General features: G+C 35.0%; 2 protein-coding genes across 2 annotated transcripts in view; one reads left to right on the forward strand and one right to left on the reverse strand.

Moving 5' to 3' along the window:
* The first annotated feature begins 29,943 nt into the window (after positions 1 to 29,943).
* Positions 29,944 to 40,623, forward strand: LOC150106967 (alpha-tocopherol transfer protein-like). Its single transcript, XM_090393520.1, has 4 exons — positions 29,944 to 30,103; positions 32,089 to 32,331; positions 34,960 to 35,156; positions 40,438 to 40,623. The coding sequence occupies exons 1-4, from the start codon at positions 29,944 to 29,946 to the stop codon at positions 40,621 to 40,623; spliced, it is 786 nt and encodes a 261-aa protein (XP_090249646.1).
* A 31,412-nt stretch (positions 40,624 to 72,035) lies between these two features.
* The window catches only part of LOC150106968 (alpha-tocopherol transfer protein-like), a 23,526-nt gene continuing 23,472 nt past the window's right edge, over positions 72,036 to 72,089 (reverse strand). The window contains exon 6 of the mRNA XM_090393521.1: positions 72,036 to 72,089. This exon is cut by the window's right edge and continues 222 nt beyond it. Within this exon, the coding sequence (XP_090249647.1) occupies positions 72,036 to 72,089 (54 nt within the window).

A 72,089-nucleotide genomic window follows, 5' to 3' on the forward strand; every position in this document is an offset into this window, starting at 1 on the left:
TATATTTGAATACATTCATTATATGTTTTATTGTGTTACCTATTGACTATTCATTCACATAATAATATCAACATTATAATAGATTTAAGAAAATTAATTATATATAATATGATGTTTATAATTGTTATATTATAATAATGGTTGCTTACGGCTAGCATTTCTGTTTCCATCACAAACCAAAATAACTCCGTTACTTACGTGTTTTCTCATCGCTAGATGGCGAGACTATAAATCATTATGGGAAGTTGTGATTTGCCATAGCTACGCACAAAACACTGACGTCGCTACAGTTAGAATTAGAACTACACATAAACGCTGTCTTATCAGTTTCTTCTAACTTTCTTTTAATTACAAATTAAAGGATTCTATGTATTTTATGAAATAGACCTTTAGTTTTCTTTTTCTAATTAAATCAATTAATTCAGATCGTGAATTTCGTTTTAGCAACCCCTCCTCCAAAGACACTAAATTATCTTAGCAGAGTCGCCTTTTACAAATATACTGTATTCTTTCCCAAAGCGTCTTGATTTAAAAGTGTTGCTGATCTCCAACTGCAGAACTTTATCAGTCTTCCCCCCCCCCCCCTTCGGAATGGTTGTTAGCGATGATATCTGAATCTAAATGTTGATTGTGTGCCACTCTTTAATATTACTTGGTTTGATTTACTCATTTACTGTATTAATGCATATTTTATACATTTAATCCTTTAAATGTATAAATGAAAACATATTTTATTTTATGTTGAAATTATATTTACAAATTAAATGAAGTGGAAATTCGTCTTATTGATAGAAATTAGCATTTAAAGTTAAAAAATTTCGGAACTGAATTCTCATTATAGATAGCTATAAATTATCTCTTCAATTTCTAAATAGGAGAATTAATTTATAACACAATTTTAATAAAAAAATAAAATTTAAACTTATTTTAAATAGTTCTTTGTTTTAAAGTTATTTACAATTTTGTTTCACATTTATTTTAAAATATTTATTCTCATCTGTATGGATTTCATATTATAGTTTATGGTTTCTTCATCAATAAATGAAATCAGATGTGCTTTTTTAATTATTTTTCACCATTTCCTATCATCATTTCCCGAAGATATTTCTAGCATTGGTAAAAATATATTTATTTTATATTTATATTTAATTTATATTTATGAATTTCTATTATAAGAACAACCCGCTTTTACTAAGACATGCATGTTTCGTGTAAAATGGAAGCTAAAGTGCTACCAGTAAATAACATCAACTATTAAATACAATCATAAAATATTCCAGTCCTGCATTACATTACATTTGTCATTGCGCCATTAGAGTTTTGATTTAAATTGTCAATCTCTTGAAAATTTATCTTTGAATCATTCTGTTGTGTTATTCGTCTTATTATGTGGCATTTATTTTTGACGAATTTCTCTTATAATATGCATCGTTACTCTATTAATAATATATCGTCTCCCTTTTCTACTAAATTTCATCAAATATTTCTTTTTCTCAATACCTACATGTCTTATGTTTCTTTATTATTTTTTATTATCAATTAATTCCACTTTTATTGTTATTCTAACTTCTGAAACGATCTTGTCCTTTTTTTTTCATTCTTTTATTTCAATATAGTTCTGTTATATTATCATTTATTTCACATTTTTCTCTTTTTTGCAGTTTAAAGGAGATATTCCGTGCAAATTTCTATTTTGTTTTATCCGAGAATAATTCAACGGATACCTAATTCACCTAATCCTAATTCAGTTTAGTTGTGAAATTTCCCTCTACTGTAGTTTCCAGTTCTGTTCAATCAGAAGGGGCTTCTTTATTAGAACGTATTTAATTCTTTAGCCGATTTCGGACGTTGCACATTCCTCAATGGTTGGAATGGTCTTAAAGAAAATCTGGATTAATATAAAAAATAAAATTAATAAATAAAGTCCGTGCTGAGTTAAGGAGAGTAGAATGACCATCGTCAATAATCCGACATTCTGGAACTATTTTAGTTAAACATATGCTGATTGTGCTTTTAAAAGACACTTTTTTCTTTAAAAGAAAAAAAAAACACTTAAGTGTGTTTTCACAATAGAATTGGTGAAGAAACGAGGATGATATATTTAAAACCTCTCCTAAGAATTCCCTCAAATTGCTCTGTTCTGCAAAAAAAAAAAAAAAAAAAAAAAAAAAAAACTTCCTCTTTCTTTGATTTTCTAAACTGTGTGCTTCAGATTCTTATTTTTGTTCCACTTGAAATCTGATCAGTTATTCAATCCAGGAAGATATTAATCAAGAATCGAAACCGCTAAAAACACGAAGGGTAGCTGAATAAGCAGGCAGGACTGATGAATTAAAAACTATTTGTGTCGTGAATGGATTCCTAACAGTGGAAATCCCGAACTATTAATTAGAAAAGGAATTGCTGTTCGGCCAAGTTCCAACACATTTCCATTTCCCTTTCTTTAATTTCAATTTAAGAGTGTCGAAAAATATATTTTTTTATGTTTTAATTACTTCTGAAATATTTCTATTCGTTTCATTCTATTCTTCTGCCAGTAATTTCAAAAATTCTCAACAAGAGACGATCGGACACAAATCAGATCGGTTGCGAGGTTTGTTATTTTCTTACTTTCATATTCGTTTCATCATATTTCATTCATCATTCTTTTCGCCTGTGTTATTTCTTTTCTTTATTCTTTCATTATTTGCATTGAAAATTGAAAGAAAACACACACAAATGTTTTTACATGTAAAAAACATTTGTGTATTCAACGGAGTCATATTCACATCAGCCTGCCTATGAAAATAAAAAGCGATTGTCGTTTAGATGGGTCCACACACACACACACACACATACTTCTAGCAGATCGGCCTGCTTATGAAAACAAAATGCGATTACTCTTTAGCCAGATCCAACGCACACACACACATCTTATATGAGCTCATCAATCTTGTTTTCATGTTCAACTCAGTTGGCTCGAAAAAATCTCCTTTTATATTTCTCCATTTCTCAAATATTTCTATAATTTCTGAATCAAACAGACAAAGGAAGTCATAGAATGAGAAGTTTTTATTTTTTCGGAGTTTACCTTTGTATGTTTTCAAGGTATATTTTTAATAGGATGAAATTATTCCTAATAAATTAGTTTTATCATTGCTAGAATAATCAGAATTACTAATGAAATGGATGTTATTTAATAGTGGAGCAACAGTAATGTGCTTAAAAAGAGAAAGAACTAATCACACTTTTGATACCGAAGATATTTGGTAAACGTCGTCGGTTCTTACTGCTGAAAGATAAGTCATTTGTTTTGAATATTTTACTAATAATAATGATTTTATTTACGAGGGTGGTCAGAAACATTCTTGGCCTCGACCATAGACGGCAACACTATCGGCAAGATTTTTTTTTTCTAAGTTGGTACATCTGTCATAAGCATCCACGTAAAATTGCAACTCATTCTATCAAGTAGTTTGTTTTATACAGCTGTCTGAAGCAGAAGTGTTGTCTGTATCCCTTGAAATGGATAAAATTGAGTATCGTGCGGTTGTAAAATTCTTTGTAAAAGAAGGTGTAACACCAAATGAAATTCACACTGAATGTGAAATTCACAGTTTATAAAAGTTTATGGGCACTCTTCTCCTTCGTTTTCGACAATTAAGAAATGGGCTGCCGAGTTTAAACTTGGCCGTACCAGCTTTGAACATGATCTACATGAAGGACGTCCAAAAAGTAACAACACCAGAAATCATTGATCAAGTGCACGATATGGCACTGGATGACCGGCGAGTCAAAGTGTGTGAAATTGCTAAGACTATAGGCATTTTAAAAGAACGTGTAGGATATATTTTGTGTGAAGAATTGCAAATGAAAGAGCTTTGCGCAAATATGGGTGCTGTGCTTGCTCACAGCAGATTAAAAACGCACTCACATGAAAATCACTGAACAGTGCTTGGAGCGTTTTAACAAGAATAAAACTGATTTTTTTGTGTCAATTTATTACTATGGATGAGAGTTGGATTAACCATTACACCAGAATCCAAACAGCAGTCAAAACAGTGGACAGAAGCCGGTTAATTAAGGGAGATTATGTTGAAAAATAAAAATAATTTTTAAATTATAAATTCGTTTTTTTTTTTTTATGTTAAGCCGAGAACTTTTCATACTACCCTCGTATGGTACAGCTTTCTTTTATAAGAACTAGCAATAGACGGAGTGGAGGTATTTAGCGTAAGTAAATCGTGTGTATTTCGTTAAAAATATTGTAGATTGATAAGTGTTAAGTTCGCTGATGCTGTGATATGATACAACGCTATTAAGCTTCATGTCCCTCTCTTAAATGCTGCTTTAGGTAATTATCTCTCAGCAGATGTATAAATTCTATTTTCTTACCTCCCTGTGACCATTTCTTCTCCCAATCGATGTCCCCATCAGAGGCGGCCCGTACATAAGCACTGCGACACTGCAGCACCTCCAAGGAAAAAATGAAAAATTAAAATTTTATTTCTGTTTATAAATAATAACAAGGCTTACAACATTATATAAATGCAATACAACATGTTAAAAGTTACAGCTTATGTTTTGACATTGATTGTATAGTTAATGATTGGAATCGTTCGATTAACGTTTTAGATTACGAAACAAATACACTGCCATCTAACGCAGTGTCGGAATTATCAAGTTCAACCAATCGCAGCCAGTCTCGCCGATATTCATTTGCTGTTGTGATTGCACGTTACAAGATCATTCCAACACTGCTTGGTTGGGCAGTGTATCGCATACTTGCGCGCGTTATTTCTGTGAGATACGAAACTTTTATTATTGGTGTTTGTTCGTGGCGAGGGTGAAATATTTTTAATAAAGCATTTTTTTAATATGTAAATTTATTTAATAATAAATTGGATACTGATTAAGAAAAAAATAATTTTTTATTTTTTTATTTTGTATATTAAGCACCCCCACTTAAAATTTTCACCGGCCGTCACTGGTTTTTAAAGACTTTATTAACGCTAAAAACATTCCTCTCACAAACATTATTGCGTATGCAACTGATGGAGCACCAGCAAGGATTGGTCGTCACCGTGGATTTATAGCACATTTAAAAGAAGCAGTTCCAAATATCTTTACAATTCTTAGCGGGAGACTACATAAGACTTTGGATGATGTTATTAAAACACTGAATAAAATAAAAGCCCAGTCATTGAATACCAGTATATTTCTGGAACTTTACCATGAAAATGAAGAATTTGAGCGTCTTTTGCTTCTCACTGAAGTTAGATAGCTCCCAGATGGAAACGCTTTAATGATGTCTGTGACGCCTTAATGATTTCTACGATACTATTTTGTAATTTCTTAATTCACGTGATGAGAACGCGTAATGTTCTAAAAAAAAGGAAAAGGTTGACATCGCATATCTTTCCGATATTTTCACAATTAAATGAGGTTAACATCAAACTGCAGGAAAGCAAAATGAATCTTGTTAAAGGAAAAGGAATTATAAATGCATTTATCAGCAAATTAACATTCTACAAGCAGAGTATTGAATGTAGAGATTTTCTGCGGTTCCCAAGTTTTCAAATACCAGATGATTTAATATTAGATACAGGTTTGGATTGTTATTGTTCCCATCTTCTGCTACTTGAAAGAAGACTTGATGAGTAGATTCAAAGACTTATTGACCTTAAAATACCCGATTGAATCATAAATCCATTTCTTTCTGATGTCATTCTCTTCATCCAAATTTGGATAAAGAATTTGTTGACTTAAAAATTGATTTTGAAACTAAGTACAACTTCAACAGTATGTGTATGAAAAATTCTGGCCAAACTGCAGTCAAGTATCCTTAGCTTTGACAAAAAATAAAATTACTGCTCATTGTTTTTCCTTCTTCATACTTGGTCGAGAAAGGATTCAGCGTGATGTTGCAATCGATAGTTAAGCAGCGAATAGATTGCAAATAAGTGAAAGAGGAGATTTGAGACTTATCGAACCTGATATTGAAAAATTATCAGGATCACATCAGGCTCAGGGTAGACTTTAATGATTGGCTTATTAAATACAGTAAGTGTATGTCTTTTTTGAGTAAAAATTAATTTATATCAAAGTCATTAATTTTAAATTAACTATCAGTTTGAATATGTTGATAGTAATTTAGGTTTGCCTAATAATATATTAATATATTATAATTATCTTATTGAGTCATCATTAACCTAGTGTAAAATTGAGCAGGGGACGCCAGGCTATACGAATAATTGAAAGGGGGCGTCAGGCAAAATAAGGTTAAGAACCACTGCTCTAGATTGTGCAAGGATTCTATATAATGTTCATATAATTCCATATTTTCCGTTTTTAGCTCTCTATTTAGACAAAATATACATTTACAGTCAATATTATAATAAATTGCTTAAAAAATGGAGCATGCGTCTTGAAAATCATTGCTGGGCAATCTAAACTTATCCCATTCAACTTGCTAAGTTTGGGGGATGATTCTTATTGCTTTTCAAAAATTCTAGAAATATTAGTATAAACGAGGGATTTATGGCATTAATCAACAGAAATTGGCAAAAAAAATGTTGATATGAAGGAGACCTGGTTAAACAAGGAAAGATGTAGATGTTCGGGATAGAAAACCAAGAGTATGTTATCATAACTAAAAAATTCGGAAATGCATAATAACTACCCGGATATTTTATTACATGAAATATCTGCCATACCCTTGTGGTCCTAATAATAAAAAATTATTAATGGAACTTTTATTGGAAGCAACATGAATTAGACAATCATCGTAACTAATTTGTTGGAAGCATGTTTAAGACTTGTTATATCCAAAAGTACCTGAAAACAAGGAAACCTGAACTTCTTTATATTTCAGGTGTTTTATTTGCAGCACATTCTTAGCCTGAGGTTATCTTCGCACTCCAATGCCAAATAAGGATAATCAATAAACATACAATAAAACCTTTATTTTTATTATATTTTATTTCATTTTTTTATAAGTAGTACTTTAAGATTAAAAACTTACATATTATACACAATTAGTTATTAACGTACACTTTATTTGCGCTGTATTCAGTTATTCAGAATTAAACAAATACACTTATATTGTCTTTGAATTGATACGAACTTAATAAAAAAGAAAAAGAAAAAGAAAAAATATAAATTTTGGTAATTGGCAAAACCCCTTTTTTATTTTTATTTTACACGTAAAGATGAAATTACATTTACGTAATTAGCCGCTAAGCTGAAATTAAAAATATATCCGCAGATATAAAAATATTATCACGCGATTCATAAACTACGTAATTACATTTTTTTTTTCATAAACCGAAATGTGTTTCAAAATGGCATTGTCATGATTAAAGATTATGGCTTTGCTAATTCCCTCAATATATTAAAAATGTGTAAAATGTTTTGGCTCATTCTACAGCTGGAAATACAACAATGAAAAAGAAAATTAAAAAAAAACATTTAGAAAATATCTCAACTTTCGATATTTTTTGTAACATTTCTACAAAATTTAAACCAAACTTCATTCATTAAAAGCGAGATTACTAAAGAAATATTAAAGTAATGATTTAAAAAAAAAGTATTAGAATAATATCTCACAGTTTAAGCCAAAAGTTTTTGGCGAATATTTTTGTGTTCTCTAAGTTTTGAATGTGAAAATATCTTCCTGCAAATTAAACAGGGAAAGAGATTCTCTCTTTTTGATGACGTAATTTGAACTGCGCTTCCAAAGTAACGAGGGTAGAAAGCAATTTGCCACATTTTTCACAGGAAAAGTGCTTATCTTTATATCTTTATCTGCATCAAAGAAGTGTACAGTTCTTTGATGCAGCTTAAGTACCCATTAGTATGAAAATGTTTTTTCACATATTGTACATTGAAAATGTTTTACTAGCTTATAACGTCTTCTGTGAATCTTAAGTTTTTGTAAATAAAAAAATTGCTTACGACACATTTCACACAGAAACGGTTTTGAATCAATCTGAGTTCTTTAATGAGCTTTCTTCATGAATCCTTCCAATCCGGATTGAAATGTGTATTTCGAGGTCATAGGCGCGAGAATATTCTTTCCCACACTTTTCACAAGCAGCACCTGCTTCTTGTCTTTCTTCTTTCATGTCTAAAACCTCGTCACAAAGTTGCTGCGTGTTAATGTTAGTGTCGGTCACGCTCGGAGATTTTTCGCTCGAGACCTATTGTTCTTGACCTGTGTTTTCGCTGTCACTCTTCGCTGAACGTGAAGGTTCCCCAGTTCCATGGACATCAAACGAAGATTCATCCATCGTAAAGACTTGACTTGTTAAGTATGCTCTTTTTCCTTAACTCCTTCTTAGCATCGACGTTAAGGTGAAAAATGGCTTGTCACGTGCACTGTAACTTTATCCCCAAATAGTTCTTCAATACGGTTCTTCCACCACATCCAAATTCTGCAAGGGGAAAAAATGTGAATAATATACTGAATATATATTGCTAAGTGCTGAGTTCTTATTGAATTCGACCGTGATCAGAGTTCATAAAGCAATGCCATGTGACAGATGATGCTTTAACAGCGCAGTTGGAAGAATGACGGAGGGACAATTACCTTCAAATGAAATGGCCCAACTTTGATTCTCATCATAACGGGAGGAATCTTTATAACTCACTTTCAACTTAGTCATCTCATACGTAAGCACTGTTACTACCGTTTACTACTGTGTACTACCGCAAAACAGCTAACCGAATGGAGAACAAGAATTAACAGATACTGTTTAGGGAATTGTAGTGTAAACGGTTGATCATGTAGTGTAGAGTGAGCGTCTCGTGATGAGTCTTGAGACTTCGTGGACGTATCATGTAATAGTAATAATAATATACGGCAGTCTTCACCCTGTTAAGGCTAGAACATTCATTGGAATCACAAGCTTGTGCACCAAAGTGATTAACATCGAAGGTTGAGTTCAGGGATAAGATTCATTTTTGAAGATGTTTGGGTGAGAATACAGAAAACAACTGTCGCCGTATCGTTTTTATAACCCCTAAACGGGATATTATCGTCTGATATAACGGTGTATTCATTACGCTCTATTTTCTTGACTTGCGCAGTTAATGATTTAAGTTCTCGGGTAAAAAGGAAAACTTTACTTGCTTTCGCCTAAGTCTGATTAAGTTAGGAACCGTGTGTAAAACAGTCCCTTTAATTCGGTGACTAGAAAGAACGAACCTGCTTCTTTCTTCTTTCAAACGGCCTTTCTTCTGGCAGTCTAGTATTATGGGGATAAAAAATCACTGCCCAAGACAGCACGGATAATTCTTAAAACATACACAAATAAATATATAATTTTTAGAATAAGTACTAGCAACCTATTAGAACATTTTCATTTTTATTACTTAATGTTAGACAATAGTTTTCATACATTTATTATATAAAATGTAAACGGACAGTTGAATACGGCGGCAGATTATGAAAAAAAAAAAAAAGGTTTTCCTAGATAGTGGTGGATATACCAACCCGATCGTTTGGGTAACGGGTGACCATCATCATCCAGCGTAATACCATCTCTACTCCGTTTACTGGAGGGTGGAAGAGGAGAGTTTAGTCTCTTACGCCTCTGTCATCTAGTGAATAATCATATTTCCCAATTATTCTGTCAGAATGTCTAGAGCGGTGTGGAGAATTGCTGAGGCTGTCTACGATTTGCACGGTTTCTTTCTTCTAATGTAGACCTCTTTTAGAACTTCTCCTTAGAGACTAACATAAACCTTGAGTGACTGAACTACTCTAATTTGTCAGATCTTATGAAAGAGATGCTGAGGCATTTACTTTGAACTATAAGCTTCACTCTCAGGTTGTATAGGAACCTACCCCTGTAATCCTGATGATCTCACCACCCCTGCTGCCGATACTCTTGATTTTTTAATCTCTAATAAGCTTTCCAATGAGTCTGGAGCTCAGTAACGATGGTATTCTCCGGTAGGAAAGTCCTGGGTTAGAATCCCGTTATTAAAATTATAGTTATTTTAAATATGTTATCATTTCTTCAAATATATCTTGTCTTCTGAGCCTTTGTAAAAACTATAGTTATCTCGTTTAAATCTTTCTTCTTAACCTTTATTACACATCTGTCTTATCGCCGCAAATAATCAAACTCACGTGTGCAAAATTTACAGAACAAAGAAATCGCCTCTGGCTGGAGTCAATCTCTTTGTCTAACCTACTGGTGTTTATTCTCAACTGAATTTGGAAAATTTATTTTGTTTCCAGCTGCGCGACCAAATTCATGGGTAGGAGTTGAATCTTCCTCCAAAAGAATAAACACAATAAAACACACGGAGCTTCTCTCTCTCTTAATTCTAATTAAAGCTAGCAACTTAAGTTTTCTGTTATGCAGTCGTGACAATGTCTACTTTCAGGCACACATAGATTCGAATTTTTTGAGTAGTGCATTGAAATAGAAATCAGGCAAGTTATTTAAAGAAGAAAACAATTTATTTAACATCAATGAAATGTACAATGGATTAATTTTAAGTTCTAAGTAAATTAGCTTCTGTGCTTCAAATTACAACTAATGACTACGTTTACAATTTAGTTCCTCATCATATTCAATTCTAGTAAGACCACGCTTCAATAATTTTCTCTCATTAAACTTGGTTATACTCAGATTAATCTTATATAACATTCTGCAGGATTAGGCAATAGTTGTAACATAAAATACGAGATGTTTCACCTTAAAATTTAGCCAGACCTTCTCTCACATATAACAAAATACTTCAGATATCAGCATAAGGCCTAACGTCCTCAAGTATCACTATAAAACAAGTCCCTTAATTAAATCACCGTCACAATCTTCTTATTTCTAGATAAACAAAGGAAAAATCTTACTTTGAACAGATGTCTGATCTTTTCTGAATGATCCCTGAAATTACTTCCTTCTATTACCGTCGGACTTTCGTACTGTACTTCGATATCATCTCCGGGATTTCGTGAGATCTCCTCATAATATCGGCGAACATTTGGATCTTGGCGGCATGAAACTCGGCATCTAATTTCTTCTAAAACCGTTTATTTTAGTCACGTCGCTTTCTCGGCATTTACTATCTGGAACCCAGGTCTCCGATGGCGATTACAAATTATCTCCCACCATGTTAGCAAAACTCCGCTGCTGTAGCGTACATCGTAACTTCAGGTCGGAACCCCACGTGACCTCGAAACTTCTCGTTGACCCGGGAACGGGACCGGACGTATTCGAACTCAAATAAGAGCCAAGACAAGACACGACCCCTTTTCAACGTAGTGGAGGATTAGTTAAGGCAAGGTAAAGGTAAGGTAAGGTAAAAGTAAAGATAGACAGGTGATCACAGAGTATAGTGATTCTAAAGATTGTGCAGCAAACTGCAGACTAAGCTTAATCATCATGAACAGTCCGTACGACGATCTAGACTTTAAGCAACTGCTTGCAATTTTCCGACATGTAGGGAACCTGCTACATACAAAATGGCCGGGCAAAGTAGAGATCTATCTGATCGCAGAAGTCGAATCTGAGGACTATCAACCTTCAGAACCTCTCCCCAGCACTTCTCAAGATGACACAAGAGACAACAACCCAGCCATAGATACCCAGACCCCGGAAGAACCGAATGACTACCAAACGGTGAGCAGAAAAAAGCGACGAAAAGAGACACGACCCGAAGAACCGAACACCAGCCAATGGACACAGCGGCACAAATCAAAGAACGAGTCCCGCCGGTAATCTTAAGAGACAAAAAAAAAAAAAAACAATGGTCAACAATCTCGGAGGCCATGAGAAACTCCGAGATTAAATTCAAAACAGCCAAAAACTCCGACGAAGGAGTCCGTATCCAGCCCGAAAGGACATCAGACTACCGTCGGCTAACAAAGTTAATTGACGAGCTAAAGACCCCATACCACACTTTAGAACTTAAAAGCGAAAAAAACCTAAACGTTGTCATCAGAGGACTGGTAGAAGCAATCACGTCCGAATAAATAGCACCTTAGATCTCAAGGACTGGAGCCCATAAAAATATCAAGAATGTACCGGACAGACAAACGTCCTATGCCGCTGGTTCTTGTGGAAATTAGTAAGGAGCAAAGAGAGATTAACGATCTCAAAACAGTTTGCAACCTCAGGATTAAAACAGAACAACTGAGAAAGAAAGCAACAGCAGGACAATGCCATCGCTGCCAGAGATATGGGCACGCACAGAAATTGTGCAGAGCGGAGTACAAACGTGTGAAATGAGGGGACAGTCACCCTACTCACACATGCTCCAAACCACGCACAACTCCAGCCACATGTGCAAACTGCAGCGGCCCACAAAAACCAGAAAAGCAGGCACTCCACCACCTCAAAAAAGTGTCACACCCCTTGAAGAAAGAATCCATCAGTGAACATCACACAGCTCATATGCCACAGCAGTCACCTCAAAGGCTAAATCAGCAAAACCTATACCCAACAGTCAAAACACAGCTGCTATCTTAGCTGCCACCCTAGGGTAGATGCTAACGGCTTTCAGCAAGACCAACCCCAATCAGAGTGATACAAATAAGTTCTTAAAAAACACTCAAGTCATCTTCACAATGATAAGCAATGAGTAATACGCCTGGTTCGAACAACTTCATACAGATCGCATTTTGGAATCCCAACGGCCTAAGCAACAAACTCCTTGAACTACAAGAATTTACAGCAAGACATAGAATAGACATCCTCTTAAAATAAAGAACTTTTATTATTAAAAGACCGGAAGATAAATGATAAAATATACAAAGAACCAACATGTTTCACTAGCCACTGTCTAGCAGTTTCAAGGCTTAACTGGTGTGAAAACAAATGCATTAAGTTACATTTAAAACATACACTTTAGTAACTGTTAGGCCGTTACATTTGATCATACGTGTTTGATGACGTGCATGTGTTCGAATGCTTCAGTCAGAACATGACCACGTGTTGTGTAGTTTTTTGCATATTGTAGTTCTGTTGAACTGAGAGAGATGATGAGATTTGTCCATATGTCTTTAAGAATAATACCTTGATTTCCATTTAAATTATTGCCTGTGCGTAGTACCACAGCTGCTTCTTTTAAAGTTCTGTGTCCGTAGTCATTCTCGATGTAAGGCATAGAACTGTTTTTCCAATCTATAACGTGATTTGATGTTGAGAAATGATGAGCTAAACCAGATGGGATGATTCTACTATGATTGACATCTCCACATGTTCCTTCTGTCTTATTTCAAAAAATTCTAGAAGTCTGAATTGCATGGAATTTCATATACTCCAGGACATTTGAAGAAAGGTACCTCAACTTTGGGTGATCTTAAGATTTGTCTGATCATGGTAGTTGGCTTAAAAACTACTCTGATGTTATGAGCTTTTAACATTCTTGCCAATTTTGTGGAAACTGAATTAATATATGGAATAACAGCTGTGGACACATATTGGGGCACCGTAACACGTTGTTGGTGGTTGTCTTTAAATAGCCATTTGTTTAAAATGTTAGAAGGGTATCCATTAAGAGATAGAGTGTTAGCTATTAGTGACAGTTCTCTCTCTCTCTCTCTCTCTCTCTCTCTCTCTCTCTCTCTCTCTCTCTGTACATCTGCTTCTTTTGAAATAGACCTTAAGGCTCTATTACGGAGCATGTGAATGATGCTGTGTTTTTGTGATCTATGATGGTTGGACCAATAAATTTTTCTATGCCTTACATCGAGAATGACTACAGCCACAGAACTTTAAAAGAAGAAGCTGTGGTACTACGCACAGGCAATAATTTAAATGGAAATCAAGGTATTATTCTTAAAGACATATGGACAAATCTCATCATCGCTCTCAGTTCAACAGAACTACAATATGCAAAACAATACACAACATGTGGTCATGTTCTGACTGAAGCATTCGAACACATGCACGCCATCAAACACGTATGATCAAATGTAACGGCCTAACAGTTACTAAAGTGTATGTTTTTGAAATGTAATTCAATGCATTTGTTTTCACACCAGTTCAGCCTTGAAAATGCTAGACAGTGGCTAGTGAAACTTGTTGGCTCTTTGTATATTTTATCATTTATCTTCTGGTCTTTTAATAATAAAATTTCTTTATTTTAATACATCAGACCAAATACGTACAATTTAAGACATCCTCTTAATCAACAAGACGCACCTTCGGCCCTGCGACCACCCCAAACTGAGGAACCACGCACTACTTAGGAATGACAGACTCAATGCCAGAGGAGGTGGAACGTCTATCTTTGTCAAAAAAGACATAAGATACAACAAGATCAGGAAGACAACGACTACAAACCTGGAAGAAACTGGAACTGAGATACACACCAACAATGCAGGTAACCTAAAGCTGTATTCAGTCTACAATCCTCCAGGCAAACCACTACTAGCCTCGGATCTCTCGGAGTTCGATGAGTCCTCGATCCTCTGGCCTCTGGAGGGTCTAATAATAATAATAATAATAATAATAATAATAATAATAATAATAATAATTAATAATAATAATAATAATAACATATATATATATATATATACACACACAGGGTGTCCCAAAATTTATGCAAGAATTAAATTTAGCGCCATTTTTGCGGTAAAGTGTTGCCAACGAGAAAAAAAGACAGCGTGACAGCTGACAATTCAGGGTTATTAAACATGACCACACACAGCGAAGAGAGTTCGTTGACTGGATTATGGAACAACAACAAGTGGATGCTTATTTTTCGAACAAAATCATCTTCAGCGATGAGGCTCATTTTCATCTTGATGGCTTTGTTAATCGACAAAATTGTCGCATTCGGGGTTCAGAAAATCCACAAGTGATTGTTTAAAAACGAATGCATCAACAGCGTGTCACTGTTTGGTGAGGATTCTGGGCTAGAGGCATCATCGGTCCATTCTTCTTCGAAACTGCGGCTGGTAAGGCAATAACAGTTAATGGTGCTCGCTATCGCGACATGATAATGCAGTTTTTTGTGCCTAAATTGCAAGATATGGATGTGGACGAAATGTGGTTTCAACAAGACGGTGCAACATGCCATACATCCCGAGAAACAATTCAATTACTGCATGAGTCATTTCCTAGTCGTGTAATTTCCCGTTCTGGTGATCAGAATTGGCCGCCAAGATCATGTGACTTAACGCCGTTGGACTGCTTTCTTTGGGCTTGTTTGAAGTCTAAGGTTTATGCCAACAAGCCCACGACCACCCACGCCTTGAAGGAGGAAATTGAGCGTTGTATCAACGAAATTCAGCGACATTTATGCAAAACGGTCATGGAAAATTTCGACAAAAGAGTGCGTATGTGCCAGCAATGCCGTGGAAGCCATTTACCCGATATGCTATTCCATGCATAACCCTATACTGTATACTTTATGAATCAATAAGAAATTACAATTTTTAATTAAAAACCTGTGTTTTCTATCAAAATTACTTCTTGTGTGAATTTTGGGACACCTTGTATAATATATTATTATTATTATTATTATTATTATTATTATTATTATTATTATTATTATTAACGACGCACATCAAGGTAAGCCGCTTCCGGATCCTAAAATTATAGATAATTTTGATTCATTTAAACTCATGGCGAAAGACTTATTAAATGCACACATGGAACAAATTAAATTAACAAAAAATTCGAAGAGTATGAATATTACATACAGTTCAATAACGAGACCTCTGAAGAAATGTTAGGAACCGTGCGAGACATAAAGACGAAATTAACGGTAGCGATAGAAATGCAAGAAACACTCCAACGCGAAAATCAAGAATTGCGGAAAGAAGTATGTCAAATGGAACATATGCTACAAAAAGAAAGAAAAAAAGAACTTCAAATTGAGGGAATAACGAAAGAAAATACAGAATAATTAAGCAACATAATGCAACTGATCAGCAGCAAAATTGGAATTCAAATCGCAACCAAAGATATCACCTATATCAACCGAGGCCCACAAAAAAATAAAGAGAGACCACCACCAATCATCGCTCGTTTTACCAACAGAAATCTCAGAGACTCCATTCTTACAGCAAGCAAGAAAACAAGGCCGACAACAACGATCCTAACTGATAAGAAACCCCCAACACCAATCTATATAACGGAACACTGGACTCCATACTTCAAAAATCTTCTATACCAAGCAAGGAAGACAAAAACAGAGAAAAACTACAAGTTCCTGTGGACAAAGAATTCCCAGATATTTTTGAGAAAGAATGAAAACACTCGAGTATACATAATTACAAATGAATACGACTTGCACAGCATACCAATATAAAACACTAACTCTTTACATCCTTAAGAATAAGATTAGAACTCATTTAAAAACTATATAATGGAGATCTCAAACATAGGCGAACATATCCAGTCAGATAACATAAACTTCAAGGTCTTTGACTCTTTGAAGAAATCGTCAGACAACATTTCCACCAACTTCACTATCATACACACAAACATAAGAAGTGTAAATAAACACTGGCTTACATTGATAACCCAGCTCAATTATACCATGATAAACATAGATGCGCTAATACTGAGAGAAGTTGCAATAAACGACACAGAAATTTACGCATACAACAAAAATAATTATCAAACCTACAACTTATGCAGACCAAACAAAAGAGTAGGTGGCATTGTGGCATTTATAAAAGAAAAATACAATGTGATAGAAAAACAAACTCACTTCGAACATGCGGAAACACTAATTTTGGAACTCACAAATAGCCACGATAGTATCAAATACACAATAAACACAATATACAGACCCCCAGATAATAATCCACTCAGCTTTCTTCACGAGTTAGAAACATGGCTAAGCGGCATCGAACCGCGTACAACACACAGGCTCATCCTAATAGGCGACATTAACATAAATACTCTTGACCACGCTTCTTCAACCACTAACACATATTTTGATATACTAAATCAGTACAACATAAACCCTACCATTCACTCCCCAACAAGAGAAGGAATACTCAATAACTCACTAATACAATCATGCATTGATCATATCAATATACAGGCTCCCATCCACACATATACATCATCAGTAATTAACGTAAAAATTGCCAATCACTACTTTGTCTCAACTTCGTTTTATTACGTTTCCTATCCCCCCTCCCACCACCACAAAAGTCGACAAAACTCGATCATACTAAAGAGCATTGTCGATAACCAAGTAAAAAATACAGACTGGAATTCCCTACTTAAAACAAACGATCCTGTAACATTATACGAGAATTTTCAACTAAAGTTCACAGAAATATACAAAAAAGCAACAAAACCTACACAAACGAGGCAACAAACAGACAACAATCCATGGATAAATGACGACATACTAAATACTATTACTGAAAAAGAAAATCTATGGAAAAAACTTACAAAGTCACCCAGTAACACACATTTACAAACCTTATACAAAAACACAAGAAATAAACTAACAACAAAAATTCGTAGGGCAAAAAGACGCTACTACTTGCAAAAATTCATGGAATATAACGACAACATTAAGCAAACATGGGCTACACTCAACGAATTAGTAACCCGAAAAAAGAAAACTTCAGCACAAGGTTTTATTGCAAAAAGCTTCGGTCAGGACACAAACCAAGAGGAACTAACAGACTCATTCAACCATGCTTTCACAAACAACATCACACAACTCAAAAAAGACAAACTACCAACGATCAACAAAAAACTACCAACACAAAGTCAACAACAAACGATGTATTTTCTACCCATAACAAAACAGGAACTGAAAGAAGCACTCCTAAAACTAAAACCAAAGACCACTCCAGGAATAGACAAAATAAGACTCACAGACTTTATAACACACTTTGAACAAATAAATCCAATACTTTTGAAACTCATGAATATAATATTCGACACAGGCATTATTCCACAACAACTAAAAACGACAGTAATTACGCCAATATACAAACATGGCAATAGAAATGATACTCAGAACTACAGACCAATAGCTACACTACCAGTCATCTCAAAAATTCTAGAAAAAATAACACACACCAGACTACAGAACTATTTACAGAAGTACAACATCATCTCACAAAACCAATACGGCTTTCAGAAAACAAAAAGCACCATCACTTTACTAGAAGACATCGCCGACACAATAAACAAAGCTCTCGACAAAAACAAGTACACTGCCCTTATACTGCTGGACCTAACCAAAGAATTTGATATACTTGAACATGGCATGCTACTCACCAAACTATACTCAATAGGTATAAGAGGAACACTGCATACATGGTTCAAGAACTACCTCTCAAACAGAACACAAGTAACAAAAATAGGTACATGTCACAGTCGGAGTATACAACTAAAACACGGTGTACCTCAAGGTGCCATATTATCACCCACTCTATTCAACATATACATCAACGATGTTCATAACATATCCATAAGAAGTCAAATATTTCAATACGCAGATGATACTGCACTACTAGCAATCCACACAGGCATTAACACAGCTCTCTGCAAAGCACAACAAGACCTAAACGAAATTACAACATACTTCCACCAAAATGCAATTCTAATCAACGGCACCAAAACACAGATGTTGATAATACACAACCCAAGAATCATACGCCCTACATCACTATCGATACATTGTCACACATACCACTGCATTAACAACAAAAATACCTGCCAATGTTCCGAAATCAAACCTGTAACACACGCAAAATACCTCGGTCTCTATATAGATTTCCACCTTAAATAGACAAAACATATAGAATACCTACACACCAAACTCCGGATCATCGCAGCAAAACTCTTCTAAGTTAAAGACATTATTCCACCCAACACAAAAAAACTTCTATATCACGCTATCTGCGAATCCCTACTCAGATACGGAATAACAGTCTATACAAATACATCAAACAGAATTAAACAAACCACCTAACAAAATTAGAAACATTACACAGGAAAATCGTGTCAACAGTGATCTGGACACCTTACACGCAACAACCAATATCCGACAAGCACATGGCGATACACAGAATTCTGAGCATTAAAAACCTGAAACACTACATGACATTAATAAGGAATTACTTCAACATCATCTATGGAAACAACAGAGATACATATCGTATAACACGACCTACAACAACTCTCTACATCCCCACACCCTTCAACAACTCATACGGTTCTTTGGTGAGATCACATCAGTTACCCACACAACTCAAAAACCTACCAAGAAAGTTAAAACACGTAGATAACTACAGAACCTTAAAAAACAAACTCTGGAAAATATACCAACAAAGTTAAGAAACCATTAACACTAATATACACATCAGAAATCACTAGCATCCAATGCCTACATCCCATACATCAACAGTAGCAACAACACAGATAGCGAAGGCTAAATCCCACTCTCTTCATAAAAGCTAACCCACGCTTCGAAGTAGGTGGGATTAACTTGCCTCACTCATCTACAAGTAATCTTTATAAGCAAATGCAGAAATTTTTATGTATAATCATTCTTTCTCAAACTTAAAAAAATATAATAAAATAAAAATAAAATAAAAAAATAAAAAATTATACAAAAAATTCTGTATAATCTTCATTGTTAATATTAGAAAAACATGTGTTGTAAATACATAATATAAAGGCAAAATAGTATTATTAAAAATTTTAATCGAAATCCAATGTATGAATCGCAGCACTTAGTGCTGAACTCTGTGAAATTATAAGATGCAATGTCACACAAGATTACTTAAATTAAGGGGATATTAAATCCCACATAGTTTTAAAACCGAATAAGAAACTCAAAGATTGGAATCAGAGAGTTTCTTGCCGAATATAGTAAACTATGTGGGATTTAATATCCCCTTAATTTAAGTAATGTTTTCATTGCCGAAATGAAGCTTATTAGCTCTTTATACTTAAGTCACACAAGATGTTTATTGTATGTATAAATATTTTAGCAATCAATGAAATATATGTTTAAAAAAATTATATTTAGACTATATATATATACATATATATATATATATATATATATATATATATATAGAAAGAGAGAGAGAGAGATGTAAATTAATTTTAGGAAGGTCATTTACGGTAAGCTATGTTATGTTCAAAGAAAGTAACCCGAAATAAAATTTAGTTTCATTCAAGGTTACTTTTATTTAAGGCTACAGAATATGACTATGATAGACTAAATAGATTTTTCTCCAGTTTATTCTTTTGAATAAATAGAATATGTAGAATACGCGTGTGAAGTAACACGTATTCTACATATTGTGTGTGCTGTGAAATAAATTATAGCGTTATGAAGAATGCAGTCGAGATTTTAGACATGAGTTGTGTCAACTTGTATTAAATAAGATTAAAAAATCCAAGAGATTATTTTAATAATTCATTGTCCGTAACATAAAGAGTATTCACTTGCAAAAATGAAATGCTAGATAGTGAATATTTTTAGCAAAAGTGAAGCAATGTGTTATACTGTCTCGAAGTTCCTGATTCTCTTAGAGAAAGAGTATACCTTCGAATCGAAAAGTTAGGATAACCAAAGAAAATATGTTGAATGATTTGCAATTCTAATTTATTGCATAGAAAATAATTAAATAATTATTTCCAAATACGAATTAGTATTATCTAAATCTACGTACTTTGCAGATTATATAAGCATGGCACACAAAATATAATATAAATTATAAGAAAACACTTATTTGAAAGCATTCACTAAATTAGAATAATTTTTAGCATCGATCGAAATATTCCAGATGTTTCGGATTGGTTTTGAGGAGAGCATAGAAATAGCACATGTTTCATTAGCTGTGGAACTGACTGATGTGTGAGGAATCGTTTGCCTTTGGATTTCAGTTAATCATTTGCTAAACCTACGAGTGACATATCGGAAGATAAGAAGTTTCGTTTGGTGTCTCTACACAAAGAAGGCGAAACTCAACAGTTTGTAGCTTAGGAATTGAAATGTTCTCTAGCCAGCGTGAGTAGAGTATTGAAACAGTATTCTAATAACCGGAGTTTTCCAAATAATCGCTGTAAACAGATGTGGGAAGGCAACAGCTACATTAAGAGATAAGAGGAGATTGAATAACTATATTATTGAATAACTATATTTCTTCACTAATATAGTGAATCACTATATTAGTGAAGAAAAACCGCTTTCGAAGTGTAAGGTATTTTCCCAAGGAGATGGAAAGAACTAGATGTGAATGTGTCTTACGACATTGACACGGCTTTACAAATTGGGTTTTAAATCTGGTATGCCTAAGAAGAAGCCGCTTACGACTTCCAAGAAAAAGGCAGCTAGAGTGCGACTGTGTAAGCAAAGACTGTTGTTGGGCCAAGAGGACTGGAAAAGCGATGAAAATTCGTTTTGTGTCCCAAGGTCATCAAGGGATACATATTTGGCGTCTTAATGAAGACGTATTTGATAAATAATGCATGAAACTTTCGTTGAAATTTGCAACCTCTGTCATGGTATGGGCTTGTATGACCACAAAGGGTTTAGGTAGGCCGTGTATTGTGTGAAAGAGTCAATTCCAAAGTGTACCAAGAAATTCTTGAGCACTCTATGTAATGGCGATTTCCTTTTTTCAGCAAGATTCAACTTATATGTCACATTTGCAACACCACTACTAGATGGCTTAAAGGCAAATCAAAGTAATTCCTTGGCCTGCAAAATCACCAGATTTAAACCCCTTTGTGAATTTGTGAGGAGTTATGAAGAAACGTCTCTTCAAGAAGTTGCCGCAAGTAACAAAAATGAACTTGTTTCTAGTCTGGAGACCATACCAGCATGTTAAAAAAATGACTGTGAATCGCTAGTAAATAATAAGCCCAACCGTTTACGAACGGTCATGAAAGGATGAACATAAATACTAATTACTAAATAATTAATCTTTGAGCATTTAGTTTCGCATTATTCGAATATTTTGAACCACTTTAAAATTATTTTCATTTTGTGAATGCTTTCAAATAACAGTTTTCGTATAATTTATATTACATTTTTATGTGTTCACATCTTTGTAGATTATATGAAGTACGTACATTTATATGATGCTAATTCATATTTGGTAATAATAATTTTCCATGCAATAAATTAGAACTACAAATCATTCAACACATTTTCTTTGATTATTCTAATATTTTATAAAATAGAATACCTTGGATCACTTCAGTTGCGTATCATTAATATTAAAAACAAGTGAAATAAATTTTCAATCCCCCCCCCTGAAAAATATACATTTTAATTACAGTATAAATAGTGGAAAAAATCAAGAAGGAAGATTCTGTTTGAACTGTGTACCAAGACATTCAATTACTTTGAATGCCTCATTCAATTACATTTAATGCCTCATTCAATTACATTTAATGCCTCTGCATGGAGTGCCTCATTACATCACCTATTTGATATTCAGTCTTGAAATTTGCATGAAATATGCTCTTTTCTGATTGGGCTGTGATCTCTAGGCAAGGCGTTTTATTTAGCTGACCGTGAACTAGAATTGAGAAGTCGAGCTTGTCTCAGAGAGGGGTCACGAATAATGTCCTACTTCTTTGTTATTTCTCTCAGGATGTAAGGAAAGCAGCACACGTGGAAGGTAGAACTCTGGTATTCACAGTACGTTTTACAGACTACCGTTCGAAGAACATTCTCTGTAAGTAAGGAATGGCACTTTTTCAAACTTCTAGTACTTTTATAAGAAATTGATTTTTATATATTCAGAAAAAAGAATACTAAATTAGTAGACGGAATTCGCTAACAATTCTGGTGTTCTTTACACCAGAATTGTTAGCGAGTGTTATTTAAATCGCAAACGAAGATACTCGAGCTACTGAATTCTGGCTCTCACGATATGGAAAAACGATCGTCTAAATTCTCGAGATTGATTACATAGAATGTAGGAATGTGAACTCGACGTGTCCAGACACATTTAGCAGGTGGATGCAAAATGTGTCCGGGAATTGCTGGTGGTTTTACAGCAGGCGAAGAAAACTGCGACGGTGACACTCATCTCAAAACTAATTAAGCATGATTTCCAATCTTTATAATGAGTCTCATTTTCATTCAAGTATCCCTTATTTATTCAAAAATCTCTCAGTGATGTCACTGCTGCTAATATGGAAGACGAGACATACACTCACACACTTGGACTACATCACTTCAAGCAAAACCGCTCGGTGAGTCGTACATAAATTAGTTTATATCCTACTATAAAATACTTTATTCTGTGCTGAAACAGTTCTCACATTGAGATAGTTGGTCAGTTTTTTTAATCATACTTTTCTTATAAATATATTCCAGGGGAAAAAGAAACTCTTGCGTTTGTCTTTCCTTTTTTCTTTGCTAAGAACAGGTGTTGAAACTGAAACCAGACTTTGAAAAATAAATTAATTCACTCTTATTAAATAAAAAATAATGCTTCAGTGTAAATAAAAACGAAGAAAAAGACCCTATTTTGAGCTCGTAATATTTTCCAAAAACATGCGAGAACGATGATCCTGTTTGCATTATGAATATTATAAACATAGCCTCCACGGTTCAATCAGTATCGATGCGAATGTTACTTTATGGTGTTTCTCTGAAGGGGAGTTAACATTTTTCTCACGACAGTGGAACTATTTTCTTTTCAGATCCATGTCTTTTGGTTTCGTCTAAATTGGAAAACCGGCTAAAAGAAAATGGTGGTAACTGACGTAATAGACTCGCCGGATAGCCTTAGTTGCTTCAGTGGGATTTATAATACACACACGCACACACACAATAAATAAAAAGAGCAAGAAAATAAAAATATTATCGGTAAACAAATTAGTTATAACAGAAAATAAAAAGAAACACATCTGATTTGTACTTTACTGGAAGTATAATCTTAAAATAAGTGATAATACGAATTCATGTTAATAAAAGTTTTATTTTTCGATTGACACAGCTGGAAACATGAAACCTCGTGATTCATGTTACCGAGGTTGAAGACAGGTGAACGTTCGCATTTTACCGATATCCTGCACTCAGCTAAAGCACTAATAGCTGGATCTCAAATATGATTTTGGTGAGGAGGTCCAGAAATTCGATAAAAATAATGTGTATCTATGATGTCAATTTATCAAAAGACCTCACAGTAAGTTTCATTTCAGCGTATTAAGAAAATATTTTCTTGTCGTACGTGGTTGTAATGGCACATTCGTCCAAGTCGTTTTATTGATTAATGATTTCTGTGAATGTATTTTATTGTTTTGGTTAGAAGAAAGGGTACATCTGTGAGTAAGATTGAACGCTCGGTTCTGAGTTTATTTCTTTTAGATTTTAGCAATGAATCATGGATATTTTTTCTATAATTTAGATTCTGTTTACAGCGTGAGAAAGAGTGTACCGATATTTGCTTTGTTTGAAAATAATTTCATACTGTAATATCTGGTTGGTATATACAGTGTACCCGTTAAGTAATGAGATGACATTGATTTCTTACAGGCTAGATCTTTGAATAAAATTAACAAACGTGTTTATGGTTTTAACCGATAGTGTGCTGTAATCGCAGGTGCACTTTCGATTGGGGTGACGCAACAGTTTTTGTATGGCAACATTTTACGTAAGAATGGGTGAGTAGAGCGTGTCAGAAGTTGCATCATGGAGAAAAGAGGCGTGATAAATTTTTATTGTCAATTAGGAAAGACTGCTAGACAAGAAGTGTTCGATGACTTAAAAATGTTTACCGTGATGACTACTTGAGCCTAGAACAGGTGTTCCGCTGGTTTTCAAAGTTTAAAGAGGAGGAGGGAGTCTCTGGAGGATAAACCACGCTATGTCCAGCCAGTTTCTGCACAGACAAATAAAAATGTGGTGAAAGCTAGGAAAATTGTTGACCATGACAGGCAAATAACCAATAGACTACTCGCTATGTACAGCTTAGTGTCGGTAAGGAAACGGCTCGATTAATCTTAAAAAGAGATTTACAGAAGAGGAAGATTTGTTCGAGGTTTGTGCTGCACACGTTGACGCATGAACAGAAAGAGCACCGGGTTGCATGTTGTCAAAATTTCATCCATTCAGGTGATCAAGTTCGTGATGTGTTGCAAAGAATTGTCACCAGTGATGAAAGTTGATGTTTTCCAGTTTCCAGATCAAACTGAAATTACAGATCAAAAGTGACATTCCATGGTGTGGAATGTCTTCTCCCCTGCAGAAGAAAGTCAGGTTGCAAAACCACATGTCAGGAAAATAAGCATTTGTATTTTTCTGCGCTATTTGAATTATCCGCCGCGAATTTGTTCCTGAGGACACCATAGTGAACGAACAGTATTATTTAGGAGTCCGGAAACGTCCGTAAACCCGCGTGCGACGTTTTAGAAAGAACCCTTCCACAACAATTGGTTTCTGTTGCACGACGACATTCCCACGCTGTGCGCCGCCTGTGAAGCAGTTTCCGGCTTCAAGGTTGATCTGTGTGATCAAACATTTCCCCCCCCCCCCCATTCACCAGATTTGGCTTAGCGGACTTGTTCCTTTCCCCAAAGATGAATCATGCCTTGAAAGGGGAGCGCTTCAGCGACGAGGATATCCAACACGGTGTGGCCCAGCCACTGCAGAAGGTTCCCGTTCAGGACTTCCACCGTGCCTTTTGAACACCTATACGACAGAGGTAAATGTTATGTGAAGTTGGAGGGAGATTATATTGAATTCTGTGTAATTGACAATTCCAAATATAGTTCTTTGTTTTGACATAATAATTGTTGCCTGATTACTTGATGTGCAGACAGAAGCAACGGCAGTGGTATATATAGAGGCGAGCATTTCACTATGATTATGAAAGCAAGTGAAGTGTACGAAATTAGCATTAATTAAGGACCAAACAAAAAATGCTATATTTTGAAAGTAAGTGGCAGTTTATTACAGCTTAATAATAATGATGATGATTTTTAAAATGAGGAATATTTTATAACGTTCCGAAATTTTTCACATATAGGAATATATGAAACCTGTTCTCTTTGGGAATATACGATAATATGAAAAACTTTTATCAGCTTTTTTTAAAATTAAATCTCTTTATTAAAAATGTAATAAAGCTGACATACATGCAAAAATTAGAAACTAAGTTTTTTTTTAATTAGCTAGTCAGTTTTTTTTTTTAAATTCCCACTGACAAAAAGTTTTAAACCTTTATTATACACCAAATTGTTACAATGGGTAAACTATGGACCTTAAACGTTTTACGCTACTTTCTGCATCCTATGAACAGCGTGGCGTGGTAGTCATCGGGCGATGAAATTCATCTACCACATAAAAAAAATCACGTCTATGCTTGTGTTGCAGGATTCCAATCATGAGCTTGTAGATTGCTAGCCACTCGGCCAGCTAGGCTGACAAATGTTTAAAGCTTCAGGTTAATCAGTGGCCTTCTTCAATTTTCTAACATATTGCAATAATCAACTGCCATATTTGACGTTCTTTCCTTTGGATATCTCCTCTCCACAGCTTTTATACATCGATGGAATGCTTTTTGCTCTTCTTCCCCTTCAGCTTACCAGGTTCGCCGGGAGACTCATCGAATTAAATTCAAGATATGTTTTAATAATTTTTTTTTTAAATAGAGAGTGAGTGCTCATAATACAGCAACAAAATGTTAACGAGATCCTTGAAGATTATCTTAGTTACTCTCTTTCTCTCTCATTCTATTTTGACGTTTCTTCGAAAGTTGCTTCCTTATTAAGTTCATTATTCAGAGATAAATGAAATATCACTTCCTCATCTTTTAGTAAGTGATGGTAGGTAGTTTCCTGAAAGTGAATTTGTAGCAACCCTATCTCTGATAGATTTGACAGACTGCTTCATTAGTCTCGACCTAATGAGCAGTTGATCAGCATAGTTTATTTTAATATACATATCTAAGAGTGTCTCTAATGGATTTCAGCCCTAATGATAGAGTTCATCATACTGCTCAAGACAACCTCTTAATAAAATTCAGGGTTGAGAAAGTGCTAGCTAAGTAAAGTACCAGATATTTCAAAGATTCCTAGACTTGGATATTTTCCGGTTCTTATTTTTATCTTTCACTTTTTTTCAAGAATAATGTTATTCCGTTGTCATTAATATAATAAATGTAAAGCTTCGTTTCAAAGAATTTCAGGTCTAAGGACACTTGGATTGTAAGACGTTCCCATTTCTTCTTAAAATCCTCATATCATTGCACATACCAATGAACCTATATTCTGCAGAATGGGGGCTACCTTAAGGAATGAGTTATTTCCCATTGCAAACAACAGGAAAATCACTTCAGTGACTGCAAGTAGTCATTGAAGTGATTTTATAGCGATCAGTGAGAATTCTGGACCATTCTTCCTATAGGCATGTAATGAGATACTGAACTGTTGGGTGGAGGCCATTTGACAACACTCCAGTTCATCCCACAGATATCCAATGGTGTTACGATCAGGGCTGTATAGGGACAACCAAGTTTGATGTTCATGTCCACAGATTGTGCAGTTACAGCAGCAGTCTTATGTCATAGTGCGCCGTTTTTGCATGTTATCCTTCATAGCACCCTACGGTCACATTCTTGAGTGTCGTGGGTCGTCCATTGGGGGTAACACACGCAGTTTATTTCGCGTTTCTATTGCGGAATGGTATCACTGATTGTTGGCCTGTGAGGGCACAATTTGTCAACAACTTGCCGAAAAGATAAGCCTGCAACATGGCGTCCTATCATAACTCCTCTTTCAAACTCCATCCGTTTTTTTCTCGTAGTATTTCACCCGATCACAGTTGTGTTGACTTGGGAGCATCATAGTCTTCAATTTATATCGGCTACGTACACGTGACTCGTTAGATGGAACGATGCATCTTGCGCATGATGGTGTCCGTTGACTTCTTACCAAGCAGTGCATATCATTTAATGAAAATCAGAATAGTAACTTTACTATGTGAAATTCAGTTTCATTCTGTTGGCACTCAAAATTCTGCATGCGCATACCCAATTAAACTTTTGCCATTTTGTTTATTGTAAATAGTTAATGATCGGATGTCGTTCACTGTGACTTGATTTGACACAACTGACCATACGAGAAATGTTTTGTTACAGCATTGTTTTATTAAATGTAAATACAAGCGAACGAAATCACTTAATATGCTCTATGGCATTCCGTACTGAAGTGAAGGAGGTCGGTAAGATAAATGTACAACATCACCTGCCATTATTACGCAATTGCCTGAAGCAGCAAAAATATGTGCTACGATTTTAAGACCTGACCTTGTTTTCACTTACTGACCTTCTTGCTAACTTGTCCTGCTCTCATTTCATGCAAACATCGTGTTAAAATTTAACTACTGTACTTTCGTAAGCAGTTACATGAAATTACAGTGCGTAAGGTTTGTCTTCTTGCATGTGAAAAAAAAAGTAAGAAAATGGAGGCAAGATGCATTAGATGTAGCTAGGCCCTCAGAAATTGAATAATGTCGGCAGGTCTGGTTCCAGTGGGATGATAATGATACGGGATTATGAGAATTATTAAGAAAACTAATGAATGCTATATTTAAATTAATTATAAACATTATTTGGAAAGAATAACTTAAAACATAATGCTAAAACGATACGTTCTTGTTTACTTTTTTTTGCTTTTGTAACGTAATGTTTTAGTGGTTCAGAAATTTTTTTCTCCAGCTGAAATGGAGTATTTTAAGGAGAGAATAATCTGCATCAACCTCAAAAAAGGCTGCTGCAGAAACCAACTGCAGGCTTAAGGAAACGCTTGGTGATAATGCAATTTGCAAAAGAAAAGAAATGTTGTATTAACACTTCAAGGACGGACGGGAATGTTGACGACGACAATGAGTGTTATGGACGAGCGTCAACAAGCACAACACCGAAAAACATCGCTAAAGTGTGATCAGCTATCCTTACAAATCTTAGGCGAAAAATGCCTGATGTTTTGTGAGATCGTAGAACAGTCGTACTCGACACATTTCGGCAGACGTTTTCAATATGAAACACATTGGAACAAAATATTGTTGAGCTATGACTAGAAAGAACATCGAGTTGCTCTCTGCAGGGAGCTCAAAGATCAAACTAGAAATAGACCCGTCTTCATCTCTAAGGTTACCTGTGAGGACTCGGGGGTTTACGGTTATCACACTGAGAGAAAGCAGCAGTAGTAGCAGTGGAAGTCGTCAAAATAAGCAAATGAAGTTCGTGTCAATATCGATAGTTTTATGTTTATTTATTTATTTATTTTTTTTTTGCATCCTATGCATTGTCCAGAAAGTCCTCCCTCTTGGACTTCAGAAATGAAGTTCAAGAACAATGTAACAAGATTCATGCCACTGTGGAATTTGAGTCCAGAGACTTGGTTGGAGAGCAGAGGGGCCATTCGCTGCATCTAAAAAAGAAGGGATGCATTAGTATTCTAGCAAAAAACGCATTGGGCCAAGAGGAAGGCTAAACCTTTTCAAAACTTTCCTGTTTCTTGGGATTTTTCACTCTAATGTTTCCTTCTTTTAATAATGTCGCCATGGTAGATCACGAATGACTTAATTCTAAAGTGATTGATAGAATAATACTGACAGCTCATGATAACGCCTCGCTGGTATATGGTTAATTATAAATTGAGCTCGTATTTCAGGTTTCCAGTTTCCAGTACTCTTTTATTTTTCTTTGGTTGTGACACTCCGTTTGTGACTGACATGTATTAGGTAATTAGAAGTGTCCTCGTAATTTTTTTGAACAGTAAACTACAATGTAATAGGAAAGCTACAATTGTTACTCCGAATAACTAGCTAACATCGAAATTCATGTGAATGTTTAGTGTTTGCAAGTTACATAGTTGCCTAGATTCATGTGCCTTTTATACGTGATACGTCTCAATCTTTGCGTCTTTTCCTCCTCACAGTTATTTAGAATGTATCAATAAATTGTCTTTACTTCGTATGTTTTCATTATTATATATCCTGTCTCATATAAGCCATTATTTTAGTAGCTAAGCCATGAGTTCTGAGGCTTCATTCCGGGCAGCAAGCATAGCTTTTCGAGCATATGACGATCCCAAGATCACTCTTTCTGATATGGAAAAAGCTGCCGATGAACTTAATGAAGATCCAAGGACAAGGGACAAATATATCAACGATCTCAAGGATATGTTGAGAAGTGAGTAATTTTAGGAAGATCTTTTCTTTCAGGTAAATTTTATGCAAGCCTTTTTAATTTTATGACTAATTGTTAGGTCCAGTGTTTGCATTCTGTCTCCAGAAGTGTTTCCCCTTTATCACATTTCAAAATTACAATTTAGACACTGAAAGGAATATTCTAATACTTGAATATCAGTTGCTTTGGTTGAATTGTAATTTTTTCAGCCAGCATTGTCCTTATGATCGCCATAAATATTCATATTCGTTCTCTCTTTTCCCCAGTTGGATATGACTGTGTGGAATTACGGCAGAAGCAGTTCAGTGTATGAGTGACGGATATTCATTGCGTCCTAGATCGGATTTTAAGGCAGAAAATTCCATGTAAAAGTAATCGCCGATATTCACTGAGATACAAAACCTTCCTATATAATCAAAGAACTTTGATAAGAAAGCGAAAGATATAAAAAAAAATAATAATCCTCCAAACATCGCCAACGCAAAGAGTCGAAAGCCGTCATGTTCGACCTGAGTTATTTTAGTTCTTTTTTCACAACTGAAAGACAATTTTAAAAAAATGCATATAACTTTAATAAAGACCGAAATTATTTTTGGCTTATTAATTTTTCTCCCCTGATGGCACTTCTTCGATCCCTAGTCCTTAGGCGCTATTTAAAAAAACACGGATATTTGTCATCTTATGCTGGAATGTAAAAATACGTATAAACGAAAATACAAAGATGGTATGTCACCTGCCTTATTTAAAATATTCGCACGACCAGTAAATCCCTTGACCGCACCCACTCAAGAAGAAGCGCATTCAGTAATTCGTTTTTTTTGTGTGTTAATTTACAGGTATAGTAGACACAAACTATTGTCTCATAAATTGTATGGATCTTCAAAGTCGCTGTTTCTATTCGAGGGACATTCAGTTGATATCAGCATTGACGATGAATAGCAGAATATGCTGGTGTAAATAAACTGCGATTGGTCCGTAGACTTTCATAGTTCTACATTACAAATGTGGAATAACTGATGTGGAAAATACCAATCCAGTTATCCAGCGGGAGAGATGAGTGCACGTATGATGTGAGCAGGAAAACACCTCAGCACTGAATTCCAAATGTTCACTTTGGTGCCGAAGATATAATATTCTGCAACCATTCATGCTGCAACCACTGGCTAATTCTAATCTTAGTACCTGTAACCGCTTTAAATCCCTTGTTGATCGTTATTAATTCTAGCTGACGAGATTTCTGTAGCAGCTTTTGTGATTACTATTGGGTTCCTCGTCTTTTTGCTCGTTTCTTGGTAGGGGGTGCTATTCTTGAATTTCCATTAGCTGTCTAGTTTATTCATGTAGCCTTTGTTCTCTCTGAAGAACAGATAAGCCATATCAATGCATACACTATCATCATACTTCATTGATTAAAATAATAATAAAAAGAAACACATCTAAAAATATCAATATTTCATACAATTTTTGAGTGGTTTCACGGATACCTTCAGTACAGAAATAGAACTGAAAATTATTGAAATAACAGAAATATTCTAAAACGCACCATCATAGTAACTACTGTATGATCACGAAAACAGATGACAGTATCATTAGTGATTTTTACTTATATATCAGTCCGTCAAAACGAAACAGAATATACGAAATCAAAGTGGCCAGAAGTTTTTTCTATTAATTATTATTAAATACTAAACTGAGGAATAATAAATATTCCTCGGAAACGCTGAGGGAGAGGGGCAGGAAAATAGATAAATATATTGGCACATACAGTACATAATAAATATACAGTACACGTCAGGTATACTTTACTGGTCAACCTAATGGGATTTTCTAGGTTTTATATTCAGGTGGTGGGAGATTAAAAAGGATAACGCTTCACTTATTGAAAACTAGCATTATTCCATGTCACCATTCTCAAACGAGAAAGGAAAAAAAATACTGAAAATTATTATAATAATAATGAGTTAAGCACAATTCCTTATTTCCTATAGAGCAGAATGACTTTATTTCGAGGACGGATTCCAATTTCCTTTTGGCTTTCCTTCGTGTCAGAAAGTATGATGTCCAGAGAGCCTTCGATTCCATCCAGTTGTATTACAAGACACGAATGAGCATTCCGGAATGCTTCAAAACAGCAGGACTTGAAGAAATCCGTCCTCTGTTTTTGAACAATGTGTTAACCGTCATGCCATACCGTGCACCTGAAGGGCAAACGATTATTATTGGAAAAGTAGGTAAGTTTAATTGCTTTTACTTTAGTTTCGCACAAAATTACTTTAAAGTAGGACTTTTCTTTATCTTAACAGAACTTTGGAATGACTGGGAGGGTGGAACAAAGGTTATCCTCCAGCAGACTGTGTGTTAATTGCCGCGATTTCGTAACAAGTTTGACTGTTTTTCGAGATGAAAAAAAAAGCTTTTCCAGACAGAAGTGCAAGATTTTACCTTTTTCTTTTTCTATCTCAGCTATATAAGCTGCTAGCGAAGTTAAATATTGTATTTCGATATATTTCCGATTGGCGCATGTTGTGTTCCCATTTCGATTGCGCTAAAATGTCTGTAATACTTGAGATATACCTACCTGTTAACTAGAAAGCGTAACATAACAGGACCAATGGCAAGAGAGATAATCAATTACAAGTTTGCCCTTGAATATTGAGGAACCGCCATTCACTTCAATAGTAAGAGTAAGGCGAATAGTTGGATATGAAATTTATCAGTGCTGTTCTTGAGTGATTTGCTTCTTCAAGTCTTAATCTATGAGGGGATCTGTCCGCTGATTGCGTATTCTCTAATTTAATCTTCTAGCTCGTGCATTCTGGAATATGGAATGATCCATTATTTGATAGTACTTTCTTAGGCGTTGATCGAAATAAATATTAAACAGAAATTACAGTATATTACCCTGTAGAAATTTTGTCGCGATGAATGCCATTTTTTCCTGTTTTATGACCAACACTCGATTTTATTGCGTTTATCTTCATTAATTGACCACTATAGGTTAAAATAATAACGACACGGATTGTCAGAGAGAGAAATAAAGTACCACAGAAATTTTTCAGAGTGTAAAGGCGACTAATACAAATACTGATATGAACTATATTGCAGGAATACTCATGTTTTTGCTTTGTTTAACTGTTTGCTGTTAACGTCTCTCTTAGAAAACAATTTCAAGTTAGAACTATGAGCAATGGGGGCTTAGAAAGCATTAAGTAAAGAATGAAGAAGTCTGAAAAATTAATTAAAATTTCAGTCTTACTGTATGCAGTGGATTCTTATGAAGAGAGTCCACAAAGGTCGATAAGGATGTTATAAAGAAGGCAGATTATGAGAAATTATATATTTGCAGCAAAATAATAATGCGCTTCGATATTTTTGTTATTGTTTTAAAAATCAGGAGCTACATAAAACTTCGTTTCAGAAAAAATTTAGATACTAAATTAACAGCGTTTCTTGACACACTGTTTTGTTTATGCTTTTTTGACAATTCCATTTCTAAAAATTTACTGTAAGCAGAAAACTAACAGTGTAACCACATATCATGCACTGAAGTCAATACACCACTTCGTTCTCTCTCATTACTAACATTGTTGATATATTTATGTTAATGATACTGATCCACACAACGGAGAACGAAAATTGAACAATATTCTAAATTGTACATGTTTTTGGTCACGAAGTGTTACAAAATAAAGACTTATTGTTACATAGACCATGTAAATATATGGTCTATGTAACAATAAGTCTTTAGTAATTAAAATGAAAAGCCAAAAGGCTAGTTTTCTGGCAATTTAATAGTTATTAAATGGATAAGAATCCTATTTTATTTTATTTTATTTTATAGCCAGTAAGTGAAACTCAAGATCGAGAACTACGATCTAAGGGTTTCAATGCCGAAAAAACTATCGGCGAAGGCAATTCGAAACAAAGGTGGAGCAAGCTCCCTCATTATTCTTGATATTCTCTCATAATGTAAAACACAGCTCCTAGGAGATGTATTATTGTTTTACATTACGAGGAGAGGTCACTACCCAGACCGGTTTCAACCCTTTTTGAGGTCTCATCAGTGAGTAGGTAGACCTAGGAAAATATCAAAGCTTAGTGAAAAGAACTTACATACCTTCACTATACGAATGCCATAAAGGTGTGCTTGTATTTTGTAATTAAAATGAAAAGCCAAAAGGCTAGTTTTCTGGCAATTTAATAGTTATTAAATGGATAAGAATCCTATTTTATTTTATTTTTTTCGGCATTGAAACCCTTAGATCGTAGTTCTCGATCTTGAGTTTCACTTACTGGCTATAAAATAAAATAAAATAGGATTCTTATCCATTTAATAATAAGTCTTTATTTTGAACAATATTCTGTTGTGAAAGATGAAAAATTTAATAAATTACATTGTAACTAATTAATCGTATAAACAATAATGCAGTGTTATATTTCATCTTAAGTTAAACAGCAATCAGCATCCTGCCACTTAACCTTACATGTTTTTGGTATTCAGTCGTTGTTCTTAAAAGGGACTTCAAGAAACACTTTTCATTACGTGAGACTGCTAATGTATTTATAGACTATGGAAATTTAAACGTATTAACTGATTGGGTGACATGACGTATACTTGAAATGGAATTTCCTTAATTGAGATAGTCGAGTCTTTTTTTACCGTAACGCGCATTTATAAAAGAATTTATAAAACTGGGTTTTATAAATTCTTTTGCGATTTTCTGGTAATTGAAAGTTTATGATTAAAAAAACTCTCACAGATCTCAAACTACTTGGATGCAATTCTCCATGCTAATTTAATATATTTTATTACTCAGTCTTTCAGGATATGTTACGCTATGTTGTTGCTTTTATTGTAGGTGCTATTGATCCAACCATTCACTCCTTAGCCATGTTAATCCGAGCAATGTTGCTGTGCTTAGAGTGGTGTATTCATTTTGAGCCTTGTACAATCAACGGGATTTGTTGGATTGTCGACTATAAGGGCTTGACGTTAAATCACTTAAAACAGTGGCTTCAATTTAGCCTAGAAGCACCCTTTATACAAGTGATTCAGGTCAGTAATGCTTAACTTACCGTAATTTCGTAAATTTAACGAGTTTTTGTTAAAAGGAGTGTTATACGTTCAAGTACGGTGTGAGTATGCCAGTAAAAATGGCAAAACATTGAAATGGAAAATAAGTATATCTATGATAATACCATGAATGTCTTAAGAAAAAATGGACCAGAACGAACTGTATTGACTAAGTAAAGAGGCATTGATCACTAAAAGCCGAGAGATAACCAAACTAGAAAATTTATTTATTATTTGCTCAAAACTAGTTTCTTCTTCTTAGATTACTTCATCGGATGCATACCATGCAAAGAGAAATACAAAAAAAATATACATTAAAAGAGAAGAATCAGCTACAAATTAAGATGCAAACGTATTGCTGACATTTGAAGGCCTTCTGGATGTCACAGAATTGTTGAGCAAGGCACTATGGCATGGTGTCTCGCGTACACCAAAACTGGATAACAAGGTTGGAAAGAGGAGTGACACTCAGAGGTTATAGCTTAGGTTAGTATTTAGGTGGGCTGGATTGAGGACCATTTCTGTGGATTCAATAATTATTCTAGCAAACCCATCATAGCATCTAAAATATTTTCCGATTTTTTCTGATTCTATCAATGGATGAGTGATTGAAGATGAGAGGCAAACCATATAATCGAGGGTTGAGAGGATGAATCGAACAAAGAGACAATGCTAAATTTCTAGGAAATTCTGTAGCGGTTAAGGGAGATTATTATTAAGTGCATGAAGATCACCATTTAGATCTCTTTCAGGAATTCAATAAATATCTGCTCGTAGTAATTGTAAACTAATGTGGTTGTATTCTTCAGTATCTAAGATTATTGTCGTCTTATCATTTGTCTGCTTCTAGAATAATGCTTCTGTTTTTATATAGATTTTTTTATGTCTTGGACATAAAAAGCTCCGCCATAGTAATATTATCTATTGGGGATTTTGCATTGTTAATTGTGAGGATGGATTCCATATGAAGGAAATTAGCTTCTAGAGGTTGAAGGAGTGAAGTTGCTTTTTCTATTTTTGTAAGTAATAGTTGACAAGAAAAATTAAACTCCTTATTAAGAATATTCTTTTTAACATTAGAAAGATGGCAACTGGATTTCTTAATAATAATCTTATCAGGAGAAAGCTAAACTTTAGATTTGGAATATTTTTGCTTATCTAATTTTATAGCTTCAAATTTCCTAAGTAATTAACTTTATTAGTGTTCTGTGTACATCAGACACATTGCTTGGAAAGAGATCAACACATGGGCAAGGTGCATCATGCCATGTAAGGAATCATGTGTCAGGTAAAATTGGAGGAATATGATGGTCTCAAGTCATTGCAACTGATCTGGTGAAATGGTATGCGAGAAGGTAAAGGACGGAATTTGAAAGAGGCATTGTAATACGATGCTATAATGCGGGCCTATCTGTTCGGCAAATTGTTCACAAATTGGGCCTTATTACGTCAATAATCAGTGACACCGTACTCATACGGAAACGCAGGGAGTCAACTGCTAGTGCTACCGCAGTGGACGACCCATCACATACACCGATCGTGACCGTATGATGCTACGAACGATAATGTGTGAACACCCTCATTCGTGGGCCGACACGTTGATTGCAAAGTTCTGGGCATCGACTGGAACACGAATTTCCACAAACACATTCAGAACCGAGTCTCACAACATGTGTTTCCATGGTAGGGCCGCAGTATGGAAGTCCCGCATTATCAGAACCAACTTGCATCGTCTTCAGTGGTACAAAGAGCGTGTGAAGTGAGACGGAGAAGCTCGGTGAACGTCTGTTAACAGAGCATGTAAACAACTCAACCATGAAATTCAGAGGTGGCAGTGTGAATGTATGTTCATATTGTTTTACGTTCCGACCTCTGTATGTTATGCCAAGAACATTTGAACTCCGAGAGGTATCTGGACAATGCAATGTTCGTATAACCCTTTAAGATGTTTGCAAGTATCAATGATATCACTCGTATATCTCCTGTTTGAGAGAGCCTTCAGTTTGCAAATTTGTTAAACTGTACTCATAATCTGTATTCCTCAATCCATATATCATTTTAACTCTCTGTTGTACAATATCAGCATCACCATCGTAATCTAAAGAATAAACCTGCGAAGTATAGTCCTATAGAAATCGATTGGAGTATACGTTCAAGGTCTTGTAAATCATTTCCTTTTATACGCATGTTAAACTTTTGTGTCCATTGCAATTATACTGTGAGTTGTACTTCCAATCTTTGCTACATGGCAAAACAGCATCATACCATCATGCCGCCACTTCCAAATTTCATAGACGCTGTTACGAACTTCTGTAAGAGACGTTCACCGGGCATTTATCATAGTCAAAAACGTCCATTTGCTTCATCGAGGGTGAAGTATGATTCGACCTTCCATAACACAGCTTTCCAAGCTTCCACATCCCATTGTACACGCCATTTCCACCACTGACGACGGCACTGCATATTGGTTCGGGTAATGTTAGGCTTGCATATTGAAATACATGTCTTACCATTGAAATTCATGTTGTGAGCCTCGGTTCTGAATGGCTTTGTGCAATTAGTGTTACAGTCGATGCCGGAACTCCGCATTCAACATGTCAGTCGACGAATAATGGTCTTTACTTATTACCCTTCCTTGCACCCCGCGGTCAAGTTGGGCAGAGTGTGGTAGGTCGTCCTCTGCAGACAGCACTGTTGCAGTTGGCTCCCAGTGCTTTTCTCTCAGTATGGCACTCATTTTTGACCGGGAATGGATCAATCTTTCAACAACTTGTCAAGCCTACAACATGGAAAAGGAAAAGACAAAATATATATGACGGGCAGTTACAGTTACAGCTACTTAGATTTGAGAGAGGATAAATGCTTGCATTGCAAGTTATGCCAAGGGTAGAACTCAGAACACTGTGTCTGGAAATCGTTTCGGAGGCTGATAATTAATGCTTCATTTGACTTCCTGTCTTTCTCAGTTTTCTGTCCTCTGTAATTGGATAGGCAGCTTTCTTTCAGGTTTTCACTGCTCGTGATGGGCGGAACATTCTCTTGGAGCGTTACCAAGAATTCAGGTAGGCTTCCTGACTGTGTTCTATCTCTGTTCTGTCTTCTGCATATACAGAAATATCCTACTAAAAATCATCACTAATCTTCTCATAGTTTTGTCGAGGATATTGCACTGCATACTTTTTCGTCAAACGTATAAGCTGAGATATGCCAACTATTATTCAACTTAATCATCAGAAACTAATGCTTTAATCTCAATTTCTTCTACTTGCATATCAGACTTGATATCAACTTATAATATGGCATTATATATACCATTTATAAAGATGATAAAAAATAATGAAATCTACTGTCAACCAGAGTAATATTTTATCTGATGTCAGATTTGAGTTCAGACTACTTTCCTATACATCGTTCAAATCTACCTGCGAATCTGTGCAAATAAGTTTGTAATTGTGCCAAAATTGTTTTATTTTGAAAAGGACAATTTTTATTTAAGAATTCGCTATGATTAATTAATTCTGTGATTATTTCTGGACTGTTGTGTATGATGTAAATATCTAGTACCAATACACGAACTATCGCCTCCCCAATGTTGTCAAATTTTTTTTTCCGTCAATCCATTTCCACAAAATGATATTTTTTTGGAAAGTCTAATTTGGTATATATTAGAGAAACGCCTTAAAAGTTTCCATTTTTCTTTTCTTTTTACAGATTTGTAATAAGAGGCTAAGCTTGACTCATCTGGAGTTGGACGTTTTGAACGCTCGATCCTTTGTATTATGCAACATAATCACAGAAAACGTTTTCACCATTTAAAGTCTAATATCACATACTTCAGCAAGATATGCTTCCGCATGTTGGGTTTCCCTTTGTTTTTCTGACCGTTGAAATATAATCACCATACCCTTCATCCGTGTTTATTTTCTGATACCTTTATCACGTGTTACCTCATTTAATAATTTTTAACTAATTCCTAAGAGATTCATTATGCTTTTCTTCAGATGTTTCCTTTGGTTAGTTAGCGAGTTTCCTCCATTTCTAAGACTTCTTTTTTGGAACTAAAACATATTCCTAAATGACATTTATCTTTTTTATATTTCCAATTATGCTTTCCTATTATCCGATATCGAAAAGTCTTCTTTTTTTTTGTCCTTTTATACAACTTTTCCATACGCTTGCTATCAATGAGTCAGTCAATATATTGTTCATGTTTTCTTTCATTTCACTCAATAATGTTTGAATATTCAAATATGTAAATATTTTAAGAGCTATTTACTTCTATCAAGATTTCCTTACTCGCGTGTGGATGGATGGATGGGTATATATCTGTATGTCGCACTGGAATTTATATATTATTTTCCATCTTTGTGTTGAAACATGGTCTCAGAAAAGGTGAATTAACGTGAAGAGAACACACATACAAAATAAAAGAAATTAGATTTTTTTTGTAGTTGAAGCGTGGTCTATCGACATTTGTTTTCAAGTGGAAAGCGGGGTTACATTCCTTGAACTTAACTCGTGTTCTACACCTCACAATTAATGAAAAGATCCAGTAAACATGCGTTTAGAGTACAGCACTTCTTTTGAAGCAACCCCACATGTACAGCAGACATGCGCAACGAAATGAAATCACCTGACTCTATACAACAGGAATAGGATGAAAGATGTGATTAAAATTCGTTCGATTTAAAAAGTTCTCCCTGAGCAAGTGGAGGTTGCTGTTTGTTTTTATGTCATACGTCGGATTGTACAACGAGGATGAATTAACTGTATATTGAAAAGCGCTTTTATTTGCTAGCCTGATTGGGCGAGTGGTCAGCGTATCAGCTCTCCAGCCAAAAGGCTGAGGGTTCGAATCTCGCCGTGGCCATGGATAATTGTAATTGTCTGTAAAAATACTGGTAGAGGTGGTGGACAGTAGATGGCGTTAGTGTAGATGATGTGGTTCGCTAGTTGGTGGATTGAGTAGTGGAGACAGAAAGCTCTCGAGTAGGTGCCCTCCCTCGACGAGTGTTTGGACTGCCTGTAGGTGTCAGGTAATAATAATTATTATTATTTGCTGATTACGTTTGGCATGCGGTGGAGTATAAACATTAACCTTATGCATGACAGTTCAGAAGATATGAACACTTTATTTGAAAGAAACGAAAATGCTTAAACGCATATTACGTTTTTAAGTTTGCTGTTATGATATCCATTGCCAAAGGCTATAAATTTTGTTGATTTTCCTGATATTATAATTATATTGCGTTTTTCTTTGTAGAGTGGTCTTCCTATTCGTCACAAGAGTTACCATGCGGTGAATAACGGAGAAATCTTCGAAACTTTCTACGCATTAGTTCTTAAACCATTGTTGAGTAGGAAACTCCAACAACGAGTAAGAGTTTTGAAAATTTATGAGTTATTTGAAACAGCAAATAATGACATTTTGATTTTCAATGTAATTTGATTACGTCATCATTACTTCCATCAATCTAATAAGAACAACAGAGAGAGAGATTTTATGTAGTTTTAATAAATTTAAGACTCTCTGTAATTGTTACCGAGTGCTAGTTTATTTGCAGAAGCCAAAACAATAAATAACATATTAAATGAATATGTTTGATGGAAAGTGGGCTGAAGAGTAGTTGTGGCTAATTTAATATGATCAATGCAATGCGTGTAATCACAACAGATCGTTTATTTCATAGATGAATCAAGCAAATTAGATATCCATACCAGTTCATTTATTATTAAAAACATCATGCTCTCTTTTTTTTTGTTTGTTTTCTTTTGTCTTTTAAATACTCGTCAAATCCGAGAGATACGAACACACTAAGAGCTCTTTGTCCCACTAGCCATTATAATAGTGCATTGAGACACGAATATGTGGAACAGAGCCAGGTTCATGTAAGAATAAGCTCAACTGTGCATTGATTGGTGGTTTGCAATTGACTTTGAGTTAACTAGTCACTCACTGTGGTTAAGGGAATTTTCCACACCAGAAATTCGGAGATTTCCGTGCAGCAAACTTGCTAGAGTCTTAGTAGCTTCGGCCATAATTCCCAAGACAAGATGTTGTTCAGAATACGACAATCATTTTCCGAGATTCTTTATGAGTGGTCGTCATATTTTTTTTCAAGTCAAAAACTTTTTATTATTGATATGTGTACTGATGTAACTTACCCTCTTTGGAGGTATCTGTAGCTAAAACCAATAAACGGAATGAGACCAAATTTTATATTGAGACTTTTGAAGGCATAGGGAGATGATTTCCACGAAAAAAAAGATTTAGTATCAAAAGTCTCCGGGGTAGTGGAAATTTTGGCGCTGGCTGAGCAAAACAAGATTTTCCAGACTGTACCATAAGCCATATCAAGTTTGCGAGCTATGGCACGAGCGCTTGGACCAGTACTGCTCCCTGTGTCGTCGAACACCTCAGTAGTAACGCATGTTGCTATCCCTTCTTGCACTGCTTTCCGTCCTCTGCCAGGTCTAACTCCTAGTGATCCAGTTCCTTCAAGCTTTCTTAATCATAGCTCTCAGTGCTACAGCTGACATAGGACCTGTACGCAGGTTATGAAGCCTTCTAAATTCCCGAAGGGCCGCTACGGCATTGCGCTGTTTAAAGTAAAACAACTTAACAATTAAAGCAAGCTGAGGCAAGAGAGGACGCATATTGAACACAATTCGTCAGTCATTCGAATAACTGTCTGTCTGAACGTTCCCAGTCCCTTTTTTAAGTAGAATTGGTGGCGCTGCTCTCACGTACGTGCAGTAAAATTTGCATAATCCTTTTTACCTGCGTTTACTGCAAATATTTGACTGCTTTCGACTCCGCCAGGGCCAAAATTTCCCCTATCAACGACTTTTTGTATTAAATCTTTTCTTCGCGGAATTCATCTCTCCATGCCTTCGGAAGTCTCAATATAAAATTTGGTCTCATTCCGTGTATTAGATTTAGCTACAGATGCCTCCAAAGAGGGAAAGTTAATTTATGACCACCCTGTACATCATATATATAAAGGTTTACGTTCATCTTCGTTTCACTACATTGTATATGTGTGTGTGTGTGTGTGTGTGTGTGTGTGTGTGTAGTTTCAGTAGACAGCATCTTTTCCTGAGTATTATTCAATTTAATAATAAAAATTTAAAGATAAAAACAAATAATTATTATTCTCTATAATAATGATATATCGCTGTGTAAACGAGAATAGTTATTCAGTAATAACAAATATATACGTTTACATTGAGCGAGATAGTCTGAACTTCATTTGTTCTAGTTAGGTAAAAGCATTCTCACTACAGTTGTGTTCGATTCCCCTTCCAGCCAGCAAGGTACTTTTATGAGCATTTTTAGATAAAGGTTAGCCAATCTCAGCTCGCTCATTTCATCGAGAGTAGCATGGTGCCCCCTTCACAAACGACGAATAAACTAGTAGGAAAATACACGCAATTAACAGATATATTGACCTCATCAACTATAGTACCTTCAATGATAATCCTAACGGGTATCTTCTTACAAAGCATGGACTCAAGCTGATAGTAACGCGACAGTTGACGTCACAAAACCGCACCACTGAAGGCAAATGCGGAACTCGGAAACGTTATCAATGAAAAATACCTATTGAAAGCAGGAAATGCGCCACCACTCCGTTTATTCTTTGAAGAAATGTATTATCATTTTCACATGTTAAATTGTCGATTTTCCATTATTATTATTTTGTTCATAATAATTTCTCAAGGTGTTAGTGGGTTGCGTAAGAGTTCAGAGATAGAAAACTGAAAGGACATCTTACCATAGCCTTAAAGAGGTGAAATGTCTCGGTCTTCTCTCTTCACATTCCCGTGAGTAGGTATCCACAAGGTACTGAAGTACAAATGATGAGCTGGCAATTTTGGACTTTTGATATGTTCCTTCCCAGAACTACTCTCTGCTGGTACCAGAGCTAAACATGACGTAAATAATTGTTTCATACTGCATTTATAATTTTCCCAAATTATAAAACAATGATATACAGGGTGTTCGGGATAAATTTGACATATTTATAATTAATTATATTTTTCCGTAAGTTACATGTATTAACACACACTTCTCTTCATTTAAAAGTTTGGACCCTTCTTCATTCACATACAAGATGTCAGAAAGGATGGATAGCTGGAACCCACCTGAATCATGGAAGAGAATAACTTGTATCATGATGATTCGTGCCCGCCATCAAAATAAGGATATTACGACTGCTGCCCAATGCTCCCTGAATACAGTAAAAATAATCAGGCATGAACTAGAGACTTGCAATGGTGACTACGAGGATGTAGCAAGAAGAAAGATCCCTAGCAGACGATCTGATTGCGTTCGTACAGCAGAATTCCTCGCAAATCTGCAGGAACAGGTGTTGAAGAACCCTGGCATTGGAATTCGGGCTTTGTTCGTGGAGTTGCTAACTGTAGTCAAGCCCTGGATAACAAGGGTAGCCAATGGTAGGCCGTATGTATGGCAGAAGGATTCGGCCCCTTGCCACACCTCTGGGAAAAGTCAAAAATGGTTGTCTGAAAATTTCTACGACTTCACCAGTCCAAATGTTTGGCCTCCAAACTCCCCAGACCTTAACCCCATGGATTATTTTGTATGGGGCGCAGTTGAAAAAGACACCAATCGCACTTCCAGTAATACAAAAGCCCAGTTAATGGATAAAATTAAAACAGTTTTTGCGGCCCTTCCCAGGGAGACTGTAGCATCAGCTTGTTCGAGGTTCCGAAGCAGAATTGAAGCTGTGATCGATGCTAATGGTGGTTATTTTGAGTAAATCTTGTTGATAGTATTGTAATTAACTCTGCCTGTAATGTTTTTTTGTCAATTCATTAAATTTAATAGATACAAAGAAGATTTTCGTTTTCCTTACGAAACTGTCAAATTTATCCCGAACACTCTGTATGTATAACCCAAGAGCTTAAAGTTCATCCGCGTTATGAAATGTATAACAAATACAGAAATCAATACACCGAACATAACAGTGCATTGAACAAAAATATTGACAAGGAAGAAAAATATATAGCGGATGAGAGATATCCCCACGAAGAATACAAACAATGGAGATTACAAATTAAGTATATAGTTTAAGTTCAATTTCCTGTAGCCGTAAGTATCTTTTCTAACGATTATGTACTGATTATCAGACTTTAGTACCATCATTTAATTATGTAATTTTTTAAGTGGAAGGATATTTATGAATGTATGTTTTGCGTTCACTGTTGCGTCTCTGCATTTTTCTGTTGGTAGAATTTTTTTCTTGTTGGTAAAATGCGTATTAATTTATTTTGTAAAGTGGAGATCAGTGTTTGATATGTTCCTTCCCAGATTAGAATATCGTACGGTATCCAGGCGAATGTTCTTAACGTTGTCACAGTTAAGAATTTTTTTAAAAAAATAAGACACGAGATAGCATAAACATTACTTTGTTGCATACTTCTGTAATATGTGACTTATAGCTTAAGCTGCTGTCTATTTTTAATCCTAGGTAGGTATTCACTTTTTTTTATGTCTATGCACTTACAATTTAAAGTACTTTACTATTCCAGTTATGCGGGAATATATGGATTAAAAATAATTTTACTAGTATCTGTATTTCTAAGTTTAAAATATATATTATATTTTTTTTTTCCAGCATTCGTTAAGAGTAAGTTTATTTACATTAAACCATCTCTGTGCTGTATTTGGTCACTTCTTGAGTATTGAACTGATATTTTATATTGGCTTTATTAGTTGACCCGATATTTGTAAAATATATAAGAATTGTCTACAAGTTTCACCAGCATTACTGTATGGCTTCTTCAGAACATGTGTAACGGTACATGGAACTAATGTTTACTAGTAAAAAAGAAGAATGGAGTAACACAGTCAAATAAATTAAAGCGGCACGTAACATCATAAGCATGGGACGTGGTGTATCAGTCATTGTTTATTGAGCGCATTATATAGTTTTTAGCGAAATGAAATTCTGGTAAGCTGAGCGAACTTATTAGGCTTTTCCAGATGTCTTTCAGAATCATTCCTTGATTTCTGTTTAGATTTTCTCCAGAGTGGAGTACAACAGCGACTTTGTTGAAGTTTCTACATCGAAAATCCTCTTCTATATAGGCCATTGAGCTTTTATTCCAATCGATGGTGGGGTCAGAGATCGAGAAGTGATGGGCTAATCTTGAAGTAATCTGTTCTGTTGTTGTTCACGTCTCCTACATGTTCTTTTATTCAAATTTACAGGCTTCTTGATGTTTGCCCAATGTAATTTAATCCACAGGAATATGGAATGTTGTATGCATCTACGTATTTGAAGAAGGCATTAATGTCTTTTGGTGAGCTTAAAATATGGCATATTGTCTTGAAAGGTTTGAGAGCAACTCTGACGTTCAAATACTTAAGGAGTTTGGCAATGTTTGTTGACATTGAGCCTGCATAAGCGATGACAATGGACGATGTATATTGCGTGACAGAAGGTTGCTGTTGTGGAGGATTATATGAAGAATCTTTCTGATTACATTTCTTGGGTAACCGTTGTTTACTAGGGTCTGAGATATGCCAGTGAGTTCATCAACAAGATCTTTTTTCTTCTGAGATAATGTTGGTCGCTCTATTCTTAAGCATAGTATTATGCTGAGTTTCTGTGGAATATGGTAAGTCGATCTGAAGTGTAGGTAACGTCCAGTGTGTGTTGATTTTCGATTGATTGTGAGCTGAATTTGTCCATCCTCTTGTTTCTTGATTAGTGTATTTAGAAAGGCAATTGGTTATTCTTTTCAAGTTCTAACATGAACTGTATTTTTTGGTGGAAGGAATTTATTTTTGTAAGAAATTCAAATAAGGTTGTTTCCGTACCGCTCCATGTTATGAAAATATCATCTACATATCTCCACCAAACAGACCAGCTACTTTGGGTTTAATTTGAAAAGGATGTCAGCTTCAAGATTTTCCCTGAACAGATCAGCGTAGGGAGGTGATGAGGGACTGCCCATGGGTAAGCGTTCATATGGACAAACGTTCATATGAACAACTTGATGGCTAAGCCATAAAGTTGTTCATATAATGTGTCATTCACTTTGAAAAATTTAGATTTGAGGCAATGACGATAAAGCTGAGCTGTGTCATGCGGATAGAGATTGTCTAGAATATTGATAACTTCAACAGGTACGCTAGTAAATAATGAAACAACATCTAAGGCTTGCAAGGATGTCTGCTTTTAAGATGGAAATACCTTTTAGGTTTTCAGCGAAATGCTTAGAATTCTTTACGAAGGAATCTAATTTTTTAAATATTTTCTTTCAGTAGAAGGGCTAGATGTTTAGCTAATAGATATGTAGGAGAATGTCTTCCATCGACGATCGGGCGGAGCAGAACTCCAATTTTGTGCACTTTTGGGGCACCATATAAGACTGGCGTCCGCGCGGTTAGCCTAGTGGCTTTCCGCTTCGCAACCATATGCCTGGGGAAAGAGTGTCCTAGGTTCGATTCCCGTCGGAGACGTGAGGAGCTGAAGGATCTTCCTCAGCCATAGCCAAGTTAGCCGGTCTTGGGCGCGGGCAGTAGGGTTTTTTCCGCCAGTTTATCTGGTGTTTTTCATCCCGCAAGCAGGCAAACCGGACCCTTGAACACGCAGAGATACAGCCAAAATACCTTGAGGCTTAGGAGTGACCATTCTATCCTCATATTTCGGTTACGAAATCCAAGCATGCTTGGAAGGTTGTGGGCCTTAAAGGCCTGTTAAAGCCATTGGGATAGATAGATATAAGACTGACGTCACTGGGTGTAGAGATTTCAGACTTCGTTGCAAGTCTAAAGACCAACTTGTCATGTTCGGTAATAGGTTATTAGTCTCTTTTTGATTTTTTAAAGTTGGATCGAAATCTAATATGTGATTGACGTGTCTGAAACTAACACTGTGATCGTTGTTATGTGGTCTTTGGTGTTTATGATGTCCTCGAGGTGCTCTTGTCTACCTTTTTAGGATGATTATATATTTGTTATTCTTTAGGTTTAAGAGAGCTCGCTTTTCGAGAGGAGTTATACTGAGTTTTGGTGGTTTTGAAGTTGAAAGGATAATAGTGCTTTTTAATCGGATATCATTTGCTATTGTTTCCGGAAATGAAGAGAGTTATTTTTCTATGTTGCTGATAATATCAATCTTTGGAATGTGATCTGGAGTGATAGCATAGTTGAAACCTTTCTTTAGTATGTGGTTCTGGTTTTGAAAATATATGGTCAGAAAGATTGAAAATAACTTTTTCATCAGGACGACTTAGTCTTGAGTTGTATTTTATTTCATAAAGTGTATCGACGTTTTTTAATTTGATATTTTTTACTGGTTAGAAAAACCTTGTCAAAAATGTTTTGTACCATGTGGTCAAGAATACTCCTTAGGTTGCTCTCTATGGCGTTAGATTTGTACTTAGACAAAGACAAAGATGCCTTTTAAAGTAAACACGTTTCGCTCTTTTCGATTGTGATTGTTCTCTAATAGTTAAAAACTTGGGAATGATGTTGAACTGTCTACATCTTTTCAAGAAGGTTAGACGGTTTAACATTCTAGCTTTTTTACATTGAGTTTTTCAAAGTAACGTACCTTATGCTTAGTGTAGCCATCGAGTCTGTTCATCACTGTGTTGTATTTGGTCACTTCTTGAATATTGAACTGAAATTTTATATTGGCTTTATTAGTGACCAGATATTTGTAAAATATGTAAGAATTGTTTACACGTTTCACCAGCATTACTGTCTGGCTTATTCAGGACATGTGTAACGGTACATGGAACTAACGTTTACTAGTAAAAAAAAGAAGAATGTTACGATCATTTGCAAAGATGAATTTTTTTTTGGTTGTTACTGGAGCTGTTGTGTTCTTTGCTCTCTAATTATGAGAATTGCATTAAGTATAGATGTCGTATTTTTTGTGTTTTTGTTATGATTCAATAATTTTTATTTATTGACCTAGATCCAGTTTTGTTGGATTCCGAGCGCCTTTAAAACTCCGCAGATTAGTGATACAAATATGAAATAAATTGCAGGAGAAACTTAATTTTTATAAGTAAGGGATAGCGAGAACAGCGAGTTCGCTGGTTAGGAACGTGAGAAAATGAAAGTTGAGTGTTTGTTTTCGATGATGCAAACAAGGTTACCTTGAAGATAAGAAACCATAATTTAAGACTCAATTGGCAACTTCTGCATACTTGAGTAGCTGTTGAATGTGACCATACTTATAACGTAGAGCATTAGTTTGGGCAAAAGTGTCACATCAATTTAATGACAGCTTGCATCTTAAGATTCTGTACCAAGAAAGTAATCGATTATTAAATGTTTGCAGCATTTACGCTTGCAGCCTTAGTTTTAAACTGTGCTAAAATTCAAGGAATATAGAAAAAAAAAAGAACCATACATTTCTCACTTTAAACATAATCAATATACCAAAGTGACATCGCTGAATCAGTGAGTTGATTTTAATGGCATCTGCTTGTGCTCCATGACCCGAGGTTAAATGGAGTTTTAATTTATAATAAATAAATTTATTTATTATAAATTAAGTTTTATTTTATAATAAATAAATGTGCATGACCACATCATATGCTTTATTTTTTTTCGCGTTAAATTTTTTTTAAGTGTTGCTTAGCTTTAATGTATGTTAATAATAATTTATTGTTCTGCTGTATTTCACTGTTCATTTATTATGTTACTCGCCGTTTTAATTAATTTATTTTACTCCATTCTTCTTTTTTACTACTAAACGTTAGTTCTACGTACCGTTACACATGTCCTGAAGAAGCCAGACAGTAATAGTGGTGAAACTTGTAGACAATTCTTATATATTTTACAAACAACTAATAAAGCCAATATAAACTTTCAGTTCAATATTACATTAAACCAGATTTTCACTATTTTCAGATCTGCGTTGATCATGTTTTGTATTTCATTTACAGATTTTGCAGCTAAAAGAAATTCGCTGTCATCTGCAAAGGTGTTTACTTGATTGATGACTGTCGGTCTCAGAAGTGCTTGTGCAAATTATAATAATACAGGTTCCAGAAGGGAACTTTGCACAATGCCGCAATTTATCTTCAGGAAATAACTATAGCCTTTGCTAATTTCTACTACATTCTCTATTTCGTATAATCTCTAGCGTTTTTGAAAATAAATTATGATGAGATACGGTGTCAGAAGCTTTCTGGAAGTCTGAAAATCGACTAAAGTTTGTTTGTGTTGCTCTTGTGATAAATGAAGATTATAAGTTCTGCATCGCATTCTCGGTACTTGGTTTCTATCTAAATCACTACTAGTTCTTGGAGAAGTAGCAGGTTTTTTTTTTCGACAAAGCCTATTGTTTACTCCAGTAACTCTCTAGGCATAAATTAAATATAGACACGAAAGGATCCATTCGATACTTGTGGTATACTTTCGCACAATGCCTACATTAACTGCCCGGAGCAGGAGAGTTTTCAAGTCTGGTTATAATATTTTTGATTCATTTTCACAAGTATGAAAATGTAAATGGAATTCTAATCTCTTTTAACCGTGTTATTTACTAGTGGGGTATTTAATACAGGTATTAAATTTTTCATTGGCCGATACAAATTAATTATTGAATTCCTCTGCTAAATTTCTTTCACTATTTAAATCTTTAAATATATTTAAACTATTTAAATATATAATTACTCTCATCAATACTAAAATTGGAAGTGTTGTGTCTCGGGTATGTTATTCACAAATATTTTATTTCTTGGTTCAACCTTCACATTTCAAGAACTCAGTGCGGTAATAATCTTTTTTTCCATCTCGTTTCTAATTTTAGTTTATAGTTTATCAGGTGGATATAATCAGTGAAGCTATGATCGTATTATACAAACACTGTGTAACATTTCTTCTCCTACTCTGTAGTCTAATGAACTCATAACCCAGAAACGATGCATAGCCATTGAAATCCCTTGTAGAGACATTTTCGTATTGCTCAAGATCACAAATGGCCAACAAATGAAAGTAATGCAGAGAATAACAGCTGTCGCATAGCAAATCAATGTTTATGTCACCAATTACGATAATATTATCATAACTGATGTCACTCTGAATGTTGTTCAGTTTATGTGTAAAGTCCTAAGTCGGGTATAAGAGATCTATAAATAGCCATTGAGTAGTAATTCTAATTTTTAAAGTAAATGTTAACACAGTCGGCTGTTTCCGTTATTGTACTGCTTCTGTTTGGTCTATGATCTCTTTTCAGCGTCAAGAGATTTCCATGCTGTCCTGTCCAAGCTTGTTATTTTGCTTCTTTCAATCCAATTTCCTTCTTTTTCCAATTTTTCTTTAATTTCCTTTTTCCAACCTTTCCTTTGCCTGCCTATGTTTCTTTTTTACTTTTTGGCTTTCATATACAGTTTTTGCTATTCTTCCATTCGATTAAGATGTCCGAACCATCTTATTTGGACTTGTGTTATAAATTGGTTCACAGGTGCAACTTGAAGGCTGTCTCTTATAGTTTGATTTCTTATTCTGTCTAGTATGAATTTTTTTGTGCCACTTTCCACTTTTCAGACTCGCAACTGTATGTTAATGTTGGTACAAACACTGAACGTTACACTGCCATTTTGGTATTCTGGATAACTTCTTTCTTATCTAGGAGTGGGCCATACATTGCATAGAATAGCTTTGTTGTCCAATTATTCTGTTGTTAATTTCTGTGTCTAGTCTACCATCTTCTTGTATATATGATCCCAAGTATTTAAAGGAGTGAACTTGTTCCAGTTGATAGTTCTCTATTTTTATTATGTGTTTTGATTGGTTTCTAGACAAGATTATTGTTTTAGGTTTATTTATATTTATGGTGATATTTCTTTTCTTTGTTTCTTCATACCAAATTCTGACGTTGTACTGCAAATATTCAGCTGTATTTGCCAGAATCACTACATCAGCAAAAGCCATGTGTGAAATCCTGGTTTCTTTCAGTTTCCTGTATCCTAGGTGGAATTTTTGTTTTTGTTCGGCATGCCTTTAAAATTTCATCCATTTCTATAATGAAAAGAAGACGGCTCGGGATACAGCCTTAGCTCACTCCTACATTCGTTTCGAATTCTTTTGATCTATTATTATAAGTTCGTATATAATTTGTATTACTTTTGTAGAGGCTTTGTATGGCTGCTATTACGTTATCTTGTAACCTGTTTTTCTTTAACGTTTGCCATATTAGGAGTCTGGGAACTTTCGTGTGTGTATGTATGTATGTGCGTTGACTCGGTTACTCTGACACATTTAGAAAGATATTTAATGACTAAAAAACCGCGAATTAATTAAAAGCTTTAATGATAAAAATCACAACTAGTTTCGGCTTTTTACAGACTTCATCAGGTATCTATTTAAGTAAGAGGAAACAATAATAAAAACTGAAGATTATAGAAAACTGAGAAGCACAGATAAATTGCAGTACATAATTGAAATAAAAATGTTGTATTAACATTCAAGTTGTTCTATCAGGACGTTATTCACTACACTTCCAAAAATCCGATCTCTTATAAGCCATCCTAAGCAGCACAATCTGAAATATCCAGGAGTATATAAACTATGGTGTGACTGTAATGTTCCTTATTATGGTCAAACTAATAAGTCTATTGAACTACGTATGGAGGAACATAAAAGACACATCTTCCATAAAAGATCACATGCCAGTGTGATCTTTTTTGCCTTATCCAGCCATATTCTCTTCTGTAACAATCCTCATGATGATTTTCTTATATTTTTCTTACTTAACTAATAGTGCAAGCATTTCTAGTTCAAAATTGTGTTTCTTGGTAAATCTTGAATGAATGAATGACTTTGTTGTTGAAAGAGTCTCCATTTAAGATCTAACAAAGGTCACTCAATTTCCTGGGATAGATCTAAAAACATTTTCCGCTGCCATGATGAAATTGAAAGAAAGATAGCGGAATCCAGGGAGATCGTCCTTAATCCTGAACATTTAAACAACAATTTAAACTATAACATCCCTGATAGCCATACTGCTGTTATTCAGTACAGGCGTTCTCGAGAGTCTGCCCACGCATACAACAAACAATGGCACGTAAAATAGAACAACTTTGAATGTTAATACAACGTTTTTATTTCAATTATGTACTGCAATTTATCTGTGCTTCTCAGTTTTTCAGAATCTTTTAGTTTTTATTATTGTTTCCTCTTTCTAAAAAGATACCTGATGAAGGCTGTAAAACGCCGAAACCAGTTGTGTTTTTTATCATTAAATCTTTTAATTAATTCTCGGCTTTTTAGTCCTTAAATATCTTTCATGTATGTATGTATGTATTTGATTTGCTTCGCTTCGCTCTCTCAGTCTTAAGTAAAAGGCTGGTTATATTCCACTAATTCAAGCCCTACCCAAGAGCCTATGAGTTGTGGAAATACTTTCTGAAAATGAAAGCTGTGCCGAACAAAGCAGCCTTTTGCAGCTGCCGAATTTTTAATCCATCTAACTCGAGTGCGTATAGATGTTTTTTCAATGTTTTAGGGATGGCGCCTAAAGCACCTAATAATAATAATAATAATAATAATAATAATAATAATAATAATATTATTATTATTATTATTATTATGGGAATAACTTTCGTTTTTTTTGCCTGATTCGTTCAACTTCGACTTGCAAATCGCGATACTCTATAATTTTTTTATTTTCTTTGTCATCAAAGCGACTATCTCCTGGTACTCATATTTCGATGAACTTAACACTCTTGTTTTCATTTTTTTCAACCACTGTAGTATCGGGGGTATTACATTCCAAGCTTTTGGAATGTTGGATTTTGAAATCCCAGAGTATTTTAGCTTTTTCATTCTCAACCACTTTCTGGTGGACTTTATACTTCCAATAGTCTTTAGATACTTCAAACCCATACTTCTTACGTAAATGTCAGTGAATATCTTAGCTACGTTATCATGCCCTTTACGGTGCACAATTTGTGCGATTTTGCTGCATCCACTTATAATGTGGTCTACCGTTTCTTCCTTTTCTTTGCACAATCTATATTTATTGTCTTCTTGATTTTTTTGTATTTTTGCCTTCATAACATTGGTTTTAATGGCCTGTTCTGCGCTGCAAAAATTATCGATTCTGTTTCTTTCTTTATTGCTGCATTTCTCAACCATTGCCAGGTCAAGTTACTATCAGCGCTTTCCTCTATGCTGTGAAGGTATTTTCCATGCAATGCCTTATTTTTCCATCTTTCAGTTCTCACTTTTACTTGGTTTTTATTCCAATTTTGACTCCATGGGTTTAAATAAACTCTTTGCTTACCTCAGTTAGAAATTTTTTCGTTGTTTGCTGCAGATAATCATTCAAGTTTAGTTTTTTTCTTCAATAGCTTTCTTTGCTCGTAATAATCCTCTACCTCCTTTTTTGCTTGATAAATAGATCCTATCACTATCACTGCGAGGATTGACGGCAGGGGACATTATCATTAATTTTCGAGGTTTTTGGTCTAAGTCTTCCACTGTAGCTGGAAGATTGTCCATTCAACAATGCCTACTGAATATCTCAGAAGAGGTATGGTCGAGGTATTAATTGCTTTTACCAAATTTCCAGCATTAAGCATTGACTTAAGGAGTTTTCTTAGTAGTCTTATATATTCTGCTCTAGTTCTTTGATCTTGTTGTGCAGAATTTCTGCTGCTTCGAAAATTCCCAAATATTTGTAGCTGTCTTCGAATTTTATTGCTTTGATTATTTCACCATTGAGCAGCTCGATTTCGTTCAGATCTTCAAACTTTCCTCTTGTTATTCCAGCAATTGTACATTTCTCTAAGCCAAAATCTATTGATACATCTCGACTGAATATTTGCACGGTATTAAGCAATGATCCGAGTTCATTGTCTGATTTTTCATAAAACTTCAGATCGTCCATGTATAAAAGGTGAGACATCTTTGCACGTTTTTGCGCAGTTTGATAACCATGAGCAGTTTTATTTAAAATTCTAGTTAAGGGGAAGGGGATCAATGACAAGATAAACAATAGAGTAGATAATGAGTCTCCTTGAAAGATACCCCTTTTTTATGTTTATATCTATTTCTCTTTGAGAAAGTAGTCAAGGGAAAAATACAGGAATGGATTGATCAAAATGAGATACTGTACAGGGGACAGCATGGCTTTGTGAAGGTTAGATCATGCTTCAGTAACTTGCTCAAGTTTTATAACAAGGTGACGGCTGAACTGGATAAGGGAAATGGGTTTACAGTGATACTGATGGACCTGGCAAAGGCGTTTGACAGGATACCACATGGAATACTAATCCGTAAACTACAACATATGGGAATGGATATAGGGTTGGTGAGATGGATAGGTGGTTGGTTGATGGAGAGATATCAAAGAGTAGTTTATTCAGGAGTAGATTCCAAAAGACGGCCTGTGACTAGTGGTGTGCCGCAGGGTTCTGTTCTTGGATCACTGCTGTTTAATCTGTTCATTAACGATATAGGGAAGGATCTAAGTGGAACAATTCATTTGTTCGCTTATGATGCAAAGTTGAGTAGGGCAATAGTGAATGCAGAAGATTTCAAAGTCTTGCAGGATGACTTAGATAGATTGGAGTTCTGGGCTAAGGAGAATGGGTGTCAATTTAATGTGACAAAATGTAAGGTTATGCATTTTTGGGTGAAAAGATTAGCAGCAGTATACCACATGGGTAGAACTGTACTCCAAGAGATTGATGAGGCCAGGGACTTGGGAGTGTTGGTGGATAGGGAGATCAAGTTTAGGGGGAACATTGCAAAAGTAGCTAAATCAGCGCATCAACTCTTGGTTGTTGAAAAATACCTTGACGAACAGAGACAAGCAAGTTATTGTACCTCTGTACCGAGCCTTGATAAGACCTCATCTCGACTACTGTGCCCAGATTTGGTCACCTCGGTTCCTTCTTGATGGGGAGGAGGTGGAGAGGATCCAGAGGCGAGTGACTAAGATGATAACAGGTCTATGGAATGATCCATATGAGAACAGGTTGAAGATTTGTGGGTTGCAGAAACTAGTTGATAGGCGGAGGGGGGGGGAGATATGATTGAGACATTCAAATTGCTAAAGGGATTCTATAGGATTAATTCAGAGGATATTTTGAGATCAGAACTGGTGGTAGGAGAACTAGGGGATACCTATGGAAGCTGGGCAAGAGTGTGGTTAGCAGGGATTTTAGAGCTGGGTTCTTTACTTTTAGAGTGGTAAATGAGTGGAATAAGCTGCCAGAGTCTGTTGTGGGTGCTATGACGGTGAACGAGTTCAAGGCAAGGTATGATAGATACTGTGAGAATGTAATCGCATAGTTGTGTGGACACGATGTTTAGGGCCTCCCTCGATGAGTCTAAGGACTCCTGGAGTCGCCGAAATAATAATAATAATAATCTACAATTTCCTCTCTATTCAGAACCAAAACAAAACCAGTATGAAAAACTGGAAAACAACGTTGTTTTCCAGTTTTTCATGCTGGATTGCAAATATTTTTGTACGTTTTCGCTAATACTGAATAGTTCTATGCATCCTAAAATCCAACTATGAGGCATCGAATCAAACGCTTTTTTATAATCTATCCAAGCCATATGGAGGTTGGTTTTTCTACGTTTGCAATTTTTAAGAATCATTTTATCAATCTGCAATTGGTCTTTTGGGCCTCTAGAAGTTTTGCTGTTACCTTTTTGTTCAATTGGGAAAAGAGAATTTACTTTAAGATAGCTGTATATTTTGTCAGCTAGTAAGCCTGTGAGTAGCTTAAAAGTTGTTGGCAGGCAGTTTATTGGTCGGAGAGTTTCTAGGGTTTGGACCTTTTTCTTTATCCTTTATGATCAAAAGCGTTTTCCCAGCTGTGAGCCACTCTTTCTTGCTATTTCTTTCTAAAACATCATAAAATTGGTTAGCAAGGATTTTGTGTATGCCTGTTAGATATTTCACCCAGTAGCCATGTAATTCATCCTTCCCGGATGTTGACCAATTGTTTTATCTTTTTAGCTTGCTTTTGAACCATTTCAGTTGTTATTTTCTGTATGCATATTATATATAATAACATATTTCCTTGTTTGCTTACACCTGCATTTTTTGTGCATTAATTATGGAATAGGTAGACTGCTTCGACGTTATTTTCATTAAAATTAACTTGAAGTTTGTGAGAATCTTTTAAATAATATCATATAAGATTTTTTTGCGTTTTGAGGGACGCCAACTATTTCCAAATTTCTGTTTATTGCCTGTTATCAATTTAACTTCATGCCCTAATAGATTAGGACATGGACACTGATCTATTTTGGCATATATGTGCTCCACACTACTTTCTAGTTCGCATACTTCATTCTTTAAGTCGCAGATCACACTTGTTTTGTTAGCAATAGAAGTTGTTAGTGCTAGGTGACTCATTTGTATGGGAAAGCTCGTCAGCACTGGAATGTAGCCTACTTGGGACACAGGAAGCGATCGCCGTATGCTTATTATTAAATTATCAGTAAATTTGCACGGACGACATATCCTGTTCTGCCTTCAGTTTTTCGATAATTCTTTGAACTCAACCCTGCGCAGTAAAAATGATAGTTGTTGCTATAATTCACACATTACACACACATCAGATGAGTCAAAAGCTGTTTCCTGACAAGCCTTTAAGTGTATCTCCATTTACCAAGATGGACTAAAATAATTCTCTCTCTCGCTCTTCTGCTTGAGTCCAGTTGTACGGAGGTCAGTAGGCCATGACAACTGATGTTGGTAATCCTAGGGTTTGAGGATATATTCTATACACTGTATGGACACTATATAAGGTCTGCGCAATTTACTTCGCAATTAACTATCTTAAAAAAAGATTTAAAACGAGAGTCTTCTTGATAGCTGCTTACTGTTACTTGCGACCGCACCACCTTACGAAATACCGGAAGGTTGTTTGATGTGAAAAAGGTGATAAGACAAGTTTCTTGACGTTGCTTGCATTCATGACCGTGTGAACAGGACTATTCTAAGGTGTGTGGTGAATTAAGGAAAATGAGATGAAAAAAATAACAGGAAATGATCCAATGGAAGAACAGGATCTAGGTGGATTGATATAGCCAGAAGTGCTCCCTAGAAGACCGAAATATTAGATATCATAATATACGTGTGATGAAAAGTAATCGACTAATACTATTCATATGAGATTATTAATTATGCATATCAGGATGGAAAACTGATATTCATTATGATGATGATAAGGAATGATAATTGCACAGTTCATCACATGCTAAAACTTTATTTATTCACATGTATGCTTTTTACCATATGATATTTATTGACTGTGAATTGACACATATATATATATATATATATATATATATATATATTATTTTTTGTTTCAGGTAATAGTTCATGGAAGTGATCTGAACTCCCTACATGAACACCTTCCTCCTTCTTACTTGCCGCCTGAGTATGGCGGAACCAGAGAACCTATCAGTGGAATACAACTGTATGAAAAGATGGTGGAATGGAACCCTGAGTATCGTTCCTTTTCAAAGTATGGCTATCCAACCTGGAAGAGTGCTAGCGATGGTTCAGAGTTTGGTCAGAAGGAGGCTTCAGAACCAGTTCTCCATGGTTATAGAAAGATGCAAGATACCTTTCCACCCTCAAACACATCCCAGTAGGTGAACATCATATAGAAAGCCGCCTGGAAGCGCTGGAAGAAGAAGAACAAAAATAACAACTACAGTAAACAACTGCCGAATTTTTCATGTATACTGTTTTCGGTACATGAGGTAAAATAAAGAAATATGCGTTCCAAGTTCAAAATGATCTTGTGGTCTGTTAGTAATCTCCAAAATTTGTGGAATTTTAATTAAAATTGTTGCTTATCTTCAATGGGGCATTTTTCGTTTGCATGTTTTTAACTTTTGGTCGTAACACATTGTTATTGTCATATTTATTCATTAAATGTGTTTCCTGTCATTTTAATCAGCAAGTAAATTATAAACCTGCAGACCTTCATGTCGAGATACATTAAAGCGTCGAAAAAAACCTACAGGAATTTAGCATTGCGATTGGAAATATATGAATGAACAGTATTATTCGATGATCATTTTATAACCAATACGTACATATTTCGAATATATGAATTATTATGCGTTTCCACTTCCAAGACCTAGATGATACATAAATGTGACGTACGTGAGGCTTCAAGAAGACTGAGCACTCCCTGAATAGACAACAAGCCAAGAGTCCTTTTATACATGGTCAAACTCTACATTCAATTCTTCACTGAAACACACCACAGAAAGTACAAAACGCGAGCAGAGTATCATGAAAAGTTTTACAACAAATCTTCAAAAATTGACGCTAATAAAAATAATATATAAAAAATATATATATATATAAACTCCAATAAAAATTACTTTTATGTCTATTTTCACGAACATTCATAACATTAACGCTAACGTAAATGGTGCACACCGTCACCTACATCTGTCATAATTTTATATTAAAACTTCTATTTTTGACTAAACCTCTAAACTCGTATCTACAGTTTGCCTACTCTTCAAATTGTATTTGGACAATGCCTTGAGCACCAGGGTGTCACACGTGTTCTCTTGTGAGATCGAATATCGATTACTTCCTTACCTTCTGTGACTTGTCATTTTCATTCCGTAACATTCTTTGACTGTTTACAACTCTTCAAATTCTGATAATCACTCTAACTTCGTATCCCTATGAAACTCAATATTGTTCAGTCCATTTATCCCAGAAATAAAGTCATCTCTTCATTACCTTATTGTGAGTAAGACTTTCTTTGTCATTTTCAACTACCAAGTGGTAGTATTTTCTATACAATCGTTCATCAACTAACTGGAATACCCGATAAAACACTACCCTCTATGAATACCTTGATGGTTTCTTCACCAGTTCTCCTTCAATGCATATCGTAGAAGTCATCTCTGCTAAGAATAATTTAGACCACAACCATATTTAATTTTCCTCTTCCATAGAATAACCTTCATCAATGCTTCACTAATACGTCAACGCTCTTTAACCGATACCGTCCTGCTATGTTCATACCACAAGAAATTCAATTGCGAAAACCTCTAGGACTTCCTTTCTACAATCAATACTACCTTGAACACTTCTAATTCAAACACCTGGTTAGTTATAGAGATTATTCTCACTGGGAAGAAATATTCATTCACAAATCCACAAAAACTCCAGCCTACTTTCTATCTCATAATTGAACAACAAGTGTACAAAGGTGATTTAAAAAAAGTTAGCACACCACACACAGTTTTGTCTACAGGATGCCAAGCTTCATGCGCAACTACAACAAATTCAAATCTGAAAGGGCCAACAACAGAAAACTTGCCTCCTTTTCCGTCTCTTTCTCATCACAAGTCATAAGCGTCCCTTATATTCGCCCTTCTGCTTCCAGATGGCTTTATTTTCATGGAAACTAAAGCTTACTCCAGACAGTTTTTTTCAACTCCTGCATAAATAACCGGCAGTCCTTGCGCCGTTAAAATCATAAGTTATGGTTATCAATCACAGCAGAATATTTCCTATCACACCAGAAATATTGAACCACATTCCGCCTTACGGCAAAATTACATCAGAAAAGTCTTAGTCAACATACATTTCAAAGAAAGTTCTAATGGTGCTTCTTCGCTGTGCTAGTGAAAAGTCTGACTCCAAACGAACATTTTTCCTGCTTTGTGTATACATTCTTTTATATTCAGTCAGCACATATACAATTAATTGGATGCATGAATTTATCAAAACCTACCCTTAAACGGAAACGAAAAAAAAACAGCCACAAAACTACCTGTTTATAGTTCTAACTTAGTCTCCTCCAACATAATGACAATCATAAAAAGTCAATCTTTTCGCTTCTTCCCCGTACCACCGTTTGATGTACCTTCGTCCTTTGTTATTCGCAGCCCTCTTTCGTCACGCCGTCAACCATGAAAAGCAGAATGGATAACTTTCTCTCTCCAGGTTTCTCCCCTGAAAGTATATGGGAGAAATTATACATTTACATTTTCGTGTATATCAAAAGGTATTTCTGTAATTTCACTTTGAAGACGTTGTTCTCTTTGGAACACACACACACACACACACACACACACACACACACACACACACACACACACACACACACACACACACACACACAAACATCACACTGCCTAGAAATGACACAGAAAATTCTTAAAACGAGAGTTTGTGCCATGTATAATGATCAGTGATAAAAACAAAAAAAAGGTACGAGAAATCCTTATCTAAATGAGAGAGATTAATATAAAAAGAAAGCTTACAATCTTCTGACAATCAGTTATATGCTATAGAAACAGAAAAATACTCCAATAGTCATACAAATTATATATATCTACATAAAGGAGCAGTCAGATTAGTTGCCGACAAAACAGATATGTTGATAGAACGACTACACTATAGCTTTCATACCAAAGGTGAAAATATACTTAATTTTAAAACCAGCTAATACATCTCTTAAGAGGCATGTTGCGTAAATAATGACTGTGATACTCGGAATAAAAATAATCTTTTCTAGTGTGGAAATATGGATGATTTTTAATTGGACCTAAGAGGGCATCTGAGGACTGTGGAGTCGACGTCAACAAATTCAGGTTCACAGAATATCACTCCGAAAGTAAAGAAAAGTATGCAGCAGAATATTTAGACTTCAGTTTTACAAAGACTAAAGTAAATGATGAAGAAAGACCACTGTGTGCTATTTATTCGAAAATTTAAGCAGCTGAGAGCATGAAACTGAATAAATTTAAAAGATATTTGAAGATACTTTAAGGAGTATGTTAACAAACCTCGAGAAGGTCTTTGTCTGTAAATGAAAAATTACTAGCGTCTTACAAAAGTGCATATAAAACAGCTAGGTGCAAAAAGCTTCACATTATCGGAGAAGACCTAATTTTAACAGCTGCGATTGATATTGTGCTGTGCTGTGCTTGCAGAAAGTTTTACTAAACAACTACAGTACATACCTCTATCAAATGATATTATTGCTCGGCGAATTGGTGATATATGTGAAGATATGAAGCAAAAGCTTTTGTCGAAGCTTTGTGACCAATTATTCTCAATTCAGCTTGACGAGACAACAGATAGCAACAAAGATTTTCATTTAATTACTTATGTTCGATTTTCAGCAGTTGAAGAGTTATTGTTTTGTAAACCAATAGAAAGAAGAGCCAGGGTACCTGAATTGTTCAAAATCTTGGACGATTTTATATTCAAGGCCAATATACAGTAGGAACAGTGTGTTAGAATTTGCACATATGACGCTCGAATTATACATGGAAGGTTTAAAAGTTTGCAAGCCCTTGTGAGGGAAAAATCCCCACAGTGTATTTGAACACATTGCATGATTCATAGAGCGGCTCTTGATGCAAAGGAGATGAGTCCCGGTATAAATATTGTGTTAACAACAGTTATAACCGTGGTGAATTATATAAAAATTAGACCCTTAAAATCAAGACTGTTTTCTGAACTTTGCAAGACATGGCTAGAGCGAAACATTCAACGTTACTATTTTACTGTGAGACAAGATAGTTATCACAGGAAAAATGTTTATAATGTGTGTACTAATTAAGAGACGAAATAACAATGTTTTGGAAGAGGAAAATCACAAAGAAGCAGAAAAGTTTAGATACCGCTTATTAGTGATGAAATTGAGCTACTTGGTGGACATATTCGAGAAATTAAATATACTAAACCTGCAACTTCAACGAAAAAATACTCATGTCTTAGAGATGAGTGACAAAGTTAATGCTTTTTGTAAAAATGTAGAGGCATGGAAGAAAAAGGTAAAGCAACAAAAATTAGAAATGTTTGCAAATGTGAATGAATTTATCAAAATCTACAAGGCAGAAGAGCAACACAGCAAAGTTTTATTTGCAAATATTGAAAATCGTTTAATAAAGTTCACGAAGAATTTTAGAAACTATTTTACAATCGACGACAACATAATGGCAATGTACGAGTGGGTTTGAATTTCGGGTCGGTGTTGATGAAGAATTTTCTGCACTAAAGTCAAGAGCTTTTAGTGCACGTTTGCAATTACCGACATCTTATCTTTGCGAAATCGAGTTTTCTCATACGGAAGTAATAGTTTTTTTTTTTACCCCGAAACTCGGGTTTTTCGTCTCCCAGAACAGGCAAACCGGTCACGTGAATCATCTACAGACATTGGACGCACCGGGAGGAATACGGCTAACCACCTTATCCTGGAGGCGGTCTCGATTTCAAATCGTAATAGGCCATGCCTAATACGAATTTAACGGGCCACTAGACCTAATATACGTAAGCGGAGAAGGAAAAGGAGGTATCAGTTTAGTCAGTCAGTGTGGTTAATACTTAGCGCATGGTTCAAATGCTGTTCATCGCTTCTACGTTTCTTTCTTTTTTTTTTTTTTTGTTGTTGTCGTCATCATTGATGTGTCAGTCGGCTGCGGTTCTTTCAGAGATTATTTCTTTCCGAGCATTGTGGATTCCGCCTGATGAAACTTAAAACCTCAATTTGGCGGTTACATATTCATGTTAATAATGTTATGAACATGAATTTGAGCAAATTATTATTTCCTTAATTTCAGAGGATATTAAAGCATCATTGACTATATAATAGTGGGTGAAAAACAAAAGAACATGGATGGTAAGATATTGCCGAGTACAACTATATAGAGGATATACAAGCACAAAAAAATGAAAGCAGGAGCAATTTAAGATAGAACTGTTACAGCAAGTAATATCAGAGAACTATATTAAAGATTACTTAGAAATCATACGAAGAAAATAAATGAAGATACTGTGCAGATATAGAAAGTGCAATGCAAAACATTAAACAAATAGTAAAACAAGCAACGTATAATATGAAGCCATAGGAACAAAACTGCGAAAAGGACTTAGAACCTGGAACCCCAAACTAGCATATTAATAAGAAAAATAAAATAAACGTACATTAAATGGTTAAACGACGGAAATATAGAAAATGAAATAGAATATAAAAGAATCAGAGCAATAACAAGACGAGAAACCAGGAAAATCAGAAGGCAACACGGGGGAAAATTTGTATCAAGATTAGAACATGATATATATAAACCTCAAATAAAGAGTTATAAAATCATAACTCTTTATTTTAGAGAGAATTTTAGAGAGAATTAAGAATAAAATAGAAAAAGAAATGAACCAGGAACAGTTTGGATTCAGAACCAACAGAGGAACTAGAGAGGCTATAACTTGTCTAAGAATTATTGGGGAGAAAACACTAAACCATGGTGGAAAGTTGTTTTTGGGATTTATAGATTTTGAAAAGGCATTTGATACAGTGAAACATGAAAGGCTTTTTGACATTCTAGAAAATACTGATATTGACTCTTATGATTTGGAAATTTTAAAGAGATTATATTGCTCACAAATAGCGTCAGTGTGTGTAAATGGAGAGGAAACAGGAGAATTCCCGGTGGAGAGAGGAGTCAGACAAGGATGCAAGTTATCACCATTATTGTTTAACTTTTATAGCGAACAAATGTTTAGAGAGGCACTTGAGGATGTAGAAGAAGGAATAAAAATAAACAGAAGAATCATTAATAACTTAAGTTATGCGGATGATGTGGTAGTGATGGCAGAAAGTGAAAATGGGTTACAACAAATTATTCAAAGAATTGAAAACTCTTGTAAAGAGTATGGACCAAGAATTAACACAAAAAAGACCAAGATAATGATAATGGGTAGAAAAATAGGAGATAATGTAAAAATAAGATGTGGAGGAAATATTTTAGAAGAAGTGGAAAGATTTCAATATTTAGGTAGCTGGATCTCAGAGAAAGGAACTTCAGAGTTGGACATTAGAAATAGAATAGGCAAAGCTAAATCGGCATTTATGGAAATGAAGAGAATTTTAATAAACAAGAACACTAAAATAGGCGTTATTGGAATAGTTAAAGCAACAGTTTGGAGTATTGCAAGTTATGGAAGTGAGTCATGGACACTAAGAAAGAGAGATATGGAAAGAATTAATGCATTGGAAATGTGGTGTTATAGAAAGATGGAAAAGATTAGCTATACAGAAAGAATATCAAATCAAGAAGTTATAAGACGAGTTGGGATGGAAATTAAAGAATATTATGCAAAGAAAGACAAGATTTGCAGGACATCTTCTGAGAGGTTCTTCGGGACACCTGACAAGAACTATATTACAAGGGAAAGTTGAGTGGAAGAGAAGACGTGGAAGACCAACTAGAGAGTGGTTTAATGACATCGTGGAATGGACTGGTTTAAGAATGATGGAAGCAACAGACAGAGAGAAATGGAGAAGAGCTGCTCATCTGCTGCAACCCTCTTGCTAGAGGATGCTACCGGACGACGACGACGATAAAATATATCTGGATATAATTAAAAGTAAATTAACACCATGGGCCGAGGAAATAATTAGAGAAGAACAATGTGCCTTTAGGAAAGGAAGAGCCCGCACAGATCCCACATTTACACTGTAACAAATTATAGAAAAAAGAATGGAATTTAACGTGCCAACATGTATGGCCGTCCTGAATTATGAGAAAGCACACGATCAAACCAACAGAACAAAATTAATCAGTATACTGTAAGAATTGAAAGCTCCACATCAAACCACAAAAACAATAGAAATATAATGGAAGAAAGCTGTATCAAAATTAATAATAAAGCAACAGAAAAATTAAAACCAATAGAGGTCTCGCTCAAGGAAGTGGAGTAGCTAGACCCTAAATACCAAGGTTTTAGTAATACGGAGCCCTATCACCTTTACCTATAGAAGTTGCAAGAAGGTGTTTTTGTTTTTAATATTTGAGGAGACCTCAAAAAAGGTTGAAACCGGTCTGGGTAGTGACCACCCATAATGCATTGCAGTATACATCTTATAGTGAGATGTGCTTTACATTATGGAAAAATACTAAGAATAGTGATCAGAACTTTACCCACCTTTGCAATGAGTTGCCCTGGTGTTGTACCATCTTTAGACTTGAACTTTGTTTCAGGAGCAAACTTAATTGTTTGCATACTTGGGATTAGGAGTTAAAATAACCAAGTTTATAAAAAATTACTTGGTTATCCTAATATACAATATCACCAAGTTAAAAAATTTATTACACACACACACACATATATATATATATGTTTATTATTCATGTTTTTATTCACTCTCTTGAATATATTTTCAAGAGAGTGGAATAAAAACAAAATTCTTGGTTACTTAAATTAAGGGGATATTAAATCCCACATAGTTTTAAAACCGAATAAGAAACTCAAAGATTGGAATCAGAGAGTTTCTTGCCGAATATAGTAAACTATAAAGTATCGGCGACACTAGCGTTAGCCAATGCAAGTGATCCTAGTACGTAGTACAATACCAGGGCAACTCGTTGCAAAGGTGGGGGAAGTTCAGATCGCTATTCTTAGGTATTTTCCATAATGCAAAAACACATTTCCTAGGAAATGTATGCTGTTATTACATTATGGAGGAAGGTCACTACCCAGACCGGTTTCAGCCTTATGAGTAAGTAAAGCCGTCTCTAAAAATTCGGACGATCCCTAGGCCACTCAGTCGTGGGCGAAAGACCGTCCATCTCAGCGTTGGCTCCACTCAGTGATGGCCTTCCACCCACACGCCACCACCGAGCAGAACCGCTCAAATTCCGAAGAAAATCATTCACCGACAAAGCCCCTCAGCAGGCCGTGCCGGAGAACACTTTCCCCAGAGACTCAAATTGCTCCCTTAAGGCAAAAACCCCAAAGAAGCGAACTCATAATAGCCCCCACCGGTTTCAGCCTTATGAATAAGTAAAGCCGTCTCTAAAAATTCGGACGATCCCTAGGCCACTCAATCGTGGGCGAAAGACCGTCCATCTCAGCGTTGGCTCCACTCAGTGATGGCCTTCCACCCACACGCCACCACCGAGCAGACCCGCTCAAATTCCAAAGAAAATCATTCACCGACAAAACCCCTCAGCAGGCCGTGCCGGAGAACACTTTCCCCAGAGACTCAAATTGCTCCCTTAAGGCAAAAACCTTAAGAGAGCGAACTCATAATAGCCCCCACCGGTTTCAGCCTTTTTTGAGGCTTCATCAGTGAGTAGCTAGACCTAATACCAAAGTGTATAGCGAAAAGAACTTATGTACTCTGCGAATGAGTTTTCCAAACAGGTGCAACCATTAAGTTACTTAAGTATAAAGAGCTAATAAGCTTCAATTCGGCAATGAAAACATTACTTAAATTAAGGGGATATTAAATCAGATGGTGGGGGAAGTTCAGATGAACTTCCCCCACCTTTGCAACGAGTTGCCCTGGTATTGTACTACGTACTAGGATCACTTGCATTGGCTAACGCTAGGGTCGCCGATACTTTATAGTTTACTATATTCGGCAAGAAACTCTCTGATTCCAATCTTTGAGTTTCTTATTCGGTTTTAAAACTATGTGGGATTTAATATCCCCTTAATTTAAGTAATGTTTTCATTGCCGAAATGAAGCTTATTAGCTCTTTATACTTAAGTAAAATTCTTGGTATTAAAATAAGAAATGAAGAATTAACCACCTTTTGTATGCTGACGATTAAGTTATTTTTGCTGAAAATTAAGACCAATTACAAACAACTCTACATGTATTGAACAAAACAATAGAACAGTATAATATGAAAATCTCAATAAATAAAACGAAATTATTAGCATTTCAAGATAAAGAAATTAAAAGATGCAAACTAGTCATCCACAACAAAGTAACAGAATAAGTGAAGAAATTTAAATATGGAGAAATCGACAATGCATAAAAAAATTCCTAGCAGTCATTGGAACTTTGAACAGGCACTTCAATAAACAGATGTCGAGAATAACCCAAATAAAACTCTATAAAATAATAGCCAAACCGAATTTGGAATATGACAGTGAGACATGGACTTGGGGAGAACAAGATAAAGACAAGTGGAAGCTGCAGAAATGAAGTTCCTAAGACCTCTCGCAGGCTATAAAAGAGTAGGCATGATAAGAAACGAAGAAATAAGAAAACAATTATCCAGAAGACTTTTAATGGGATTATATTGATCAATCGCATATAATAAACAAATAAGTGATATAATAAACCTAAATATAAATAAATATAATAAACAAATAAGTGATATAATAAACCTAAATATAAATAAATATAATAAACAAATAAGTGATATAATAAACCTAAATATAAATAAATATAATAAACAAATAAGTGATATAATAAACCTAAATATAAATAAATATAATAAACAACTAATAAAAACAATTATCCATAATTAACATAATGGAAGACATCACCAAATATAGCAAGAACTGGAAAAACCACGTAGAAAGAATGAATGAGTACAGATGGCCAAATATTGTCTGGAAATATACACTAAAGGGACACCTATCAAGAGGAAGACCCACAGGAGGAGATGGGCAGAAGACATTTTAAACTCTTGAAAACGGTACAGGCAAACAATTGCCTAATACGTGAAGCTAAGAAGAAGAATTTGATTTCGTACCATTCCCATCCTGGATGGGCTAAAATCTTCTCGACCCAAAGGGTAGCGTTGCTTGTAGTAAATCAAAATTCATTACTTTTTCATATTTTTTATCCGCTGATTGCAACCGTTTTGCTTACGTTATGTCAAAGTGTATTAATATGTATTCGTTCTTTTGGTACTTGTTAAATGATGTGCTGTTTTAAGGATACTTGTGACATAAGACTGAATGATAAATGCACATAAACACAAGAAAGATATTTAATTAACCAAATACTTCGGTCTGGAAATAGCTGGCCATCTTCAGTGGTAGTACAAGAACAGTTTAAAAAAATACAAGCTAGAATACTAACAATAGATCGTTAAAAATAGAACACGCCGCGTGGTGATATATCACTAAGTATTAAATATAAAACAAAACATTTTGAAGTAGAGACATGATTGGAAAAAAAAATTAATGAGTAATCTTGATTAGACTTTCCCAGATTTTTGATATAGATATACAGTCATTACGATTCAGGTTGGGACGATGGAGTAAGGCCTCCACGCTTTCCTTGAACAAACGTTCGAACCTATAACGGGATCTATGTAAGAGGCGAGTCCTGGACCAAAAGATGCTGTGGTCAGTTTCAATCCCGTGTTGAGCCAATCCAGACTTTTCAGGTTTGTTGTGAAGAATGGAGGATTGATGTTCTTGGATTCTTTTTTTCAAGAGAACGTTCAGTCTGTACAAAATAGGAGAGATCACAGTTGCAAGGAATTTGATAAATTCCAGGAAGAGATAAAGTTGAGCGTTTGTTTTTAGGAGAAGGAAAATGAGAAGACAATTTGTTAATAGGTGAATACGTAGTTGTTAAATCATATTTCTTTAAAATTCTTGCGATAGGTTCTGAAATACCGGAGATATAAGGAATAGGCACTCGAGGTATTGAAACTTGATTAAAAAAGACAAATTGTCTTCTCATTTTCCTTCTCCTAAAGACTCACTGATGAAGTCTCAAAAAAGGCTGAAACCGAAAACAATGTGGGATTTAATATCCCCTTAATTTAAATAAATTATATAACGTAATTGCTAATTTCGTTTCAAAAGCGGATAGTCTATCTGATCTCCATCCAACAGACTGTGGGACTAAATCCAACCATTCGCATGTTTGTCTTATTAATATATTTTGAAGAGAGATGAATTTCATCGCCCTATGTAAGATCATTGACCCCATTTTGGAAATGTGAATCCCTGTTATTGCCATATCAATATATATACAAATTTTTGGACTCCAGTAATATCCTACATGCTGTGGTGCAGATGCGCATATATCTGAATTTTTCAGTTCCTTGATATTTCTGTATTTTCGTGTTCAATAATTGTTTCAATTATTTTCTTTACAAGTCTGAAAATCATATATTTCCTACATACGTTCAAGATTTAAATGCCTCAAACAAGCTTATAGTGTCAGCAAACGAGCTGCAAGAACTGAGCAGGTAATTTACTATTCATTTATTTTTATCTCTTCAAAGTTTGGCATTTGCTATGCTTACTAATCTTTTGCAATATTTGAGTTATTATACACATTTCTGATTTTTATTCTTAAATAGCTAGTATTCTAATACTGGCTGTTCTAGAATAAAAATCAGAAACGTATCACTTTACTTGATGGTCGCATGATGAAAAGCATTTTATAATAAATTCCTTGGCAATTTCCATTTGCTTCTAAAGTCTTTGGAATACTGACTGCGAATGCTTTATTTTTGTTGAAAGGTGCTAAATATAATCAGTTTCTCAGAAATATCAGTTTTCAGGAAGAGTTGAACTTTTCGAAATTTTAATTTTCAAAACCATGTATCGATTATAGTTCATTATTGAATCTATGCAATAACTTTGGTTCAATGGGCAGACGCTAATGTCTTGATAAATGTGACTAATCGAACTTGCTGAAAGTCCAGTAAACAACTTTAGTGTTATTATTAGGAGAATTATTAGACTGTAATTACTTAGAAGCCTTCCTTTTTTTTATTTTCCTTAAAATTCACAAATACCCTTTAAGCTGTCATCCACTTTGCAGCTAAGCCTCTTTACCATAGCTGGTTAAATTGCCGAGCCAATCCAATAATGTGCCAGATCAGTGGACTGGCGTGGCACATAATTTTCCCTTTTGTTTTCCCATAGAATATTGAAAACACACAAAAACGCATCATGTAGACGTTGCAAAATCAAGTGATATCAATAGAAACTGAATGAATATTGAACGTCTCTTAGCGAGCCGATAGCACATAATAGCAATTATATAAAATTATGAAAGCAGCATGTAAGAGAGAGAGAGAAATTTCAGTTACATGAATCGAATTAAATATCAGAATCGTTATTGATTACCTCTCCTAGGTAATAAATAGAGCATACTGATTTAGATGTATTTACATAGCAAATGATTTACGTATGAAGATGATAAGAAAAAATACAGGTGCAATTATTACGTAAAATATATAATCAGCAGGAAGGGAATCATCTCCTCGACCTCAAACATGCTTTTGAATATTATCGGAAGTTGCCAGTACAGAAATTCCGCATTTGGCGATGAAAATCATCTGAGAGCTTGTAATAAACACAATAAGCATTTTCACAAATGCTTTAATTGCTTTTTAAGAATTGTAAAATTATTGATATTTCCAGTTGGAATTTCATCTCGTACACTTATGCAACACACAGTCTGAATTACTGAGGTAAAGTGTAAGCACTGTGTATCGGTAATACACAATGCTTACACTTTATCCGTAAGCAAAGTATATCTGTAATAGTGCGTTTTCTTGATTTGAGATGGTATTCATTGGATATAATCTCCAGATCAATATTTTGTAAATGTCTCATGTATTATTTCTTGGCTACAGAAATATCCTTATACCATCAACAACTTTTCAACTATCCCAACGAAATTTGCCAGTTGGGAAACTGCAAAAGGATAAATGTAAAGATGTTAATATGATTATTAAAAGCCTTTACATTTAATGAATTACAATTGTTCTTTGATGAATTTTCTATATTTTACATAAAGAGTATTATAAAAAACAATTCAAATTTATTTTTACTGGGCATCCTTATTGAAATTACAAATAAAGAGGAGGAAAAACATTGGAAAACATGAAATTTCAAAATGAGAGTGAAAACGATATGGATTTGCACATAGACTGGATGTTAGTTTCAGTCGAGGACAGTTTGTAACGTTTATTTATTTTAACTTTCGGTGAGTCATCATCAGACAATTCTGAATGCAGAATAGTCAGGCGATAAAGCGCTGCTTTGAATTTCTGAAAGAACCTTCAGTGGAATCCATGTACTTTCAAATCTGATTAAATTTTCTTCTTGTCTCTTTGGGAAAGAGTGCTTGAACTGATACGGTGTGGAATCAAGTGATATCTGAACTCAATGAACAGTAACGGTATTTGTGTTCTTTAGAAATCTAAGAATGTTAGAGTTAATCGTTATCTTATATTCTCGTTGAGTGTAGTTCAACACCCTGTTAAGGCAAAGTGACTTCGTTTAGCAAAACTGAATTAATAACGATATAAGGCAGTTAATATTATCTACATATTCGTCTTTTTCCGTCAGCAGGCCACGATAAGTAAACTTAAGCAAGGTGTTATCATAAATGTCATCCATCTGCTTATACGATTGCAACACAATTAAAGCATGAGAGGACGTGTGACTGCCATCATTGTCAGTCGGAAATGTAAAGGTCAAACGAAACTCAAGAAACGTTAGTTAGCTGACAGACAAAACCAAATGATTAGTGCTAAACTCTGTTTACTTCGGATCTTTATACTTCAATGAATGTTTCTCAAGCAGCAGGTGATGCCTTCCACAACTCCAAAAGTTGCCTCCTAAACATACCACAATGAATTCTGTAAACCTGAATGTTGTAGATGGTACAAGCCAAACAGTTCTACAAACATTTTTACTTTTTTTTTTAAATTAGAAACGTTTGAAAACGTCTAAATTAAAAAAAAAATTCTAAACGTACTCGGTGTTGCTCAAACGTTTCATATCTCAGGACATGAACAATAACAACCCCGTATAAATTTTCTAATTCCTGAGTAGTAAAAAGAACACATCTTTAACAACCAGAGTGTAATGTGTAATAAATATAATTTAAAATATTTAAACATAAAATGCACCACAGAACATAAGGAGCAAACAAAAATGAAATGTAAATCTCTTAAATTTTAATGAGTTCACAGAGTCAATTTAATTTCTAAAAGCACCTGTTTCTCTTCTTCTACGTATTTCAAACGATATTCAGCATGAATAATTATATAACCATTTCGCTGTTTCTTCAAATAATTTATTTCTGAAGAAATATTAATCACTGAGGTTACTTGGAATCTAGAAAATTATCTTCTATCTTCTGATAACCACGGAGAACTGG

The sequence above is a fragment of the Typopeltis vanoorti genome, chromosome 5 (assembly GCF_054136105.1).
Source record: "Typopeltis vanoorti isolate ZY-2024b chromosome 5, IOZ_Tvanoo_1.0, whole genome shotgun sequence".
Lineage (NCBI taxonomy): Eukaryota > Metazoa > Arthropoda > Arachnida > Uropygi > Thelyphonidae > Typopeltis > Typopeltis vanoorti.

Bases quoted from the DNA above. Each gene is read 5' to 3' on its own strand.
- LOC150106967 (XM_090393520.1), top strand. From the start codon at position 29,944: ATGAGTTCTGAGGCTTCATTCCGGGCAGCAAGCATAGCTTTTCGAGCA. The intron at 30,104-32,088 runs GTGAGTAATTTT...TATTTCCTATAG, and splicing joins TCTCAAGGATATGTTGAGAA to AGCAGAATGACTTTATTTCG. The intron at 35,157-40,437 runs GTCAGTAATGCT...TTTTCTTTGTAG, and splicing joins CCTTTATACAAGTGATTCAG to AGTGGTCTTCCTATTCGTCA.